Source organism: Heloderma suspectum, chromosome 5, assembly GCF_057233095.1.
Source record: "Heloderma suspectum isolate Gila_16-S chromosome 5, 16-S_ref, whole genome shotgun sequence".
In the NCBI taxonomy this organism is placed as follows: domain Eukaryota; kingdom Metazoa; phylum Chordata; class Lepidosauria; order Squamata; family Helodermatidae; genus Heloderma; species Heloderma suspectum.
Genome location: NC_139462.1, coordinates 225509036 through 225581124, shown reverse-complemented (window position 1 = coordinate 225581124; position 72089 = coordinate 225509036). Strand labels below are relative to the sequence as shown.

Here is a 72089-nt window from a genome sequence, read left to right as displayed (position 1 = left end):
ACTGAATGAGCGAGCAGAGAAGCCGGTGCCCCAGACCACACATTCCAGCAGCATCATGCATGCGCATGTGTTCCTCTACTCCTGTGATGATGTACACTGGTGCCACCACTGCAGCACTGCAGAATTTGTTGGAGCAGGAGGGCCACTTATGCATTGCCCAAAAGGAGCAAACACACCACAAAAAAGAGGACATTGATTTGCATGCATTTCAACATACACATTTCTATGCATAGCTTTTTAGTTGCTGCTGCTGTTGCTTTAATTCTGTCTTTTCTATTATACGCTTAGGGTTTTTAGTAGAGATGTGCGAACTCACCCCCATCTGGGTTCTCTGGGCTCCTGCCCAGCCCCTACTAGGGATGTCAGAAAATTCCACCACGGAATTCCCCCCGAACTCCGTGGTGGAACGGCCCGCCCCCCCCCCCCGCGGATCCGCCCCTGGATGAGACTTACCTGGGGCGGATGTTCCGGGTGACGGCGGCTCCGGCGGCTCCGGCGGCAGCAGTGGTGGTGGTGGCAGCGGCAGCTGGTCTTCCGACCGGCTGCTGCCACCGCCATTTGCAGTCTTGTCTTTTTTTTCTTTTTTTTTTACAGAGACGTGATAGTCTACATAAGTTTTTACGTAGCCTATCACGTCTGGGTAAAAAAAGAAAGATGAAGAAAAATAAGGAATGCAAATGGTGGCAGCCGTAGCCACCGCCATTTGCGTACGCATTTGTTTGTTTTTTACCCAGACGTGATAGGCTACGTAAGTTTTTATGTAGCCTAAAACGTCTGGGTTAAAACAAAAAAAAAGCGTATGCAAATGGCGCCGGCTACAGCCGCTGCCATTTGCATTCCTTATTTTTCTTCATCTTCTTGTTGTTGTTGTTCAGTCGTTCAGTCGTGTCCGACTCTTCGTGACCCCATGGACCAGAGCACACCAGGCCTTCCTGTCCTGCGCTCTCTCCCGGAGTGTGCTCAAGTTCATATTCATTGCATCCGTGATGCTATCTAGCCATCTCATCCTCTGCCGTCCCCTTCTCCTTTTGCCTTCAGTCTTTCCCAGCATCAGGGTCTTTTCCAGGGAGTTTTCTCTTCGCATTAGGTGGCCAAAATATTGGAGCTTCAGCTTCAGTATCTGTCCTTCCAATGAGCACTCAGGGTTGATTTCCTTTAGGACGGACTGATTTGACCTCCTTGCAGTCCAGGGGACTCGTAAGAGTCTTCTCCAGCACCACAGTTCGAAAGCATCAATTCTTCGGCGCTCAGCCTTCCTTATAGTCCAGCTCTCACAGCCATACATTACCACTGGGAAAACCATAGCTTTGATTAGACGGACCTTTGTTGGCAAGGTGATGTCTCTGCTTCTTACTATGCTGTCTAGGTTTGCCATAGCTTTCCTCCCAAGGAGCAAGCGTCTTTTAATTTTATGGCCACAGTCACCGTCTGCGGTGATCTTGGAGCCCAAGAAAGTAAAATCTGTCACTGCTTCCATTTCTTCCCCTTCTATATGCCAGGAAGTGATAGGGCCAGATGCCATGATCTTAGTTTTTTTAATGTTGAGTTTCAAACCAGCTTTTGCACTCTCCTCTTTCACCCTCAACAAGAGGCTCTTGAGATCCTCTTCGCTTTCTGCCATTAGGGTGGTATCGTCTGCATATCGGAGGTTGTTGATAATTCTCCCGGCAATCTTAATTCCGACCTCTGATTCATCCAACCCGGCATTTCTCATGATGTACTCTGCATATAAGTTAAATAAGCAGGGTGACAATATGCAGCCTTGTCGTACTCCTTTCCCAATTTTGAACCAATCGGTTGTTCCATGTCTGGTTCTTACTGTTGCTTCTTGACCCTCGTACAGGTTTCTCAGCAGACAGGTAAGGTGGTCTGGTACTCCCATCACTTTAAGAATTTGCCACAGTTTGTTGTGATCCACACAATCAAAGGCTTTAGCGTAGTCAATGAAGCAGAAATAGACGTTTTTCTGGAATTCTCTTGCTTTCTCCATGATGCAGCGAATGTTGGCGATTTGATCTCTAGTTCCTCTGCCTCTTCGAAACCCAGCTTGTACTTCCGGTAGTTCTCGGTTCGCATACTGCTGAAGCCTAGCTTGTAGGATTTTGAGCATCACCTTGCTGGCATGTGAAATGAGCGCAATTGTGCGGTAGTTTGAACACTCTTTGGCGTTGCCCTTCTTTGGAATTGGAATGTAAACTGACCTTTTCCAGTCTTGTGGCCACTGTTGAGTGTTCCAGATTTGTTGGCATATTGAATGCAGCACTTTAACAGCATCATCTTTTAGGATTTAAAATAGCTCAGCTGGAATACTGTCATCTCCGCTAGCTTTGTTGTTACTAATGCTTCCTAAGGCCCACTTGACTTCACTCTCGAGGATATCCGGCTCAAGTTCAGTGACCGCACTATCATGGCTATCAGGGACATTCAGATCTTTCCTGTATAGTTCTTCTGTGTATTCTTGCCACCTCTTCTTAATCTCATCTGCTTCTGTTAGGTCCCTGCCTTCTTTGTCCTTTATCATGCCCGTCTTTGCACAAAACGTTCCCTTGAGATCTCCAATTTTCTTGAAGAGATCTCTAGTCTTTCCCATTCTGTTGTTTTCCTCGATTTCTTTGCATTGTTCATTTAAGAAGGCCTTCTTGTCTCTCCTTGCTATTCTCTGGAACTCTGCATTCAGTTGGGTATATCTTCCCCTTTCTCCCTTGCTTTTCGCTTCCCTTCTTTCCTCAGCTACTTGTAAAGCCTCATCAGACAGCCACTTGGCTTTCTTGCATTTCTTTTTCTTTGGGACGGATTTCGTTGCTGCCTCCTGAACAATGTTACGGACCTCCGTCCATAGTTCCTCAGGCACTCTGTCTATCAGGTATAATCCCTGAAATCTATTCCTCACCTCCACTGTATATTCATCAGGGATATGATTTAGGTCATACCTGAATGGTTTAGTGGTTTTCCCCACGTTCTTCAATTTAAGCCGAAATTTTGCAAGAAGCAGCTCATGATCTGAGCCACAGTCAGCTCCAGGTCTTGTTTTGACTGACTGTATGGAGCTTCTCCATCTTTGGCTGCAAAGGACATAATCAATCTGATTTCGATATTGACCATCTGGTGACGTCCATGTGTAGAGTCGCCTCTTGTGCTGTTGGAAAAGAGTGTTTGCTATGATCAGCATGTTCTCTTGGCAAAACTCTATTAGCTTTTGTCCTGCTTCATTTTGTACACCAAGGCCATGCCTGCCTGTTATCCCGGTGATTTCTTGACTTCCTACTTTAGCATTCCAATCCCCTATGATGAAGAGGACATCTTTTTTTACATAGACTAAGACGAAGAAAAATAAGGAACGCAAATGGTGGCGGCCGTAGCTGCTGCCATTTGCATACGTGTTTTTTTTTTTCCTTACCCAGAGCCCTCCGCAGCTGGAAATCCAGCTGCAGACAGCCCTGGCCTGGGCCTGGCCAGCTGCTCTGTGGAGCCGCCGTGGAGCACAGCTGGCTTTTGAGGATTCCGGGGGGGAGGACCGGATCGCCTCCCCCCCCAGCGGAACCCAGCAGAGCCAGGTAAGCGGGGTTTCGTACACCCCTAGCCCCTACTCCTGCTTGCCATTCCCCGGACCGTGCCCGAGCCCCTCCTACTCTCAGCGAGCAGCCTGCAGTCACCCCAGTGCCCTCGTCAAGCTCCGTAGTCACCATTTCTTAAAAAAAATAAAATGGGGATCGCAAAAATGTGCGTGTTTTTGTATGCGCGAAAATGCGCAATTTTTGAATGTGCATATTCTCATGTGTGAAATGCACATTTTTGTGAAGGCACACAGTAGTGTGTGTATGAAAATGTGCATTTTTGTGAAATATGCATTTTCGTGCGCACTCACAAAATGCGCATTTTCAAAAGCACAAATGTGTGTGCAAATTTGCACACTTTTGCAATCACCATTTTATTTCTCATAAAATGGCAACCACAAAACTCAACAAAGCTGCCAGGGTGAGTGCAGGCCATTTGCTGAGCATGGGCAGGGGGCTAGCAGGGGCAGGGGCTCAGTGAGCAGAGCTCGGGGGTGCTGGCAGGAGCAGGTCCGCCAGACTCCTGGACTGAATCAGGCGCCCGTGCCAGCCCTAGTTTTTAGCACTTAAGGGTGCAGTCCTATGGGATTTGCCCTTGATACTTGTAAGCCTCCAAACTCGGAGGCTTACAAGTATCCAGTGCAGAGTGGGAGGTGCGGCAGAGGCGATCCTCACCTCTGCCATGCCTCCTGCTCTGCATTTCAGCTGGAGGGGCTTTTTCACCTGTCTAGCTGAGGCATCAGGGAGGGAAGGAGGCTAAGGAGGCTGGAGGATTCCTCCTAAGCTGCCCGCCCCCCAGTCTCCTTCCATCCCCTCTCACAGGAACTCCCCTTTTACCTTCCCTCCAAGGTCACTTTCGCAAACTCAGAGAGGCAGCTGGCACAGCTCTCTCCATGCCAGCTATGAGGGGGCAGGGAGCTGATTTCTTGGTCCAAGGTGGGAGCGCTGTCTCCAACTAGGGATGGACGGATGTACCTCTGTTCACTCCCTTCAGGTGGTCGATGAGCTGTCCTTGCTGCCTACCCATGCGAGCTGCACGGCAGGAGCTGCAGGCCAGGTCGGCAACTGCTCAAAAATTGTTGTGGGGCCTGCTGTCCCCTTACCACGCTGCTATTATGCACAGAAATCGTGGCTCGGGCTAGTTCCACATATTTAAAGTTGAGTCTTCAGCTGCCTTAAAGGAGCAATGACTCCAGATTACAGGCATAAAGGGCCCTTTACACTCTAATCTTGAGTCATTGCCCCTCTAAGGCAGAAGTAAACCATAGCTGCAATTGTGTGCACAGACACGGCTCAGGGGACAGACAGCCCAGCAGCCCTTCCTGCCAGTTGCCAAGCAGGGAAGTGACCCCCCTGCAGCCTAGTGAACAGGGTCCAGGAGGCCAGATTGGGGGGGAGGGGGTTCCATCAGACTCCACACGTTCCTCGCACCCGCACTCCTCCAACCTCAGATCCAGGAATCCGAACTATCCTTTGGCCCCCCAAGATTCTATCTAGGGGCCACAGGATTGGATTGCTCCCTAAGAAATTGTTTGTTTGTGTGTTTGTTTGTTTTCCTGAAAGAAAAGTTTGATGACTCACTCAGAGAGAAAATCCAATCAGTGACAGCAATGCCAATAAAGGGATGAGTTCACCTTCATCTACGTAATGGAGATTGTTTGGTGTGGGGAGGGAGATAATTGTTTGAGTCAAAAACAGCTACACCACCTTGTCCCAAAATGCTACGCTCATGTCGGCATGTACGGTAGTGCTCTGGCCTATCGTAAAATCCAGAAGTTGTTTGGATTTCTGCAACAAATGTATCCTCGGTAGCTCGCCAGAGGGTTGTCGGCATCGCACAGAAGGTCCAGCTTGTTATCATTGCAAGACATGGCATTACAGAAGTAAGAGCTGTAATCAGGGCTTTGGGACCCCTCCTTTGGCAGGTTTATTATTTGGGAAATTAGATTGGAAATGTCTCAGGAACACATTTTTCAGGCACCATTTCCTGATTTTCCCCTGTTCTGGCTTGCTACACCATATATTCATTGTGTTATTGGAATGTACAACTTTCTTTGGTCTCTGGTGAAGTAATATGAGAAACGAAAGTGACAAGAGAAGAAGATGAATTGGTAAAAAAAAAAAAAAGCAGCAAAATGATTGGTACAAAGGACAGTGTCCCATAGCAACCATGCACACGCAGTCAGCCCAACAGGCCCCGATCCACTCATGCACAGCCCTGCCAGCCCAGGTCTTCATGCAGCCACGATATCACGCCTCTAGTGACAAGTGGCAACCTGGGCGAAATGTGAGTTTCTGGAAGGGGCGAGACCTGCCCCTTCTGGAAATGCACATTTTCACTCATGTCAGGGCTTGTCCCAGGAAGTGCAATATCATGGCCGCAAACAGATTTGAGCTGGTGCACTGTGCATGCGCAGACCAGGGCCGGTGGAGTTGCCTGTGCACATGTAACACTATTCTTCAGGGTCTCTAAAGTAGGGATGTTGGAGAAATCCTCCACGGACCCCAGTGAGGCCGGATTCTATTGAATCCGGCCCCCCGAAGTCCATAGAGGATTGGATCCCCTACCTTGTCTTGCAGTGTGAAGTTCTCACTGGCGGATCCTCCCTGCCACCGGCTCCGAAGACCCAGCGATATGGCCACCATGGCCGTATTGCCAGACTGCGGACGCAAATGACATCCGCTACACCATTTGTGTCCCTGCTCTTTAACGTGATAGGCTATGTAAATTTTTATGTAGCCTATCATGGTGAAGTGCAGGATGCAAATGGTGTCCACTATGCCAGATGAAGACTGGCCATGGCTGGAAGTCCGGCAGCGGCTGGCCCTGGCCGGCGGCTCCACGGACTTGCTGCGGAGCGGAGCCAGCCGGGAATAGGGATGGTGGAGAATTTCTCCACGAATCTTGGGGAGGCCGAATGCCAACGCATTCGGCCCCCCAAAATTGGCGGTGAATTCTCCGCCACCCCCCCACCCACCCCGGGATGGGACTTACCTCCCTCGAATGTCCCTCTCGGCGGCGGGTCCCGGCGGCATTTCGGCGGCGTTTCGGCGGAGGCGGCGGCCGGTCTTCCGACCGGCCGCCGCCGCCGCCATTACAAAGTGAATGTAAAAAAAAAAACACCACACACGTGATAGGCTACGTAACAATTTACATAGCCTATCACGGCTAGATTTCCAAAGTCAGCCATGATAGGCTACATAAATCGTTACGTAGCCTATCTCGTGCGTGGTTTTTTTTTTTTTTACATTCACTTTTTTATTTTGCGGCCGGGGAGATGGGGCGCTTCTCCCCAGCCTGAATTTCAGCCGGGCAAGGCAGGGTGCCTCCCCCCCCGGCCTGAATTTCGGCCGGGCGAGGCGGGGCGCCTCCCCCCTGGCCTGAACTTCGGGGGGAGAACCCAAGCACCTCCCCCCCACCGCGAAGCAAGCTGCGGGACCAGGTAAGTGACTTTCATACATCCCTAGCCAGGAAGGATTCCAGGGGGAGGACCGGATTGCCCCTCCCCCCCCAAGGACCCCCCAGCGGACCCAGGTAAGTGGGTTTCGTACACCCCTACTCTAAAGGGACTTACAGCAAAAGCCTTGTACAGAGACAATTATCATATATTATTGATTTTAATTGCTCAATTAAAAGCAATAATAGTGCACATGTAATAATTTTACATGCATAACAATTCACATCACCAAAACAATAAAACAGAACACAGCCCTCCCAAAGCTCTTTCAGCTTGGGTCCACAACAAAAATATAAATAAAACGTCTCTCTGAAGCTTGTTTTTTCTGCTGGCCGAAGAAGGAAAACAGTCTCTACTCCTTTCACTCTAGCTCCTTAGCAAACTGCTCACGGTGGATGAGTCCAATAAGACAGGAAGAAACTTTGCAAACAGCCCTTTAGATAAAATAAAAGAACATAAACAACAAGGAACTCATAGTGTTTGTAAACAAAAATCCTGATTCTTAAAAAAAAAAAATCAAAAGGAAACCTCCCTACTAACCAGTCTCAAGAGTTCAGGGTCTTACAGGGAGGAGAAGGCAAGCTTCTTTCACACTCACACTGCATTTTGGTAACTGCCTAAAATGGTGGCCACTCCCTCTCTCACTCCTTGACTGAGCATGGGCAGGAATATTCCCACTCAGAATTCTTAAAGAAAAATATACCAGTGGGTTACACACACATGGCCCCTATATGATGCTACCCCAAATGTCCTCTCCAGACATGTGTGCACAGGTACATATGTTCCAAGAGATGCCCATCTAAGGGATCTTTTAATCTTGGCAGGAGCACATCTTAGCAGATTTTTCTCAGTGACTCAGACATGTGCTGGTCCATTCCAACAGGGAAGGGTTTTTTTAAAAAAAAAATTGATACACAAGAATTATAGTTGTACAAATGATCAGTAATGGGGAATTAACTTGTTGCAATAATAAAGCACTATACAAATTCTAACATGGGTTCAATCATCTCATATAAGACAAGCAGTCCTAGGCATATAAAGCTGAAGAGAAAATAAAGCCTGTAAAGATCCATGTGCAGGATTCCAATGTGGGGAAATTAGCTCAAAGTCCTGCTTGGTGCCTAACCTGAAGGCTGCTGGGCAGCAAAGATCAGGCCATGGACATACACAATTAGGGATGTATGAACACCCCACTGTCTGATCCATGGAGGGGGCAATTCAGGCCACTCAGAGCCCCGTGGAATCCTCTGGAGCCCAGCTGCATCTGCCGGAGTTGGCAGAGTGTCTCTCCGGCTCCCTATAAGACGTGATACACTAATGGTGGCCGCCATTAGCCTATCGCGGGGAAGATACAGCTGTAAATGGTGCATTGTATGCCATTTGGGGTCATAAAGCACTGACATTGACCGAAATTGCCGCACTTTACGGCTGTATTTAGGTCAAAGTAGGTGCTTTACAGCCACAAATGGTGTACAATATGCCATTTACAGCTGTAACTTTCTTGTGACAGGCTAATGGCAGCTGCCATTAGTTTATCACATCTTATAGGGAGTTGGAGAGCTGCCCCACGGGAACTCCTCTGGACCCAGAGGTAAGTGCTGCTGCTTTGCCACAGACTACGGAGGTTGGATTCTTCGGAATCCGGCCTCATTTGAGTCCATGGCAGAATTCTCCACCATCCCTATATGCAATGAGTCCAAGTTTAAATGGACCAGACGACAGTTCTGAGGGAATTTCAGAAGCTGGGGCTTAGGCAGATTGGGGCCCTTAGCACTAGGTAGAGAGTGAAGGGCAGGGATGTCCATCGTTTGCAAATCCAGCCCTTTGGGGGCCCAATGGATTCCCGCTGCCTGTCCAGCTTGGCTTGCATTCACAAGCCGAGCCACACCCTTTTCCCGAAATCTGAGGACTTTCCCCAGTTTTTTTCCGTAAATAGAAAGTTGTGCAAATTGCAGGCACAATTTGCATAATTTGGGGCAAATTGCAGCCCGTAATTTGCTTAATTTGTGGAAATTGTAGCCCCAATTAGTGCAAATTATTTGTGCCAACAACACACATTGTGCCTGCAATTTGCACAACTTTCTATTTGTAAAAAAAAAAAAAAAAGCCTTGGGAAATCTGTGCGGTAGCCCAACTTGATGCAGATCGAGTCAAACCACCATGCAGGGAAATGAGCCGGAGTCCGGGGAGCCCAGCTGATGAAAGCTCAGATTCCTCAGTTGATCACAAACTACGGGGGGATTTCGGAAGAGGTGAGGAGAGGAATCCCCTTGTTATCTCCTATCACCGATAATAGGGGGATTCTTCTTACTTGGCATATTGCTGCCTCTCCCGATGGGGAGGAAGAGCGACATGCTAAGTGCTTTGCCTTCCCTATGCCATAGCAACAAAGGAAGCTGCCTTATACTGAGTCAGACTGTAGGTCCATCTGGCCCACTAATGTCAACATGGGCTGGCAGTGGCTCCCCAGGGTTTCAGACAGGAGTTTTTCCAGCCCTACCAGGAACATCTGCATGAAAGCATGGGCTCTAAGGCACAGGGCCTGGGAAGCTGATGCCCAGGTGAAGCAACAGCTGGAGAACCTCCAGCTGGCACTTTGCCCGCCCCATGTCATCTGCAGTTGGGAAGGCGAGGGGTGGGCAAATCCAAGGCAGTGTAAAGACTGGCTGCTCTTCCTAGCTCCATCTGAGTCCTTTTGCATGGTGTACAGCATCTGAGACCCTTCCTCCATGCTGGGAGAGGGATGGAACTCCATGCCTCTCCCTGAATGGAGAAAGGCAAAATGGGTGGGGCAATGGTGTCAGTGGCTGTGGTCACACCTGGAGGGCCATATGAGAGGGAATTCAGCCCCCCATTTCAACCAGGTTCCCTGCCCCTGCTGTATTATCTACTCTGACAGGCACAGAAGCTCTCATATCCACTCCCCAATTCTTATAAACGTTCCCGGGGATTGAACCTGGCACTTTGGGCATGCAAAACATGCGCTCTACAAGCAGGGATGTACAAAATGTACTTACCTTTCCGATCCAGGGCATCCGCGGTGGGGGGGAGGCACTCCATCCCTCCCCCCAGAATCCTCCCCGGCCGGGTCCGCTCCGCAGCAACTCTGCAGAGCTGCCAGCCGGGGCTGCCCACAGCCGGACTTCCATCTGCTGCTGGGCTGCGCCAGCCGCAAATTTTGCATCCCTGCGGAGGCCATGATAGGCTACGTATATATTTATGTAGCCTATCACAGCAAAAGGCAAGGACGCAAATGGCGGCCTCTACGCCATTTGCGTCCCTGCCAAGCCATGATAGGCTACGTAAGTATCTACGTAGCCTATCATGGCAAAAGGCAGGGACGCAAATAGCATAGCGGCCGCCATTTGCGTCCCTGCCTTTTGCCGTGATAGGCTACATAGATACTTACATAGTCTATCACGGCTTGGCAGGGACGCAAATGGTAGCCAGCGTAGCTGCCGCCATTTGCAGCTGCAGCCTGGCAGTGGCCAGAAGACGACCCAGAGCCACTGCCGGAGCCGCCGCCACCGCCATGTAGGCTCCGTCCCAGGGGGATTCTGCGGGGTGGTGGTGGGGGGGATTGGCCTCACTGGAGTCCGTGATGGAATTCCCCAACATCCCTATATACAAGTCAGCTCTGGTCCCTTTCTGTGTCCCTTGAGCGTCCGACTACATCGTGCTCATCTATTCTCCATGTATTTCATGAACTCTTAATTTAGCTTTTGTTCCAATGAGAACCAAGTTGGAAATGATGGATCTGACTTGGAGAACCAAACCTGAGCCAATCTTTTCATTTCATTTCAGGTCTTTCTTTTTCTAGTATATTGCTGTCGTCTTTGTTCTTGTGCTTCCTGGTTTTCTCTAATTCTGACACGCAAGCCTGCCAAAGTACAAAAAAAGAAGAAGAAAAGAAGGAGGTCCTTTTCAAAAACTTATTGTTACAGAACATGATATTAATTTTTCACAAAAGAATCAGTGGGCAGCTGTTGCGTTTTGGGTGTGTTGGAAGACAATAGAAGCTTCCTGCCTAGGCATGTTATTTTTCAGGGTGCATATAGACATAATTATTAGCACTGTGCCAGAATTTCCAATGTATTTCTTTTAAGTCGTTCGTTGGGGAGGAGGGGCGGAAAGAAATTGCACCTGAAAATTGTGGGAAGGGGTGAGAATTTCGGAGAAATTTCTCAGGGGGTAGGGCTTCAGTGCTTACCTTACTGTAAGGAGGTGGCTGCGGGATTTGCATGTGCTCTTTCTAGAGATGTCAGAGGAATCCTTTGGGGGGGTGGAGCTTGGAGAGCTTTCATTGGCTCCCCCTCACCCCAGACTCCAACCTGACGTCTGCAGCTTGCTTGTCTCGGCCTGCACCATCTTCGGCCTGCTGGATTTTTGATTGCGCAACATCAGTGCAGCAGCAGCGGGGGAGGATGAGAGGGGAGCACATCCTTCTGCCAGAGCGCAACTGTGCTTTTCTCCTGCCACCATCAGCCCCCAGCCTGAAAAGCCCACCTCCTTATCTTTCTGCTGTGCAGGGATCTCCAGCCTGGTCACTGACAGAGGCAGGGAGGTAGGGATGGTTGCACAGGGGCAGGGCAGGAAGGTTTTTTTTCCCCCAACCGTAAGCCTTCTGTAAAACCCATTTCTACAAATAACAGTCCACTGGGTTTCTGGTGGGTTTTATGGTGGGGGGAGGGAACCCCGAAGAAGTTCCTGGATATCAGAAACAGACCCCCAGCTCAGCTCACAAAGGCAAGCCAAGCTGGGGGCAGGGGGGAGTCCGTCAGGCGCTAAAAGGGCTGGCTTTGGCCATGATGGACATCCCTAGCTCTTTCTTTTACTATTTGTTCCCCATTCTGTCCTTGCAGGATCTCTGACTGCTTGTTCTTTCTGAAAAGCCCCCTCCCCCCCGTCCGAGGACAAAGGCAGGACTCCCTCCCTTGGGGCATTCCAGTGCTGCCACTTGCCAAGTGTTCTTCTTCTTGTCGTTGTTGTCATTAAAAGGACTTTTAATAACCCCAGTATCCCGTTTCCAACACTGGTCAGCAAACAGATGCTTCTAGGAAAGCCAGAAGCAATACATGCAACTGGTGCTCAATGAAAGACTGCATCTGAAGCTGGAGGCTACGTTTAACAAATCCTCACGATAAATTTGTCCACTCACTTTTTAAAGTCAAGGTCGAGTCCAGAACCATATATGTATAGTGTATAATATATCGATAAAAATGATACTGAAACATTTTAAATTATCCAGTGGAAAACTTTGCATTGGTTTGTATGCATGCCACCTGATTTCAGGTAAAGGGACTTTTCTACTGCAACTTTTTTATTGTTACTAAACTTAGGAGGCATTTTTTTTGCTGAACACTGTGCAAGCTCTTTGTTCTATGGACTTGAAACTTGGATGGACCATCTGCAATTGTATTGTTTAATAACTGCTGTCCTTGCCACAGGATGTAAATGCTACAATGTAGGGTTGGCGGAGAATTTCTCCCCGAAACTTCGGGGGGGGCGAGCGCCAACGTGTTCGGCCCCCCAAACATGTTTTGGGGAGAAATTCTCCGCACCCCCTGCCCCCCGCACACACCCCCGGGACGGGACTTACCTTTGGCGAATGTCCCTCCCGGCAGCAGGTCCGGCCGGTGGTTTGTCGGTTCTTCGTCAGGGGCGGGGGCGGCAGCCGATCTTTCGACCGGCTGCCGCCGCCGCCATTCCAATAAAAGAAAAAGAAAAAAACACGCCTCCGTGATAGGCTACGTGATGATTAACGTAGCCTATCACGGCTAGATTTGCAAGTCAGCCGTGATAGGCTACGTAAATTGTCACGTAGCCTATCATGGGTGACTTTAAAAAAAAAAAAAAAAAGCGTGTACGGATAATGGCGGCCCCCATAGGGAGCCGCCATTCCTGTTCCTTATTTGGTCGCTGTAGTCTACGTAAAGGTTTACGTAGACTACGGCGAAAATAAGGGCAACGCTATTTGCGTTGCCCTTATTTTTGCCGTAGTCTACGTAAACCTTTACGTAGACTACAGCACCCAAATAAGGAACGCGAATGGCGGCTCCCTATGGGGGCCACCATTTGCGTATGTGCTTTTTTTTCTTTTTTTTTTAAAGTCACCCGTGATAGGCTACGTGACGATTTACGTAGCCTATCACGGCTGACTTTGCGGATCTAGCTGTGATAGGCTACGTTAATCGTCACGTAGCCTATCACGGGGGCGTTTTTGTTTTTTTTAACTGTTTAGTTCGCGGCCGGGCGAGGCGAGGCGCCTCCTCCCCGGCCTGAATTTTGGCCGGGCGAGGCGGGAAGCCTCCCCCCCAGCCTGAACTTCGCGGGGGGAGCAGTGAAGTGCCTCCCCCCCACCATGAAAAGCTTCGAGGACAGGTAAGGGACTTTCGTGCATCCCTACTACAATGATCCTTTGAAACTCATTGCTATTTTTTTTTCCTTTTAAGAGCATCATTTGTTTTTGTGTCTCTGATGTGGAATCCAGCTAATTTTCAAAGATCTGGGCACAAGATAGACAACACATTTTTAAATGTTCTTACCACATTCGAACACTTGGAAACATATTGCGAAGGTCCGTTAACCATGGACATCAGCACCTTCATACCTTCTCACCCCCCATGCTTAAAAAACATTTTGGAGAGTCCCTTAACTATGCCCATGATGTGAAAAGCTGCTCATGTAATATAGCCCTATCCATTTTTGCTACCAGACATCACCCAAAGTGTTGTGTGGCAGGGCTTGTTGGTTTTCCATGAAGCCCTGCTGCACGGTATCATTCAGTCTCACTGCATGGGCAGGACTTCGACCTGATTCAAACACTGAGAAAAAGAAAAACTATGTGGTATAGTCTTCAGGAGTATGCAGGTGGGTGGAAAACACATGGTGGAATAACCTCCAGATCAAAAACTCTTCCTGTAGAAAGCTAGTACATCAGGGAAAGAGGCTTAACCTAGTCTTCTCCCAAATGTGCTGGGGTTTTTAGTTCAGGGAATGTTTTTTTTTATATGGAGGGGCATTCAAATACATGATCCCTACCTCCATTCTGAAGTGGTGCAGTCCTGTGAGGACTGTACTGTGTGCTTTTCGTAACAGTTGAAATGGCTCTCAGCATTCATATAGTGATTGGAACTTGAAGAGAGAAAGACCTAGAGGACATTCTGTCACATGTAGGGATGTCAGAAGAATCCATTCGGGGGGTGAAGTTTGCTGAGCTTTCGGTAGGGGTGCACAAAACCCACTTACCTGGTCTCGCAGCTTTTCGCGGTGGGGGGGAGGCGCTTCGCTGCTCTCCCCCCGAAGTTCAGGCCGGGGGGGAGGCTTCCCGCCTCGCCTGGCCAAAATTCAGGCGGGGAGGAGGCGCCTCGCCTCGCCCAGCCACGAAATTAAAAGTTAAAAAAAAAAACACCCTCGTGATAGGCTACGTGATGATTAACGTTGCCTATCACGGCTAGATCTGCAAAGTCAGCCGTGATAGGCTGCGTAAATCGTCACGTAGCCTATCACAGGTGACTTTTTTTAAAAAAAGCGCGTACGCAAATGGCGGCCCCCATAGGGAGCCGCCATCCGCGTTCCTTATTTGGTCGCTGCAGTCTACGTAATCTTTACGTAGACTACAGCGACCAAATAAGGAACAGGAATGGCGGCTCCCTATGGGGGCCACCATTATCTGTACACGCTTTTTTTTTTTTTAAGTCACCCGTGATAGGCTACGTGACGATTTATGTAGCCTATCATGGCTGACTTTGCAAATCTAGCCGTGATAGGCTACGTTAATCGTCACGTAGCCTATCACGGGGGCGTGTTTTTTTTTTTTAGTTTTATTGGAATGGCGGCGGCAGCAGCCGGTCAAAAGATCGGCTGCCGCCCCCGCCCCTGACGAAGACCTGACGAACCACCGCCGGGACCCGCCGCCGGGAGGGACATTCGGCAAAGGTAAGTCCCGTCCCGGGGGGGGTGCGGTGTGTGGGGTGTGTGGAGAATTTCTCCCCAAAACTTGTTCGGGGGGCCGAACACGTTGGCGCTCGGCCCCCCAAAGTTTCGGGGAGAAATTCTCCACCAACCCTAGCTTTCGGCAGCCTGGCCCCCCAGACTCCAGCTCTCTAACCTGCCACCTGGCCTGACTCAATTGTATGAGTTGGGCCAACTTGCAGATTTCTGCCCCCCCGCAAAAAAAAAAATCAGCATTTAAGCAAATTGCTGCTGCAATTTGTGTAATTTACACAAATGCAGTAATTTGCTGAATGTGCACAAATTGTGGCTGGAATATACTTAATTCTGCACAAATTGTAGGTACAATTAATTTGCACAATCATGACCATGATGTGATTCCAACCCTACTATTCTATGATTCTATGTGCTTCATTTTGCACAAATTGCAGCTGCAATTTACACAGGTTGCACATATTATGCCCACCATTTGCACAAATTAAGCAAATTATGGCCAACCTTCGCACGAATTGTGCAAATTGCACCTGCAATTTGCATAAATGCTGATTTGGGGGGGGAATCTGAGAAATTTCCCAGATCATGGGGAACCCACATGAGCCCACAGCTCAGCTAGCAAATGCAAGGTGAGCCGGAGATACAGGGAATTCTGGAAATTCCAGCGATGACCATCCCTAGTCACATGCACTATTGTAGATGGGTGTCAGAAACCACTGGGGATAGAACTGGAAGCCCTCATCTCTAGGTGCAGTTGCTCTGTGTACTGAGCCACTCCAGCTGTGGTTTTGAGCATCTTCCTAGGCAGTGTTCTCAGATTCTGGATTGGACCCATCCATCCAGGCTGTCCATTGGACCCTCTGAAACAGGAAGAGCTATAAAGGGCTTCCTGTTTGCACAGGGACTCTTCCTCAGCAATAACGGTCTTGCTTGAGTTTGTTCATCAGCACTGACTCCTGGCACCACTCCTGGAACCTGGTTCCACACTCCAGGCTTCCATCTTGACAGCTGCTTACAGCTCAGCCCTGACAATGAGCCAGTCTGGCGCATGCACCATCACACATGCTGATAGGTTTGCAGAGAAAGGGTTTTGTATTTAAATGAGGCTAGGGGTGTACAAAAGTCCCCTTACCTGGCTCCGCCGGGTTCCGCTGGGGGGGGAGGTGCTCTGTCCCTCCTCCTGGAATCCTTGCCGGCTGGATCCGCTCCGCAGGGATTCTGCGGAGCCGCCGGCCAGCTCCGCCAGCAGCCGGACATCCGGCCGCTGGCTAGCAGGGATGCAAATGGTGGCGGCCGTAGCCACCGCCGTTTGCATCCCTGTAGTCAGCCATGATAGGCTACGTAAAGACTTACGTAGTCTATCACGTCTGGCTTAAAAAAAAAAATTAGCATACGCGAATAGCGGCAGCTATGGCTGCCGCCATTTGTGTTCCTTATTTTTGGCCATCTTTGTCTACATAAATATTTATGTAGACTAAGACGGCCAAAAATAAGGAACGCAAATGGCGGCGGCCGTAGCCGCTGCCATTTGCGTATGCTTTTTTTTTTTTTAAGCCAGACGTGATAGGCTACATAAGTCTTTACGTAGCCTATCACGTCTTGTAAAAAAAAAAAAAAAAACAAAGTGACAAGACTGCAAATGGTGGCAGAAGCAGCCGGTCGGAAGACCAGCCACCGCCGCCGCAGCCGCACGGAAGATCCGCCCCAGGTAAGTCCCGTCCCAGGGGGGATCCGCGGGGGGGGCAGGGGATGGCAGGCCGTTCAGCCACGGAGTTCAGGGGGCTGAATGCACTGGCATTTGGCCTCACCGAGATCCGTGGCAGAATTCTCTGCCATCCCTAAATGAGGCTAATGTGTCCCAGACTTTTGCAATCCAAATCAGCTGGATTGTGACTGAGCTTAGGTTTGAAGCAATACTTCACCACAAGGAAGCAGGTGAGGTTACTCACACAGAGGCTCACACTTCAGCATGTGCAGCATTTGATTTCACTACACCTTATTAATGTTCTTGCACACTTGACAAATGCCAGCTAACTCTGGGAAGTGACAGCACTGAAAAGCAGCAGCCCTATTGAGAAGTTTCTCTCACACATTGGACAAATGTGGGAGGGGACTATGACAACTAATCCTGCCCCCTAAACTGCATGCACTGACTAGCTCCACCCCTGCTATCTGCGTGCACAGTGCAAACATCTATGGGGGAAACAGCCTTTGTGCATACAGACATATTTCATGCCATATGCACAGATGCAGTCATATTTCAGCTGTGAGCTTCGGCAATAGGGAAGTATAAAAAAGTAATAAATAAACACATTTCATGTGCTGTATGTAGGGATGTACAAAAGTCACTTACCTTTTTGAAGAATGACATTCGCGGTGGGGGGGAGGTGCTCCGTAACTTCCCACGAAATCCTACCCTGACCGGCTCTGCTCCGTGGCGACTCCGCAGAGCCATTGGCCGGGTGCATCTGCACAGCAGGTCTGCAGACGCAAATGGCGGCCAGCGTAGCAGCCACCATTTGCATCCCTTCGCTGAGCCGTGATAGGCTATGTAATATTTACATAGCCTATCACAGCAAAAGCAGGGATGCAAATGGCAGCTGCTATGCCATTTGCGTCCCTGCTCTGAGCCATGATAGGCTATGTAGATACTTACGTAGCCTATCATAGCTTGCCAGGGATGCAAATGGTGGACGGCGTAGCAGAGTCTGCCGCTGGAGCCGCCACCGCCACCAGAGCTGGAGCTGCAGCAAGGTAGGTTCTGTTTCGCAGGGCTTTCGTGGGTGGGGATGTCAGAGAATTTCGCCACAAATCTCGGGGAGGCCGAATGCTAGTGCATTCGGCCCCCTGAAATTGGTGGCAAAATGGTCTGCCCCCCTGGGACGGGACTTACCTTGGGCGAATCCTCCTGGCGACAGCGGCTCCGGTGGCAGTGCGGCGGCGGTATGACAGCAGTGCGGCGGCTGTGGCGGCCGGTCTTCCGACCAGCTGCCTCCGCTGCCATTTCCAGTAAAAAACAAAAAAAAACACAAAAAAACGTGATAGGCTATGTAAAGATTTACGTAGCCTATCACGGCTACATTTTTAAAAAATACCGTGAAAGGCTACGTAAATGTTTACATAGCCTATCACGGCTGAGTAAAAAAAAAAAAACCACACATATGCAAATGGTGGCGCCCATGGGCGCCACCATTTGCGTTCCTTATTTTGGCACGTCTAGTCTACGTAAATGTTTACGTAGACTACGGCGAAAATAAGGGGAATGCAAATAGCATAGCAACTATACTATTTGTGTTCCCCTTATTTTCTCTGTAGTCTGCGTAAATGTTTACGTAGACTACACGTGCCAAAATAAGGAACGCAAATGGCGGCGCCCATGGGCGCCGCCATTTGCGTACGCGCGGTTTGGGTTTTTTTTGTTTTTACTCAGCCGTGATAGGCTACGTAAACATTTACATAGCCTATCACGGCTGACTGCAGGGATGCAAATGGCGGCAGCTACAGCCGCCGCCATTTGCGGCTCGGCCGGCCAGGATTCGGGGGTGGAGGGACGGAGCGCCTTCCCGCCTGCCAGAATTTCGGGGGGAGGGACGGAGCGCCTCCCCCCCACCGTGAATCAAATTTCGTTCAAGGTAAGTGACTTTCGTACATCCCTATTCATGGGGTGGTGGGGCAGGTTGATCCGTTCTGCCACAGATTCTGGGGGGGCCAAATTCACTGGAATTCAGCCTCCCTGGGATCCATGGCAGAATTCTCTCACATCTCTAGATGTATGTGCAGATGCCAGTGGGGAGAGCTAGTCTGAAGGAACACATGATGTCAGGGCAGCACTCATTGGCATAGCCCCACACATTCATCCAGCATGTGAGAATTACTTCCAAATGGGCCCAGTGAATAGGTAAAATTAAAACCCTGTCCATAATTTGGGATGGCTAGGGAGGGATGCATGAGAAATCTCTTCAGATTGGTTTGTTTTTACCAGAATTCACCCAGTTCGTGCCTCCTGGAACCAAACATGGACCAGTAAAAGTCCACACATTTTCACTTTTGCAATGTGATTTGTGGAACAAGAAAATATGTTCAAAAAATGCACATGGAAAATGCATACTTTTGAAAAATGCACACACACATTTTCATTAATGGAAGAAAATGTATACACTTAAAAAATGCATACAGTTGGGTACATTTGGGAAAATCTGCGTGAAGACACTCTGAAATTTCCATGCCTATAGGGGGAAAAAAGGAGTGCTCACAATCCAGGCTGGTGGCTCCAATTATGGTGGGGCTGTGATTACATATTGAGTGTCTGTCAGAACCAGCCAGAAATCTAAATGAGCTATCCAAAGTGCTGATCTGTATTCCAAAAATGGGTTCAGTACTTTGGATAGCTCCTTTAGGGTTCTGGCTAAAATGCAGATTGAATTTACAGCCCCACCAAAATCAGAGCCACCAGCCTCCACTGTCACAATCTGATATGGAAAGAAGTCGGAATGAGCTACAAGGTGCAATTCAGGGAACATCAGCAAGCCTGGGTTTTAATGATTCACACTTCCCTTATGATGGCCCAAGTCATCTTTTAAAAGTTGTAGTGTAGAACAGTCATATGTGAAGCAGTTATCAGAGGAAAGGCGCAATGATCCAGCAGTTAACAGAATGCGCATGAATCCAGGGAATTGTTTCCCTGAATGTCACATGCCACAGTGAAGTAAAAGATGTAGGGATGTTGCAGGTGGCCGACTGGGTCTGGGAGTCCATCACCCACCCCCCACCCGCCCACAACCTCCAGGCCATGCCTGTCAAGCCCCTGTCCTCGCTTGCGCCCACTCATGCCCTCCTGGACTCACCACGTCTCCGTCTGGTGAGCACATGCCATTTTGCCGCCTTTTTTTCTGGATAAAAAAGGGAGTTTAAAAATGTGCCTATTTAAATATGCACAATTTGAGGCTGGGAAAGCTTAATATGCACAATATTAGAAGCACATATTGCACATATTAAGCTTTCCCGGCCCCAAACTGTGCATATTTAAATACCCACATTTTTAAACTCCCTTTTTTACCCAGAAAAAAAGGCAGCAAAATGGCAGGAGCTCGACAGATGGGGTTGCAGTGAGTGCGAGCGACTCACCGAGCTTGTGAGGGCTCCAGCATGGGTTCAGGGGGGCGAGGGGAGGCGGTGCTTTAGCAGGTGCCCAGAGAACTTGAGCTGGGGTGTGTTCGCACATCCCTAGAAAGATGGATGATTATTTGAAGAAGAAGTGCTTGAAAATGTAAGCACCTCTACTCAAAGAAGTACAGCCCCAATTCAAGACAGACACCCCCACCTTCTGTCGGCTCTTCCTCAAATTGGGGTAGGGATATCACGGGCGCCCAACTGGGTTTGGAAATTAATCGGGCAACCCCCACCCACGACCCCCAAACTGCGCCCACCAAGACGCTGTCCTTGTTTGCCCCCCGCTCGTGCCCACTTGCATTCCCCAGTTCTCACCGTGATCCCATTCAGTGAGCGTTGCCATTTTCGTTTCTTTGATTTCTGCGCAAAACTGGAAGTTAAAAAAATATGCATATTAAAAAAAGCTCAGTTTGGAGCTGCAGAAGCTAAATAAGTGCAGTATTAGAGGTATAATCCCTCTAATAATGTGGTTATTTAGCTTTCCCAGCCCCAAACTGCGCATATTTGAATATGCGCATTTTTTTAACTTCCTGTTTTTCCTAGAAAGCAAAGGCACGAAAATGGCAGCGCTCACCAAATGGGTTTGCGGTGAACCCAGGGAACTCACTGAACTCATGGGTGGCCGGAGCACAGGTTCGGGGGGATGCAAGCAGGGACGCTGCTTTGGCGAGTGCCCGGAGAAACCAAACTAGGATGACTTCTTACATCCCTAAATTGGGGCTCACATCCCTCCTCTGCTGCTCCTTGCCACCCCTGCCCTTCCTTCCCTGAGGTAAAAACAAAAAAAGCTCTAACTTGGAGCCTGGAGGAGGGAGTAGCAGGTGGTGGAGGGCTTTGTCAACCCAGAACAGGCCTCCTTGACAGGAAAGAATAATGTATGTAACATCTTTTCCAGCCATGGATTGTGAGTTGCAGGTACATACGAACATAAGAACATCACAAGAGCCCTACCGGATCAGACCAAGGGTCCGTCTAGTCCAGCATTCTGTTCACTCAGTGGCCAACCTGCTGTCGATCAGGAACTCATAAGCAGGGCATGAGCGCAACAGCACCTTCCCACCCATGTTCTACAGCAACTGGTGTACACAGGCTCACTGCCTCTGGTACTGGAGGCAGCACATAGCCATCAAGCCTAGTAGCCACTGATAGCCTTTTCCTCCAAGAATTTGTCCAGGTGGCACACGGAGTCAAGCCCCATGATCCCTGGAGGAAAAAAAATGGCCCACATATCACTTGCCACCAAGGAAGAGACCCCAAGAGGTGGTAGAGTGATGAGGAGAGAGGATGGGCTATGTCACATCAGACTGCATCTGGGTGGATCATATTTTTCTATACAAAAACATTCCTTACAAATGGAAAAGCAGCACAATAAAGAGAAGGCTAGGCTTGGATCTGGTTCTGCTAACGTTTCACTTGTGTGAGGATGTCAGAGAAATCTGCAAGGGATTCAAATGAGATTGGATTTCCACGAATCTGACCTGTAGTTTCTGCAGTGGACTGACCCTTTTCTGAGTTGTGGGGATTTTGCAGACTTGCAGAACCATTTTTAATTTGGCGGGGGGATTTTGAAGGGGATTAGAGCTCATTCACATTTGCACTAATGCACATTCGTGTGAGTAGAACAAAATTCTGGTGGGGAAAAAAACCAATTCCATCAATGAGCTGATGAAGGAATGAAAGACGCCTGACAATCCACAAAATACAGACAGAATGGATGTAATAAAATCTGTATTTTATTAAGCCTAGCCTTGCACACGGATTTTCTTTTTCTCTTTTTTCTTCTTTCAAGGGGCATGTACAAAATAGCATCCTTCATGTGTGGCCTGAAGTGGTATCTCTGCTCTACCACCTCATGATTCTATTATTTCTACTGCCTCACTTTCTCTGGATGTCATATTTAAGTCCCACTGAAATTGAAGGCTACTACTACTGAGTTAATCACAACTAACTTGACCCATTGAATTGGATGGTACTTAAGCACAACTAACTTTACATGGTTCAGGGCCACAGAAAAGATCATTAGGACTTCCATTAATTATGAATCAAGCATCAGGATCACTCCAAAGCTGTGAGCACAAAATTTTTTCTTTATTTATAAGCCAGTCACAAGTCCAGTCATGCCATATTTACAAGCACATGACACAAAATTCCATGTGAAATGTACTCAAGAAACAATGAGGACGTTTTCTATTTGTTACCATTATTGGTCCACAGGTGGAACCACCTGAAAATGCACTGACCCCATTCTTAGATGCATGCTATTTAATGAATGCCAACTGTTATATCCAGAACAGGTTGAGTGAACTGCAATATATGTGGTTCTTTTAATATAACGTTGAGACTGTGGGCTGGTTACACCCTATGCTTCTATAAATTTCTCAATCAGTACTTGGTTCTGAACACTTGCATGTGTGAATGGAGTTCAGTGAGGGTCAAACTACAGGTGACGGGGAAGCCATATTAGTTGTTGACAGGTCTGTCCTATTGAGGCATAAATCAAGGCAGGAGGTTAACTTTTACATGAACAGAGACAAGTAGGTAAAGGGAGCTGAATGCTTTTCCATTTGATTACCCACTTCTCTTTAGACTAGTGCAGAAATGAAAGTTCTCATATGGGAGCTTTAAGCTCAAATGTTTTAGAGGTGAGGCAAATATGTGTGTGTGGGGAACGGGGCTTATGTAGGGATGGGGGAGAATTTCTCCCTGAAACTTTGGGGGGGCGAGTGCCAACGCATTCGGCCCCCCGAAATTGGCGGTGAATTTCTCCGCCCCCCCGCCCCCCCCCCCGGGATGGGACTTACCTTTCACGAATGTCCCTCCCGGTGGCGGGTCCCGGCGGCGGGTCGGCGGGTTTTCGTCAGGGGCGGGGGCAGCAGCCGGTCTTTCGACCGGCTGCTGCCACCACCATTACAAGGAAAGTAAAAAAAAAAAAAAAAGCGTGATAGGCTATGTAACGATTAACGTAGCCTATCATGGCTAGATTTCCAAAGTCAGCCATGATAGGCTACATAAATCGTCACGTAGCCTATCACGGGTGACTTTGAAAAAAAAAAAGTGCGTACGCAAATGGCGGCCCCCATAGGGCGCCGCCATTTGTGTTCCTTATTTGGTCCCTGTAGTCTACGTAAAGATTGACGTAGACTACGGTGAAAATAAGGGCAACGCAAATAGCGTTTGGACTACAGGGACCCAATAAGGAACACAAATGGCGGCGCCCTATGGGGGCTGCCATTTGCGTACACGCTTGCTGAAAATCAACCAAAATGGCTCCCTGTTCCACTGCTCACAGATGGAGTGGGAACTTCAGGTCCCACTTTTCTACAAGCCCAGCTCCAAAACTGGAAGTTACCTGGACTGAGGAGAAAAGTGTTTGAAGTGACAGCAAGTTAAGATGGGGAAGTGGTGTTAAAATAAAACAGACATGCCTTCCCACTTTTGATGTGAACGGAGCAGATTTGTGAACAAACAACCATGTCTAAGCCCATCAAATGGACTTTGGCCCTGAAAAAGTAAGGTTTTCTGAGGAGTTGGCCATGATATGAACATTCTGCCTGTAACAGAAGTGCTGCCAAATTCCACCCCAAGCTAAATTTGACCCCCATCCCAACCCCCTGGTCACACAATCTCCTCATGCAAAACATCTGAGGAATTTTTGAGGAAAGCTGAAAGAGGTTTGACAAGACCAATGACATTTTCTCAGGGGAAGGAGTACATTTGTCCCTAAGTTGCCTCATAATTTTGCCTCAAGAAATTTTTTGAAAGTGAATGTGAAGGCCGTAGCCTGGCAAAATATCTGATAACATTTGTGCGTATTAACTCAAGGAACAATAAGGGTGCAATCCTATGCATGTTGAGACAGAAAAATTCCTACAACTCCCAGCATGCCCCAGCCAGCCATGCTGGCTGGGGCATGCTGGAAGTTGTAGGACTTTTTTCTGTCTCAACATGCATAGGATTGTGCCCTAAGTAGTACAAAGAGAGTGACCATTCTATGATGCATGATAATTTCCTCTATATTTCCAATGTCAATATATTTGCTACCTTTGGGTGGTGCTTCTCATTTTTCTGCGTCCTCACAAAACAAAGTCTCTCTATATAAACATATAAATATTATAAACATATATGTGCATGTATACAAAAAAGAAACAAGCCCCATCATAATAATGCAAGAAAGTTTCTAGGAGCAGACATTTAATTATAGTGCCCATTCAGATGACATACTTCCTCTGTGTTATATTGTCCCTGAATTTCCCAGTATTAGCTAGCAAAATGGAGAAAGGGGTTGCTTTTGCATAGTTATGGCTGAGAAATTAACAAAAGCGGAGCTATCAGGGCAGAGTAAAGAACACATGTTTTTATCTATTAGAGCAGCGGTCCCCAACCTTTTTGGTGCCAGGGACCGGTCCAATTTTTCCACGGACCAGGGGGGGTTCTGCTGGCTGACTTCCAGCTTCTGGGATGCAAATGGCGTCTGCTACATGGACGCCATTTGTGTCCCTATTCTTTGCAGTAATAGGCTACGTAAAGATTTACATAGCCTATTACTTGTAGAACAGGGATGCAAATGGCGTCCGCGTAGCATGCAAATGGCGTCCCAGCAGCCAGAATTCTAAAACGTAGATGCAAATGGCGTCCCAGCAGCCGGAAGTCCACCCCATGGATCCAAGGTGAGGGGGTTTCACACACCCCTGCAGCCCGGTTGCTGACAGGCCGCAGACCAGGACCAGTCCAAGGCCCGGGGGTTGGGGACCCCTGTATTAGAGAACTGTGGTTTTCATCCAATGTAAAAGTTATTGAGCAGAATCTCAAAGTACTTGAGAAGTACTTGAGATGTGCTCGCCATGTACTTTCCACCCAATCACTCTTATCCATCCTGCATGACAATTTGGGTAGAAAAAACCTCACACGATTCCTTCCCCAGCCAGCAGCCACAGATGAATGCTTTATTCATACACACACAGAGGCAGAGCATTGTGGAAACAGACTACAAGGAAGCATTTCCCATGGTGCTGTGTGTATGAAGATGCTGAGATGCTGACAGATGGGTGGAAAACCGGGCCTAGAGCGTGTTCCTGCATGGGTTTCAGAGGTACAGTTTCACACTTGTGTGAGGTTTGCTTTTTTTTTTTTTAATAGCTTCCAGACATTGATCTGTCCATGAAACTTCATATGAGTTTTATTGGGATGATAATGTGACACTCTGAAACTATTACTACAGTATGAGGTTTATGACCTTCTGCTATTAGGGGATATATGAGAATTTCATTTCTGTTCACCAATCATCAGAATGTGACCTGTTTGCATCCCCGGATGCGAAAATGACTGCATTTTCCAGAAAAAGCTCACATATTTCCAAACTTGCGACTGCATTTGAAAAAAACATATTTGTTTCTTTTTGAAAAACGTGCATTTAAAAAAAAAAATCAAACCCACACACATTTTCATACCTTAGTCACTATGGGTGAAATAGACACTATTCCCATTTGCACTGCACACTTTCCCCATTCCAACGAAAAGAAAAAAGCATTGCAAACGAAAACAGAGCTTTGAAGCGGAGGTTGGAGAATCCCACCAAAAGCAAGCATCCCTGGTTCTCCCATGATTTCTATGTCCTGTGGCTTTTTGAGATAAGGGGGCTTTATGACTTCCCTATGAGATGAATGTGAGGGGTTTGTGGGGTCACACAGGCTATTCCCACTTTTGCCACATACAGAGGTCACATATAGAGGCATTCAACCATCTGTATGCTCACGGCATGTTGGAAGGGTCTCTATGTGCATCCCAGTCAGGATCCCCCCTCATGCAAAAGAGCTCTAGGTAAGCATATAGATCCCTTTCAGACACCAGAAAAATGTTCAGACAGGCAGCATGGAAGGGGTGGCATTGCACACCTGAGTGGCAGGGGCCAGCGTTAGTCTGTTTAGCCACACACAAACTCTTTCACATTCGTTCGATGCCCGGGGTGGTGAGGAGCGCTCTGATCCCATCTCTGATTATAAATATTTTAAGTTTTAGCTAAACTCAACAGTGTGGTGGAGTAAACTTAGCTTACACTGCGGTACTGAGTGAAGTTGGACTGCAGAGATTCTGGTTCAAATCCCCACATGGCCATTAAGGCCTCTCAGTGACTTTAAAGCTAGTCACTGTCTCTCAGCCTAGCCTACCTCACAGGGATGTTGTAAAGATCAAATGGATGGGCAGAAAGAAGTATTTACACTAGCCTTGGAAGAAGGGTGGGATTTTTTAAAAAATGAATAATTAGTATTGTTCTTTGACACTTCTATATTCCTGAATTAAAACTAAAGTGAATTCGTGGGAGGACAGATCATTAATACATTCTCGTAACTCAAATTTGCTTGTAATGTTTGAATTTAAATACACTTAGCGAGCAATCCTGTGGCCGCTAGTCAGTGGCTAGATGGCCATAGGATAGGTAGGTTCCTAGGAACCGACCTTGGAGCCCGTGTTCCAAGGTCGGTTCCCTGAGAACCAACCTCCAGCCCCTCTGGCGCTGCCTCATAGGCAGTGCAGAACAGCCGTGCACACCACACTCGGAAGAGGAGTGCGGAGCAGCAAAAACGGGGCATTCCTGGGGGCGTGTCGGGGCGGAGAATTCGGAAATGCTGGTATGGCACATCCCACATGTCATCCAGCTGCCTCCTCCCTCAAAATCGGCTGTCTGGCCACAAATGCAGGGCAGCTGAAACGCAGAGGGCATGATCCCCTCCGCACTTCTCCTGCCCTGCATTGGATAGGTGGTCACCTCCGAGTTTGGAGGCGGCTGCCTTTCCCGATAGGATTGTGCCCTAAAAGTGTGTTCCTGTGCATGTCTATTCAGAAGTAAGTCCCAATGCAATGGGACTTACTCCCTGGTAAGTGGATATACGATTGGAGCCTTAGGGGCTATTGGCTGGGGGATGCTGGGAGTTGTAGGACTTTTTTCTGTTTAAACATGCATAGGATTGCACCCTTTTTTCTTGTTTTTTTAATATTCCTAATTCAGGATATTGTTCTGTTTATCATTTCTGGGGCAGGAGGGTTAGTGGGAGAGAAATCAGCATGCAAGCGCATTGACTTTGGCAAACTAATATGTACTATTGTTGCTAAAAAGTCATCGACAATATTGAATACTTTATGTTAAATATCCCTCAAGGCAAAAGTTTAAACGATAAAAATTTGAACATGATTTCTTTCCAAATTTGAATTCTATTTTTTATTGATTTAAAATTGGTGAAAATGTTTCTTTTAACTTCAGCTTTTGATTCAATTTTAGTCATAATTCTCTTTTCTTTAAGCAATGGGTACAGAAGTGGGTATGTACAGACAAAGAATATATATGTATAAAACTATGTAAACATTTCCTGGTTTTGGCAGCTTTTTTACATGCAATGGAATTAATGATATATCATGACGATGAATGTGTGTTAATGGACAAGAATAACGTTTGGCTTGTTCCATGTAGTTAATTATCTATGAAATGTTGAAGGGCACAATCCACCAGCAAGTTCTTCTCCTTGAGCCTCATGGGAATAAATAGGGGTTTCACAACAGCTCCTGTATAACTCCCAGTAATTTCAATTAAGCTTGAGTAGCAGAATGTCCTGGTTGATGGCACACCGAACTTTGAGCTCTAGTTCAGGGATGGTCAGTTTGACCCCTGCCAAATTTCAATCAAGTGATGGTTAAAAAAAGGGGGGGGCAAAATAAGCTATTTCAATGGTAAGAAACAGAAATATTCCCTATGTCTCTTTTGGATTTTGGATTTAACACATATAGGGATGTGCAAACCCTTGCCCATCCAGGTACTCCAGGTTCTAGCCCCTGCCCCCACTTGCCAGTCCCTGGACTGTGCTCAAGTCCCTCCCATGCTCAGCGAGCAGTCCGCACTCACCCCAGTGGCCTCCTTGAGCTCCATGGTCGCCATTTTTTGAAAAATAAAACGCCAATCGCAAAAATGCGCATATTTGCGGATATGCAAAAATGTACATTTTGCAGATGCACATACTTGTGTATGTGTGAAAATGCTCATTGTCGCAAAAATATGCATGTTTGAGCATATGCAAATATGTGCATTCACAAAATGTGTGTTTTTGCATACACCAATATGTGCATTTGCAAAAGTGCACATTTTCACGCATACTCAAATATACACATTTTGTGATCGCCATTTGTTTTTTCAAAAAATGGTGACCAAGGAGCTTGATGAGGCTGCTGGGGTGAGTGCAGGTGGCTCACTGAGCATGGGCAGAGGGTGAGCAGGGGAAGAGGCTCAGCGAGCAGGGCTTGGGGCTGCAGGTAGGGGGGTTTCCACCAGATTCCTGGACAGAATCGAGCACATGGGCCATCCCTAAACACATATGTAATGTGTACAAGCACTCATTTGTAAGTCAGACTATGCCAGAGTCTTGGAGCTCTATAGTTGTGAAACCCTTACAACCAAAATGGCACCAACTGTATTCTGGAGTCTGGCTACCAGTAAGAGGGTCTGTTGTGACACTGCCAATGTCACCACTTTCTAGAGAACTGCATGATCTCCAAAAATATCAGAGTTTGGATCCAGATGTATGCTGGATTAACTGCACTGACGGAAGTGGATTTCCCTGCCACTCTTTCCCAAGGCAGCCACTCCATCCCCCTGAAAATGCCACACAAAGAGTCAGAAGACAGTTCTGCATGGAGTGACCTATAGTGTGAGAGGAGGGGGATCCCCCAAAATTGGGTGGAGGGACCTTCCTCAAGTGGAACCTTTCCGCTTGCGGAAGACAGATCCAGAATCCAACCCAAATGTTGGCCACCAAATACTGTAGAAGTTTCTGTTAGAACAGACTCCTCCATTAACTTTCTCATTTCTAGTCTGGGCCTCACACTGAAATTGAGACACTTTCCCCAGTGAAATCTCTTTGGGTAAGGTCTCCTCAATATTAATTTCCGACTGAATGGAGGCTGTTCACATGGGCGTCACTGTCATATGCTGATCTATTTTGGGGGAAGCCAGTCTCTTTGGATAAATAGAAATTTGGGCTTCTAGAATCATTACTGAAGATCTCCCTAGTTCGTGTCCACACAAAAATATAATCATTCCGCCTCCACCCACACTCCCACTTTTTTATCATCTCTGTGCAGCCACAGATCTAAAGTCTGGAAAGAATGGGAGGAAAAAATACAGAAGGAAAATACTAATGACTTATAAAAACATTTGGAAGAACTGCTTGTTGTTTTACAAAGAGTCTATAATACTGATAAAAAAATCTTCAGAAATTTCTTTTTCTTATTCTTCTCATCTTAATTCTCTTTTATTTTGGTTTCATCTCAACTCTGGAGTCATCTGCATCAAGGTCATATTCTTCCACCTGGCCACTGGTCCAGACCTTCATGCGATCTCTTACATCACCAGACCTCGGGGCTAGGAGGAAGTCATAGATGAGGGCAGCGGCAGCCCCACCGATTATGGGACCAACCCAAAAGATCTGAAATTCAAGGTCAACAATCAATGCATTTGACACAGTAACTCACACAGAAATGTTGTTATTTTGTAATCAGAGCTTTCAAATAAGGGAATAAATGATTGAAGAACATGCATTTTCCCCAATGCAACAGTTCCTTGTGAACACGAGAACTCCTCAACTTGTCCTGACCCAAGAAAAGGATGGCTTGGCAGAAGAAAAGCATAACAATGCTATGGTGCATTCTCCATATGTGGCCAATGCTTGCAGTCCACCAAAATTCGAAGGTCCAAATTAAACATCCTGATTCGGATCAGGACCCTGGTGTTCCGGGAAGGGGGGGTTAAACCTCCCCACATTTTCATCCCAAAATTCTTCTCTCCCTCCCCTGCCCCCCCATGGGTCGGATTAAAAGAGAAAAAAGAATTCATTGACTCTAATAGAGACTTCTTCTTTTTCTAACCTGGGGTGGGTGGTCAGGAATGAGTCTAAGTGCTTTGAGATGTTTGACTGCACTGATTCTGAATCAGAGCTGAAGTGGCAGCTAGATCAGAGGCTAGAGAAGGGACCCTCCCTAGTGAGCCAAAATGCTGGAAGAGAGTCTTCTCAAGATCTTGACCAACAGATGGCCCAGATTGAGTCCCTGCCCCCTCCCTCCACCGTGTGAACACAAGTTTCCAAGGAGAAGGAGGAAGAAGGGCATGACTTGAGAGATACTTGGGCATGATGCAAAGCAAAGTGGGAAAAGTTAGGGTCAGGACTCAGACGATCTGCCTGGATAGCCAATCTTGGAAGCCAACATAGGAGGGAGCCACCCTAAGGGAGGGGGCCTCACTGCGAAGCTAGCTTGGCCGGGAAGCTCATAACCAAACTGCCGACATCTTTCTCTCTCTCTGGTTCATCTCCTCTGCTTAGAGATTGCTGATTAGTTGTTTAGAGCCTGGGGGCAGCATGAGAGTTTCCTTGAATCTGCATTTGTAGAGAGACTAGACTCTAGCAAAATAAAGTCATATTAGCCTGAAGCTTTGTCAATTGCGTTGTTGATTGCAAAGGGAAAGGGCAATCCATTTCTGACAGGGGGGTCAGGAAAAATGGGTGAGAGAAATGACTTTAAAAACCCTCCTGAAGCACCGTGGTCCCAACCCAAATTGGGCGCTTACAGAAAGGTAAGGAAAACGATCATGCATAGCTTGACTATGCAGCTCATGCATCTATATGAACTTTGTACCACAAGGAACTTTCCTTTGAACAAGTGTGCACCTATTTCATTATTGTGATTTGAAACCTACCCAGTGATCAGTAAAGTTGTTGAAAATCAAAGCTGATCCAAAAGATCTGGCAGGGTTAATTCCACAACCGGTGTAGTCAATCTATGAGAGGCAAAGAGAATAGCTTTTACAAGGGAGGGACATGTACTGTCAGAAATCAGAAATTTTGCTGATGGACCCTGCCCATTAGGAACACCCACCCCAGTGCAAATATATAGTTATTTCTAGAGATGTCTGTTACTGTAAAATCTGGCCCTTTGGGGGCTTGATGGACTGAGCCCCTGATTTGGCTTGAATTTGCTGGCCGACTACATGGCTTTTCCCCAAATCCAGGAACTTTGCTGTTCTTTTCTTATTTGTGTAAATGCAAATTTGTGCAAATTGCAGGCACACTTTGCCTAATTTATGCAAATTTCAGTCACAATTTGCACAAATTGTGCCAATATTGACCACAATTTATGCAAATTTTAAAAATGGAAAATCTGCAGATTGGCCCAACTCCATGATGGAGTCGAGACAGCTCAAGGGGAAATGAGCTGAAATCCAGGGGGGGGGGAGGAGCTGATGAAAGCTCGGAAAACTCCATCCCCCAGACGTATTCCACCATCCCTAGTTTTTTCATATCCAAATGCATATAGAAAGTCCCTGACATCTGCATTTAAATGAGCTTGGGTAGCTCAGCTCAGAGAAGCTTCAAGAGGCCCTCCACTTGAGACTTGGGGGACAGGGGGCACAAGTAGTCAGCTTCAGAGGTATTGTGCCTGACTGACTTGTGATCGGACTCTTTGCAATGTAGTTTCTTGTATCTCATTTATCCATTTATTTACACCTTTTATTTATTGGCCAGGGAGCTTTGGGTTTCTTTCCCGCCTGCTTGGCTGCCCAAAATGTCCAACGCTGTCTAAGAAGATAGAAAGCTGCCTTACAGCAGGTGGGACTATCTATCTCTCTAGTCCAGGACTGTCTACTTTTTAACTGTCAATGCCTCTTCTAGGATGTCAGGCAGAGAGAAGTTCTCTGTAGGTGGTTGCCAGGATATGTTGTCTGCCTGGGACCAATCCACTGTAAGCTTTACCATCTCAAGGATGGACTTCTGACTTTGGCCACCACTGCCTACTCCCTCCTCCACACTGCTGTGTAATTCCGCACCATCCCCTGTAAGGGTCAACAGATCAAGGCAGGACAGCATGTGTGTATGATCCTAGGTTCAGTCCCTGGCATCTCCTTTCAAAAGGACCTGGTAAAGACTATGGCAGCCCACTGCTCATTCATACAGATGGATGAATCTGTCAGTTTCTCTCCATTTCTCATGTTTCCCATATTAAGTTCATTCCATCCCATTTCCACATCAGTCTGCAACTTTTCTTTTTTAGGGCAGCGCAAAAAGTCATGTGCATTCTTCCTAATGTACACATTTTTGTACACAGGTTTGCAAGATATATGCATTTTTGCAAGTGGTTTTCCTGAACATCATGCTGTTTTATGCATTTTCCCCATGATCTATGCATTTTTGCATGCACTTCATCCTCATATACGCATTTCATTTGGAGAACTTCATCATAGAACTCGGAGAAGTGTGAATGTCGAAGAACAGCTGCGTTCCAGTTTATAGGTAGGGATGTTTCAGGTGCTCGGGGGGGGCAGAGTCCAACAGATTCCCTCTGCTTGGCCTCCCAGACCATGCCCACCACCCCTGCTAACCAAGCCTTGTGAGCCTCCAGCATAAACCAGACCCGTCCACTAGTGCTCAGCACTGTCTGCTCCCTCAGCAAGTCGCCATTTTACAAATAAAACGGTGACTCATTTTTGGCCGTAAATCTAATCTTCCACAAATGGTGGCCATAAAAGAGCCATTTCTTCAACAATACAGGTGTAAATGGGCTACTTAAGTCTGTAACGTTGCACAGATGCCCCCTTTACAGCCACCATTTGCATAAGGTTAAATTTACGAAGAAGAACGAGTTGCCATTTGTTATATAAAATGGCAACTCACTGAGGGAGCGGACAGCTGCCAGACCCACTCACTGGGTGCACAGCTGCTTGACAAGCAGGGCTGGGTGAGCGCAGGGGTCCGGGATGGTGGGGCAAGCAGGGGCGGAAACTCAGCAAGCACTTGGAGATCCTTGATAGAGGTGAGTTCGTCAATCCCTATTTGTAGATCGATCCAGGAAGTGTGAGCTTGGTAAGTTCTTTTTGAAATGTGAAATGAACAAAATTCTCCTCCCTCCCTGCTCATCAGACACTGTATAAGTCTGACACAGGTACAAGGTGCCTCCTTATACCGTCATATATTCAGCCTTGAAGCCAAATGAGAACTGCAGTCTTCAGCAACCCAGAACCTCCCAGCTATGTGGTGATACATCTCCCACAGTCCCCGGTCAGTGGCATGATTTGTGGCCATGCTAGCTGGGGATGAAGGAAGTTGTAGTCCAACACGACATCTGGGTGACCAGCCAGATGGGCGATTAATAAATTAAATAATAAATAAATAAATAACACAGCTGGAGGGTGCCAGATTTGGGGAAAGCTGGAGTAGCATGTAGACCACAGCAAATCTGGACAACAAGCTATTCTCTGGCTATGAGGGCTTGGCAATATCTTTTGAATAGATTATACCCTTTATCTTGGGAATTGCAAGCTTTTCCCCATTCAGAGTTTATACTCACAGCAAGAAGATGCCCCAAGGCCACAGAAAGGCCAATGGCCAACGGTCCTGATCCAGTGACATCGTTCCGCCTCCTGTCCGTCGTGGCAAGAACACAGAGCACCAGCTGCAAGGTAGCAATGATTTCAATGCCAAGGCCTTGTCCCACATTGATCCCATCTGCCAGCTGTGAGGGAACAAGACAGAGAGGAGGGTAAATCATTTCTCTTGGCAGGAGGTGAAGGAGGCACTCCACCTATAAATCCTATATTTGAGATGGAGAAGTTCACACACACACACACACACACACTTCAGTGTCAGGGCTTCTTTCATACAAGCATTTTGGCACTTGATGACTGAACCTCCAGTGGTGACTTACATGGGTGAACAGGGCTAGTTCAAGGTTTTTGCCACCTTCAACAAATGGAAATTCTGCCTTTCATGTCCTTTTTTTCAGTATAGAAAAAATAAATAAATCTTACAAAGAGAATTGTAGATTAGAACATGATTACAGGGATGGACAGCTCTGTCAACTTTGGTTTCATGCAGTGTCTCATTTTTCCAACTTCTTGAACTGCCACACCATTATTCTCCACACTGAGTAGATCTGGGCTAATACATAATAACCCCTGTGTTCCTGGGCACCAATTGTGTAGTGGTGAATTCTGAAATACAGGCACTCACACGGTGTTCCCATAGCTAAGTCCCCCAGGAGAGTCCAAAAATGCAGGCAACTCTGTTGATCCAGATCAGCAAACGAATTCATCCCCACCAGGAGCAGGTCTTTTGTAAAGCAAATGGGTCTTCATTGGCCATCATCCAAGGCCAAGCCGCCCTAAAATACTTTACATCACAACCAGGAAAAACACATCATTTCGCTGAGAAAATTCATTTCCCCCCAGCTACTGTGAGGATTTGCTGGGAAAGACTGAAGCCTGAGGGCAAAAGGAGAAGGGGACGGCAGAGGAGGAGATGGCTAGATAGCATCACCGATGCAATGAATATGGACTTGAGCATGCACTGGGAGACAGCGCAGGACAGGAAGGCCTGGCATGCTGTGGTCCATGGGGTCACGAAGAGTCGGACACGACTGAACGACTGAACAACAACAACAACTGTGAGGATTGCAGCTAAGCTCAGAGGGGATGGGATGGGGTGGTGAAGATGATGGCAGCGTCCTCGCTAATAAAAAATGCTGGCACTGCATGCCTGTGAGCCCTGATTCTACTACCCCACTGCTGGACATCTCCGCTAAGATACTGATAGGCATGCACTAAAAAAGTGGACAGATCCAGCAATGCAGGAAGAAGACTCTCCAAGATGTATCAAGGCAGGAAAGTGGACAAATCCAGCAATGCAGGAAAAAGACTCTCCAAGATGTATCAAGGTAGGAAAGTGGACAAATCCAGCAATGCAGGAAAAAGGCTCTCCAAGATGTATCAAGGCAGGAAAGCAGGTGACCCTGGAATTTTGGCACTCCAAGATGTTGCCGGGATGTTTCTCCCATGGAAGACCAATGACCAAAATAAGTAAAATAAAAATAGTTTGCTTTCAGGATGCATTTTTTTAAAATTACTTTAAAAAATACTGACAAATCTCAAAGGAATAAACTTTTTTTTTCCTTGAGCAACACTGCTTGTTAACATTTCCAAACTGCCCTTCCTTGCCAGAAGATAATCTGTGCAGAACCCACAGCAGAGCGAGACTGTGGATTCATAGCAGAACTGGGGGAATCGGCTCATTCACAGTCAGAGCAGACATTTTAATGTTGACTTACTAGACGTTATGGAGGTGAGAGGAGGTAGAGGAGGCCCTCTGGTTCTCTAGTCTTTGGTGAGAATGATAATTGTAACCTCTGCTCTCCCCGCCCTCTTCCACTGGGTGGACATGTGGATTGGGCCCAAGGGAAGAGAGCAAGTGACTGGGCTGAGGTGACGGTGGTGAGGAAAAAGGGGGCCCACTGAAGGCAACTTTCTTCAGCCCCCCCCCCAAAAAAAAACCTGGAAAAGATACTGCACTCACACCTACACACTCAGGTATTTTTAATTAATGTTTTTATTATAAAATTTCAAGGATGCTAAACCATAAAGAAGAAAAGTGGGGGAAAGTAGCTACATAAATTTTAATATATCTCTCTCAATACATGCATATGAAGTGTGTGTGTGTGTGTGTGTGTGTGTGTGTAATTTATATATTTATTACATTTCTATGTCACCCAATAACCAAAGCTCTCTGGGCGGGTCACAAAATACAGCATAAAATACACCATAAAATAAAAAGGTAAAGTAAAGGTAAAGGTGTCCCCAACCAGTCGTGTCTGACTCTAGGGTGCGGTGCTCATCCCCGTTTCTAAGCCGAAGAGCCAGCGCTGTCCGAAGACGCTTCCGTGGTCATGTGGCCGGCATGACTGAACACCGAGGTGCACGGAATGCTGTTACCTTTCCCGCCGAGGCGGTACCTATTTATCTACTTGCAATATTTGTAGGGATGGCGGAGAATTTCTCCCCGAAACTTCGGGGGGCCGAGCGCCAATGTGTTTGGCCCCCGAACAAGTTTCGGGGAGAAATCCTCCGCACCCCCCACCCCCCGCACCCCCCCCGGGATGGGACTTACCTTCACCGAATGTCCCTCCTGGTGGCTGGTCCGGCCGGCGGTTCGGTGGGTGTTCGAGCGGGGTGGGAGCGGCAGCCGGTCTTTCGACCGGCTGCCGCCGCCGCCATTGCAATCAAAGAAAAAAAAAAAGTCCCCTGATAGGCTACGTGATGATTCACATAGCCTATCATGGCTAGATTTGCAAAGTCAGCCGTGATAGCTATTCACGTAGCCTATCACGGGGGACTTTAAAAAAAAAAAAAAAGTGTGTACGGATAATGGCGGCCCCCATAGGGAGCCGCCATTCCCGTTCCTTATTTGGTCGCTGTAGTCTACGTAAATGTTTACGTAGACTACGGTGAAAATAAGGGCAACCCTATTTGCGTTTAAAAAAGGTCTTCACCTGGCACTGGAAAATGCCTGGGAAAATTTAAAAAAGGTCTTCACCTGGCACTGGAAAGTGCACAACTTAGGCACCAGGTGAACCTCCATGGGGAGTTCATTCCACAACTGGGGTGCCACAACAGAAAAGGCCCTTTTAGTAGCTACTGACCTCACTTCCCTTGTCAGGGGCCCATGGAGAAGGACCTCTGAAGGATCTTAGGGTCCAGGCAGGTACATATGGGAGGAGACAATCCTTCAGATAACCTGTCCTCAAGCCACTTAGGGCTCTGAATGTTAATATCAGCACTTTGGATCTGGCCAGGAAAGGAACTGGCAGCCAGTGCAGTTGGGAAACTATTGGTATAATATGATCACATTGGCCAGTCCCCATTAACAATCTTGTTGCCTTGTTTTGGACCAGCTGAAGTTTCTGGACCATTTCCAAAGCTTTCTAAGGATTATATATAAACATCAGCAAAAGCAGTCCAAATATCCATAAATGTATCTACTCACAAATCATAGAATCATAGAATCATAGAATCATAGAATAGTAGGGTTGGAAGGGGCCTACAAGGCCATCGAGTCCAACCCCCTGCTCAAGGCAGGAATCCAAGTCAGAGCATCCCTGACAAATGGCTGTCCAGCCTCGTCTTGAAGGCCTCCAGTGTGGGAGAGCCCACCACCTCCCCAGGTAATTGGTTCCATTGTCGTATTGCTCTTACAGTCAGGAAGTTTTTCCTGATGTTCAGCCGGAATCTGGCTTCCTGTAACTTGAGCCCATTATTGTGTGTCCTGCACTCTGGGATGATCAAGAAGAGATCCTGGCCTTCTTCTCTGTGACAACCTTTCAAGTACTTGAAGAGCACTATCATCTCTCCCCTCAGTCTTCTCTTCTCAAGGCTAAACTTGCCCAGTTCTTTCAGTCTCTCCTCAGAGGGCTTTGTTTCCAGTCCCCTGATCATCTTTGTTGCCCTCCTCTGAACCCTCTCCAGTTTGTCTGCATCCTTCTTAAAGTGTGGTGCCCAGAACTGGACACAGTACTCCAGATGAGGCCTAACCAGTGCTGATGTATTATAAATGGCAAGTGATGTATTACTCTCAGATGATACACTCCACTAGGAACGGACAGATCTGTCAAACTCACTCTCACCGAGTTGGGTTTTTTGAAGTCAACCTCTTTCCATCCTGTTTCCATACAAGTTTGCCATTTTCAAAAAATCCTAATGGAAATCTGTACTTTTTTTGTGCATGTTTCTGAATGTTCACGCATGAATGTACAGTATTTTGTGTGCATTTTCAGATGTACGTATTTCCTCCCTCTCACCAGTCCTTTACATTGCTGAAATTCAGTGTTGTGTGCACTTTCTCAAATCTGCATGTTTTTGTATGCTCCCCCAGCCCCAAGGACAAACTGCTTGAGAAAGCTCTCAAAAACCTGAATTTCGGAGTGCAACTCTGGCTCAGGAATGCAAATTAAGTAAATCCATAGAAATTCTTGATGGAGTGAACTTCTAACCCATCTGCACAGTTCACTCTACCACCTCAGAAGTCTCCCATATTCTGCGGCCTGTGTGACAAACTACACGAGACATTTAAAATCTCTGCTTTTAGGGATGTGCTCAAACCTGAGCTCACCGAAGTTCTCCAAAGTCTATCTCAAAGCTCGTTCCGACTCGAGTCTGTATCAGATTGCAAGCTGTGTGTTTTTTATTTCCACTAGGGGTGTACAAACCCAACTTACCTGGGTCCACTGGGGGGTCCACGGGGAGGGGGGAGGCAATCTGGTCCTCCCCCTGGAATCCTCCCCGGCCAGCTCCACTCTGCTGCAGCAAGTCCATGGAGCCGCAAACCAGGGCCGGCCGCTGCCGGACTTCCGGCCGTGGCCAGTCTGCATCCGCAAATGGCATCCAGCATAGCGGATGCCATTTGCATCCCTGCACTTTACCATGATAGGCTACATAAAGATTTATGTAGCCTATCACATTAGAGAGCAGGGATGCAAATGGAGTAGTGGACACCATTTGCGTCTGCAGTCCGGCGATATGGCCATGGCGGCCATATCACTGGGTCTTCAGAGCCAGCAGCAGGGAGGATCCACCAGTGAGGACTTTGTGCTGGAAGAAAAGGTAGGAGATCCACTCCTCCACAGACTTCAGGGGGCCGTATTCAATAGAATCCAGCCTCACTGGGGTCCGTGGAGGATTTCTCCAACATCCTTCATTTTCACATGCATAATTTTGTGCATATTTTCCCAAACATTTACATCAATTGGGCACATTTTTGAAATGTACACATTCTTCTCCTGTTGATTGCAGCATGTTTGTGCTCATTTTTCAAAAGTACCATTTTTTCATGCACATGTTTGAAATGTACACATCATATTGAACATGTTTTTTTGGTCAGCGAAATCTCATTGCAAGCTTGGAAATGCCCGGACTTCAACCACAGATTGAGTCTGAGTCCATGTTCAATCCGGAAGGTGCGAACTGAGAAAATCCTGATCAAAAATGAACTGAAATGAATTTCTCATACATCCCTATCTGCTCTTTCCTCAAGTAAGTAAAGGGATGGGGGAGGGAATTGTTATCAAGATCACAGAACATGGCTTGGGGAGGTTTATCCCTTCCCTCCCCAGCCACAACTCCGTCCTCAAAACCAAGACCTCTCACATGCCTAAGAACATTAGGAAAAAAACTCCCTTTTGTGCCAATGGGAAACCTTTTTTTTCTAATGTTCCTAGCTGTGCAGGAAGGGGGTGCTGAGTTTCAGGGGGGGCAAAGGTGGGAAGGGTAAGGATAAACCATAAACACACACACACACACATCTAATTCATTAAAGAAAAGCAGAGATGTTCCTTGGGGCTATCTATGCATTAAACATCAAGTGTAGCATGTCCCTGTGTAGACCAGGCCTAAGTAATCAAGTGATACATATGTTGTGTGAACCAGCTTTTATACTGGCAAAAGGGAAAGGGAACATGTCTGCAATGCCAGCTGTCTTAACAACAGGATCCCAATCAAAACCAGACTGGGTGATAACATAAAAACATGAACTCAGCCAAGCAGATACGAATGACTGCCGCTGTGGCTTGCACCAACACATCGTATTGGCATCTTCAAGGAAACATGCTAATTGGAACCAGATTTTGTTCTCTAATGCGAAAGGTCATCTGTATCTAAGGGGATAAAAGTCATCTCAAAGCATGTAGCCTTCATTTTCTACTTCAAGAAGAAGAAGAAAAAAATCTAAATGTTTTGGTCACACTAGGTGATTACTCAGAAATAGGGTAAGAGAGCTTATACTCAACAGAGATTGACAGATAAATGATTGACCGATAAATTGACAGATAAACGAGCACATCCTTGGACTTTTTTTAGTACTTTTAATGCCAAATATTGCTGATTTTACCCCACCTCTGGTACTCTCTGTTTTACTTTGGAAAAGATCTGGAATGCATTAAATCAACAACATTATTCTTGCAAACAAAATGTGAAAATGTGGAGAATGACTAACTGCAGCCTTAAGACTACAAACCCCATGTTGCAATGTGACCATGAGTGAAACACATATGCTCTTACATAAAGAAATTAATGGTTAATATTCACTGATATGGCATGCACTGAAAACTACCATAATCCTCTGCTGAATACTGGGAAATGGAGTTCCGCCAGGGCTCACATACATACTTCATTATGACTCTCCAGGGAGAGATCCACTTTCAAAGAGGTTCTAAGAACCATTGTGCTAGACACAGGTGAAGGCAACCTGTGCTGGTCAAATGTTTTGGACTACAAATCCCATCAGCCCCAGCTAGCATGGCCAATGGTCTGAAGGGATGGTGGGGATTATAGTCAAAAATATCTGAAGGGCACCAGGATTCAACAACACCTACAATCCCAGACCATTGGCCATGGTCCCTTTGCATAGATTTACACAAAGGGAACTCACCTTCAGCATAGTTCAACATAGGCGTAGTCTAGATTAGAGATGGGCAAATCACTTTGAGATGGGCAGATCTCTAGATTAGAGATGGGCAAATCACTAGAGATGCGCAAATCACTTAGAGATGGGCAAATTAGATTAGAGACAGGCAAATCACTGAGATGGGCAAATCTCTAGATCAGAGATGGGCAAATCACTCTATTTCCAGAATGGATCCAGAGCCCTGCTGAAATTGGAGCCACCCGCCTCCACTGGCACTTTGCAGATGTTCTGGAAGGGAAGGCCATAGCAAAATGCAACAACCTGTAAAGGATCAAAACCAGGGTGTGCGTGAAACATCTTGATCAAATAGGTCTTGTCCTCACGGAGGTGATAAATCTGTGTCAAGGTCATACCCCTACAGATAGCAGACAGCCAGACGCGGGTCGACAGGACCAAATGTTCCTTCATGCAAAACTAATTCCCCACAGACAGCAAGCAAGCATGTCAGCGAAAAGCCTAAGCTAGAACTACTCTCCCTGAAATGTAATGTGTTTGTTTGTTTGTTTTAAAGTGGAGAAGCACTCAGCCATGTAAGCTCTCCCACTTTCAGTCTCTGACGTGGCATGGCCCAGAATCAGGTCTATCACCTCAGGGAAGCCTGGGCTGCAGACAGCAGATATTATCTCCCAATAGCAACAACCCCAAGGCAGCAACTTTTGCATTTTGGTTACAAAAACAAGCAGCTTTGGTGGTTTATTTTACCAGAGGCTGCATTTCCAGAATTTTAAGTAGGAACACAAGTAATGGAGAGCATATTTCAGATTCAGGTCATTTATTTTCCATCTGCCTTTTGTAAACAAAAAGACAGAAAGAGAAAACAGGAAATTAAATTGGATCAAGGTATAGCAAGCTGCATTCTTCCCCAGTGGCTAGATGTGTTTTTCCCATTTGATTTTTTTTTTTTTTTTGAACAAAGGATATCTAGTGGGGGGAAAAATGGCTTCTGTTGCATGGAGATGACAATAAGAATGATGCTATTCATTCGTTATGCAGGAGGATGATAGCATGGCATGCAACTGTGCTTCTTTATGATCAAAACAGCCTTTGGCTAAGCAGCAGGGTTACTGATTTAATTATTTAATTCATTTTTCTATAAGCCGGGACTGGCGGATTTGTCATCATTTCTTTTCTCCCAACACATGGAGAAGACTCAATGAAGATCTGAGTCACGCAAGTGAAGATAAACCTTAATCTTTGCGGCGACACTGATACATCTATCCATGTGCCACATTGCCTAACTGCCTTCTGAATGGAAAGATACAGCATTCACATTGCTTTGGGGGTATGATTCTTGCTTAGGGTGTGAGAGGTCCTGGTTCAAATCCCAGGTAAGCCCTGCCAAGTGGATACAGTGGCCTCAATTTTGGTATGGGCTGATCTCTCAGTGGTAGAGTATATGCTTTGCATGCAAAAAGCCAGTAGGTCCAGTCCCCTGCATTTCTAGTTTTAAAAGAGGAAGATTCCTAGTAGCAGAACTTTTATTATTTATTAATTATTTCATTTATTACATTTTTCCCACATTTTTTCCCCCTCCTTAAGGAACCCGAGGCGGTGCACCTAAACCTCCTCCTCTCCATTTTATCCTCACAACAACCACCCTGTGAGATCAGTTGGGTTGAGAGTCTGTGACTGGCCCAAAGTCACCCAGTGAGCTTCCATGGCCGAGTGGGGACTAGAACCCGGATCTCCTGACTCCTGGTCTAACACTCTCGCCACTACACCACACTGGCTCCACGGATCTACCTATCACCTTGCAGACCTACTGATACTCTGAGCAGACAACACTGGCTTACATAGACCAATGGTCCGTCTGACCCAATGGGAGTCACATGAAAGGAACAATTGCATTGTTATTCCATCACACAGATATGTTATGTTGTTTGTTTGTTTTTAAAAAGCCTATTAAAGTGAGCCCCAGCAGATATTAAAATCCCCCTAGCACATCTCCAGAAGTTTCTTGTTGTCTTTGATATCTTGCAAGTGCAGGGAGAATTTAAGGAGGGAAAGCATATCATTATGCAACCTCACGTGCATGCCGTAGGTGAAACTATCCCATCAGGGCTGTACCACACATGTCCTGTTGAGTGTTTAGATCATCCCTTAGAACAGGGGTGGACAACATGTGGCCCTCCAGATGTTTTGGCCTACAACTCCCATCATCCCTCACCATTGGCTCTGCCTGCTAGGGCTGATGGGAGTTACAGGGCAAAACATCTGGAGGGCCACATGCTGCCCACACCTCCCTTAGAATTTGAGCACTGTGACTTCCACACCATGCATTGACACATTCTTCCTCAAAGGTAAATGTATACCATCAGCAGAAACAAGAAATTAAGCTTTTCATGGACTGCAGGACACCTTAGGCTTCGCTTCAGAAGGTGTGTGTGGGGGGGCTGCCTCAGAATTTTACCTAACGTGAACTTTTGAGGTGAATGAAGATTCTTCCAAAACTGATGAATTTTGAGCATAAGAGATCTGAGAAGACTAGCAAGCTTTCTTTTGGTGTTCTGCACATGCTTGGGAATTACATATTTCAACTACTGCCATGCCTACTTCGGGTTTCCAAAACTAACCAGCTGATGCAAATGGCAAAATCAGGTGGTAGGTAAAAGCTTTCTACCCGGGACTATACCACTTTAGGCTCCAGATGGAGCTCAGGGTGCATGTTTGGATCACCCATAAAAACAAACCTCCCTGCCTGTAGACAACTAGCATCGGAGGAGACAGTTTTCGTTGCGTGGTGAGGGTTTGGGGTTTTTTTAATGGAGAAGAATTGAAGCAAGCAGCCCTTCACCTGCAACTTGAAGTGGTACAATCCAGGAAGAAGTCTGATCCTTTTGCCTCTACCAGTTGTGTGAACTGGCTCATCAGACAGAACATCTTGCATTTCTCAGCCACCATCAAATACTGCCCTGCCCAGTCACTCCCAAGCACAGTGAGAAAATAGGAACTTGTGTGTTACAGGGGGCCAGAGTATAAAGACAAGAATGATGGTCCATTTATATGAAAAGTATATAAAAGCAAGAGTACAAGCCCAATGGTGGACAGTAAATATCTGCATTTCTATGGATTTCTCATTCAGCGTTGCCAGCAACAGCCATTCAATTTGCTGAATTGTCTCATTTAGACTTATACCATTGTCTTATCCCTGTGGGAATGTTTTTTTCATGGAGTGAGGGGGAAATGGGGCTGAATCAGAGGGGTTTTGAAACTGTGAATAAAAAAGTGTAAGCCAATAGGTTAGGGGCAGTAAAGATTTCAATATGTGTTTAATGCTACATCTTCTTGGTTGTCACCATGATTGATCATCAGCTCCACATAAACATCGGCATGGCTTTTAGGATGTTTCACAGTATTTGCTGGCAGAAATTCAAAGCAAATGCAGAGGTACCTACTTAGATGAAACTTCAGAGGAATCTGTTGAGGCGAGGCAAGAAAGTTTCAATATGTCTAATGAAATTTCTCAGGAGAAAAAGCTAATGTCTCCTTGAACTTAGGCAAGTCTCTTCATAAGAGCAGAGAAAACCAACAAAGGACTAGGCAAATCTCACCCAGTGAGTCTTGCTTTTGCATGCTTCGTGCCTCCCCTTGGGATGGGGTGGTCTCAAGAGTCAGGTAGAAATGACTCAAAATGCTAGGACTGGGGTCAACATGGCACCTGTGAGCACCAGGTGCCCCCATGGCAGCCATTTTGTGAGAACACCCACACCATTCTCTTAACATTCAAAATGTACCCAGTGGCCCAAAGCATTTGTGGACCCATGTGCTAGACCGTCACAGGACAACTGGTGACAAGCATCTACAATGTTCATAGGAAGTGTGCCAGGATTGCGAACTGGGAGATCTTCCTGTTTAAGTCAAATGGCAGATGGGCCCCTTGACGAATGCAGCTGATTTTCCATGCACAACTTCTCCTTTTGGCAATTGACTTTTTTAATAGCCCTTAACCCTGTGCCTGAACCAACTGCAATACGTCTTGGGAAAATAAGACAAGGTGATCAATTCTCATAAGGAGCCATAAGATACAGGGGAAATAAACGTCTCTGAATTTTGCCAGTTGGCAGTTCCATCTTGATCCTCCTTAAATTTTCTGGGCAAAGCAGATGCTCCAGTAACAAGCTTGGAAACTAAAGTCAAGTGTGCCCCAATCGGGTCATTGTTTATATACAGAGATGATCATTGTTTAGATACCAAGAGGTGATCTGTCTTCCATGTGACAGACCCAGTGGTGATCGTTTATGGATACCAAGGCCACCCTTGGGGAAAACAAATGTGTTTTGCCTGGTTTGATGGAGCTCTGGAAATTGAACTCAGCTGCATTAGTAGCTAGATAATAGAATAAGTTGCTGCCAAGAAATGAGACCCAGGGCAGTCTCATTGGAAGGAGGTTCACATCAGTCACAGGCTCAATGCTCCACCTGGATGGGGTTGTGCAAAGGAAGGGGTGCGTCCATACAAACTGGAAAAGGAATCGGAAATAACACTGCCGATATTATACTCCCCTTACCAAAATCAATGGTGTGACCACATTTGGAATACTGTACAGTTCTGGCCAATAAAGGATATTGTAGAGATGGAAAAGGTGCAGAAAAGGGCATGGAGAAAGGTTACAATGTGTGGGGCTTCTTAGATTAGGAAAAAGATGAGTGGTGGGGGGCACACATGATAGAGGTGTACGGGATGAAGAAAGCACAGGATGAATCATGCACAGGATGAAGAAAGGGGATGGGGTGGAATTCAGCTTCATAGGACTATCCTGGGTTCTAGCATTACGGAAGAGGGAGGAAAAATTGCCCCCTCTCCCATAGTACTAGAACCTGGGGTCATCCCATGAAGCTGAATGGTGGAAGATTCAGGACAGAGAAAGGGAAGGACTTCTTCACACAGCACATAGTTAAACTATGGAACTCACTGTCACAAGATGTAGTGATGGCCACCAACTTGCACAGCTTTAAAAGGGGATTGGATGAATTCCTGGAGGAGAAAGCTATCAATGGCTACCAGTCCTGATGGATATCTGCTCCCTCCAGTATCAGAGGCAGGATGCCTATGTACACCAGTTGCTGGGGAATGTGGGTGGGAGGGTGCTGTTGCACTCCTGTCCTACTTGTGGGCTTCCCACTGGGGCAGCTGGTTGGCCACCGTGTGAACAGAATCCTAGACTAGATAGGCCTTTGGTCTTTCAGCATGGCTCTTCTTATGTTCCTAAGGGGTGTGACTGATTTGCAGTGGCTGAGGTCATTAGGCGCAGGTTTAGCTCTCACCCAGTATAAATCCCTTCACTTTCTCTCATGGAAACAAATAGCAGCCATAGGGAATGCTACAACGGGAAAATAAAGTGGAGGAGTGAGTAGCATACAAACATAAGAACAGCCCTGCTGGATCAGACCAAACATTCATCTAATCCAGCATCCTACTTTACAGAGTGGCTGGCGAGATGCCTCCGGGAAGCCCATGAGTGGGGCGTGAAGGTAATAGCCCTCCCGCAGTGTTGCTCTGCAGTAAATGGCCTTATTCAGTAGTAAGCTGCCATTGACCCTGGAGGCCCATATGGCTAGCATGACTAGGAGATACTGGCAGACTTTTCCTTCTCTCTGAATGTGTTTAAGCTCCTGTAAGCCAGGGGCCATCACCATAAATCAATGGTGCAGAACCTCAAGCCCGGGGGCCAAACACAGCCCTCATGATGTCCCAATCCGCCCTTTGGGGGGGTCCCCTGAGGACCATGTCCCCTTCCCATTTTCCCCAGCCATCAACCACATTGGTGTTTTCCTGGTCTTTGTGTGGTTTTCCCCATTCTAAAAGATTTACATTTATTTCTTCATTTATTTATGATGCTGGGAAAGACTGAAGGCAAAAGGAGAAGGGGACGGCAGAGGATGAGATGGCTAGATAGCATCACGGATGCAATGAATATGAACTTGAGCACGCTCCGGGAGAGAGCGCAGGACAGGAAGGCCTGGCGAGCTATGGTCCATGGGGTCATGAAGAGTCGGACACGACTGAACGACTGAACAACAACAAATTTATATACTGCTCCATATCAAACCATTTTTGGAGCAGTGAACAGCAAAGATAAAAGAATAAAACACCATGTTAAAACAATGAAAACATTTTAAAAGAAGCTGACACTAATTATAAGTTGTGCATTCCAGTTGCCATCTTTTCAGTTGGCCCTGCTCCCGTGTCTATAAGAGCAGCCTCACTCCCAGAGATGTGTTAGGTGGTTAGGTGTTCTTGGCACTGAGATAAGTGAAGGCAGAAGCTCGGCTGGCTTACTTTATCGGTGTCAGTGTGAGTCTCCTGTTAAAGGAGCAGGAAAGAGAAAAAGTGCAGAGTCAAATGATGGAATTCGGCCACAAGGCATAGCAATGGCCATCAATTTGGATGGCTTTAAAAGGGGGTTGGACAAATTCCAGGAGGAGAAGACTACCAATGGCTACCACTCCTGATGGCTACATGCTACCTCCAGACTAGTATCAGAGGCAGTTTGTCTACAGACACCAGTTGCTGGGGAACATGGGCAGGAAGTTGTTGTTGCACTCACGTCCTGCTTGTGCTTCCCATAGGGGCTGCTGGTTGGCCACTGTGGGAACTGAAATGCCTCTAGTCTCCAAAGGCTTGGTTACTGACAGTAAGAGCTTTAAGCTCAAATATGCTGGTATTTGCCCCGCCCCTTTTGACACTGGCTCCGCCCACCACTGGAATGCAGCTTCTGAGAGCTTGTCCAAAATGGGATTCAGCCCTCAGGCCGAAAGTGGCTCTGCATCCCTGCCATAAATGAATCACATGCTGTGTGAAGGAGTCATTTGTTTTGTCTGGCCTGAATCTCATGCTGATGGATTTTATGGGGTGGTTCCAGGTTCTAATATTATGAGACAGGGAGAAAAAGTATCTCTCTATCCACTTTCTCCATCCCATGCTTCATTTTCTAAACCTCTCTCATGTTCCCCGCCCCAATCTCTCGTTAGTCACCTCGGCAAAACGTTACAGGGCTTCCAGCTTGGGTTGGGCCTAGTCTAGGAAGCTGAATCAATTATCTTTGCAAGTTGTGGGGTGGCCACAATGCAGTGGTCAAGTACATACTTTCTTGCATACAAAAAGTCCCAAGTTAAGTTCCTTGCATCTCCTGCTAACAGGTTGGTAAGAGAGGTGCTGTTGATCACCATGAGAAGTGCTGTTGATCACGGTAGACCAGTCTTCCCTGTGCCCTCCAGATGTGTTGGGTCTCAACCCCCTAATTCCCAGCCAGCATGGCCATCCAACACATCTGGAGGACACACCCTCCACATTTGGAGGACACCTGGTTGGGGCAGTCTGGTCTAGACAGAACTGTCCTAGATGACGCAGTTTGACACACTATAGAGCAGTTTCAATTTGCAGGATTTAAGCTTCCTCCCTTGGTGGAGAATTTGGTTGGGTTTTAAAAAAATAGAAGTCCAGTCCTAAAATAGCTACTCACTAACTGACCAGAGAGCATCTGTCAGGCAGCAAAGGCTGAATGCAGACGTCTTTAAAATTAGAACCACAATGGATCAAAACTTAAGCTTGATGTTGGAGGAATAAAAATATCATCACCAAGGACACGTTATGGGTGGGACAGAAACAAAGGACAATATATTCAAGGGATCTGTGTATGGAAAAGCACCATCAATCAGACTTCAACAGTATTGTTTGTTCCAAATTTGCTATGGTACCCTAAATGACCACAACTCCGTGTGTCATCCAAACGATGGATTTCATCTTGCTACATAAACAGTGTTCCTAACATAGCAACACCGAGTTTCCAAACCTGTTATTTTCCTGTGCTCTGCATTGCATTAAATGCATTACTTCTCACTGTCCTTCTGCTGCTTCCACTACTTGAGAGATAGATGGACAACAAAAAGACCAAAAATGCTTCATCACCTCCCTCTACCCTAATTCTAAAGAATCCTTCGACCTGGTTTTGTGTCTAGGTTGTACTAGTTCAGACTGGCTAGGGGTTTGAACCCCTCACCTTGGAGCCTTTCTTTCTGTGTAGAGGGAACAGTGTTGTGTTTTTTAATGGCTAGTTGTAAGCTGCTTGGAGTAATGATGTTAAAGAGCAGCATTACATATCAATAAATGTCCTTTGGCAAGGAGTTTATTTATTTATTTATTACATTTCTATACTGCCCAATGGCTGGGTTCTATTAGTTAATTATATGTTGTGTGAAGAAATGCATTTGGGGAGTTCTGTCCTGAATTAATTGCCCATCAATATCACTGAATGATACCAAGTTCTAGAATTAAGAGGGAGAAAAAGTTTATCTGTGCCCACTTTCTCCACGTCAACAACCTAAATGCAGGGGGTACCCCCAAAACAGCCTACTGAGGACTGAGCACTGTCTCAGTAGCCACAGAATGCTGACTAATGGTTCAGGAAGGGGAATGGAAAACTAGGTGGGAGTTGAAACAGAATGAAGTGACTGGAACACTGAACAGCAGAACTCCATGCTGCAACATTTTGTTGCAAATCACACCTGTAACATCATGAACTGCTGTCCCGTCTCCCGTTTAGTCATCTGATTGTGTGTGTGTTTTCTAAACAGTAAAGTCCCTAACACTTTTAAACTTTCGTCATACGTCAGATGCTCTAAATCCTTGTTAATTTCGGTTGCCCTTCTGTGTATCTTTTCCACCTCTTGTGATATCCTTCCCACCACCTCTCCTTCACTCCATTTACTTATGTATTTCACACAAAGACATTTGAAGTATCAAGTACAAATCTAAGAGGGCAGCTGGAAGAGAGATCTGGATAGAAGAGCTGACAAAAAGAGCTGTTATCCATTAATAATGTTTGCCTTGCTTGGGCATCTTAAAGGGCCAAATTTCTTAAGTGCCCAAGTTCACATTCCTTACTTTTATAGCTGCTGGCCCACAACCAATGGCATTTCCACTGAATCCATTGAGGTTTGGATCAGCCATTTATTTGTTTGTTTGTTTGTTTGTTTGTTTTACAATGCAATCATTCCAGTGGTGCGTCTGGCACTCCACGGTCCATGGCAAGCAAACACTTCAAAAGACATCTGCGCCTTTCCTTTGCTAAGTGTAGGAATTTTCTTTTTCGCTAGCAGTTTCAACGGCTTCCTCTCATGTTACAGTCTGGATGGCAAAGGGTCATTTTAGAAATGAGAGTTGACGGGTCTCAAGAGGTTTGCCCAAGGTTGGCCCTTTTGCTGCATATGCCTTAGGCCTAGATCCCAGCTGTATGGCAATTGGACTTCATTTGACACCCACTGGTAACTAAGAGAAAGACACTCTTCACATGCTCAGACTTAACTCTGTTGTACATTATGCTGCATGTTCCAGGGCAGAATCCTGGCCTTAAAAGTAGGGAGTGACCAGTCCGTCATCTGTGGGTTTCTTTCACTTTCTAATTTTTTCAGAATTTCTCCCGTCTTAAGTTCAGTTCCAACTAGCGATGGATAGACTCACTTCTGTCCAGTCCCTTCAGGCAATCAATGAGCTGTCATCACTGCCCGCCCGCACAAGCCATGCTGCAGAAGCTGCAGGAAGGCTCAGTGACTGCCTGAGAAGCGCTGTGAGGCCATCCGTTACCTTACCGAGCTCCCATTGTGTGCAGAAATCACGGCTTGGTTACTTCCATATATCTCATGTTGAGTCTACGACCACCTTAAAGGGGTGATGGCTGAACATTACAGGCTCTAAGGGCCTTAAGGCAGCTGTAGACACAGCCTCCCTCCTCGAACTCTCGCGCCATCCCTAGTTCCAAAGTTTTGTAAAAAATAAATTTAAAAAATGCATGTCTATTAGGGAAAGTTTGTTTGTTTGTTTGTTTGTTTGTTTGTTACATTTATATCCCACCTTTTTTCTTCCTAAGGAGCCCAAGGTGGCATACACAATCCTCCTCCTCTCCATTTTATCCTCACAACAACAACCCTGTGAGGTAGGTTGGGCTGAGAGTCTGTGACTGGCCCAAAGTCACCCAGTGAGTTTCCATGGCTGAGTGGGGACTAGAGCCCAGATCTCCTGACTCCCAGTCCAACACTCTAGCCACTACACCACACTGGCTCCACGTATCTACCTATCGCCTTGCAGAGCTACTGATACTCTGAGCAGACAACACTGGCTTACATAGACCAGTGACATAGATAGTCTGAATACAAGGAGGCATTCAAGACGAAGCTGGGCAGCCAGCCATCCGTCAGGGATGCTTTAACTTGGATTCCTGCATTGAGCAGGGGATTGGACTCAATGGTATTATAGACATTCCCTGAATGTCCCTTATCCCTCAGCAGTTAGAATGCTTGTGAACATTCTGTAACATCACAGCTGTTAAGCAATGGTTATGGGAGGCAAATGTCAGTATTTTGTTTTTGTTTTTTTTAATCATATGTCATTTCTACTTGTCTATCTTGGGAGGGGGGGGGAATAGCTTCAACCTGAATGATGGTTAAACACACACACACACCGCCCAAACTAACATACTGTGACAAGTTCTGAGAAATCTGCTTCCAGACTGCTGTGCTATTGTTTTTTTTCCCATACCGAGTTTAGCTTCCTTCTATCCCTTTCTTTCCTGCAGATCCATTCTAGGCTTTGTAAACTTCCTCCTCTTTTTCTCTTAGTGAAAAACAACAGCTGGTGCCCTGCTCATTTCCATGGAAATCTCTTCTCCCACCTCTAACTCCAAACATATGTCAGAGGAACGGGAAGGTTCAGTCTCCTTCTGTGTGTCTGTTTCAGCCAGCACATTAATTTTACCATCATCAAGCTACTCAGAAGCTGCCTCAAACGGATAGAATAGGATTTTAGAATAAATGGCTCTAGTTTATCCTAGTGGTGCTGGATCCAGTTAGAAATGTGCTGAAATGTCTCAGCCATCCACAGGAAGCACTTTTGTCACAGGCACAACGAACCTCTGGAACTCATTGCCACAGGATGTTGCAAAGGCTTCCAAGAGAGAGTTTAAGAAGGAGCTGAAAAATGCATGGAGCCATGCTGGAGGCATTGGCCTTGTTTTATGCACCCACCAGTGCGCGCACACACACACACACACACACACACAATCTCCCATTCCTTCCCAGACCAGCCACCACTTCTGCATATGGGAGAACATGAGAGAGAACAGCAGGCAGACTGGCGCATGTGCAAGCTTGGAGGCTCAATCACAGAGCGCAGAAGCTAGAATGGTGTATCGTCCTTTGGAAAGATGCTCCGGCTGCCGTGTTAGGTGGTGAAACCTCCGAGTTCATGCACCTCCCTGCTTGTGTCTCTCCTTCGCCTCGCAGCAGTGAGGGTGGCTGGATCCTCGCAAGCTGGTGGTGCCAAACAAGCTGGGAGGGGGTGCAGAGCCAAAGGTGAGATGGCAGAGAGACACGGGGGGGGGGGAGAGACAGAGAGAATGGATGTATATGCCTGTGTATGAATGAATGAATGAATGAATGAATGAATAGGTGTGTGTGCTTGAGTGGGATCGCAGTGCTAATTATGATGATGTGGTGCCAGCATCAGCCAATGCTAGCCAAATTCACTAGCCCTAAGGGCGAGAAGAATCGCCCACCAATGGCAACTCCTGCCTCCGCTCAAGTCTTGCTGAGGAAGGAAGGACTTTCCTCGATTCCCAGGTGTCAGCCATGTAAATGCTTGAGCACATTTCTCAGTTGGAGGGAAAAGAGGATAAAAATGCCTCCCTGCAAGAACGGGAGATACATCCGATCCCCCACCCCACCAAGCTCAGAAGCAACATCCTCTGTTGATTCAGAGCACCCTATTCAGTTCAATGGGGCTTACTCCCAAGTAAGTGTGCCAAGGGTTGCAGACTAACAGGGTGATCTTGCGTCTACTCAGAAGTAAGTCCCATTGAGCTCAATGGGGTCTACTCCCATGTAAGTGAGCTGACTTACGGCACAAACATACATTTTATGTCTACTCAGAAGTAAGTCAGAGGTTTCCTGGGGGCTGCGAGAAAAGAGTACAGCGGAAGTTAAGCTACGAAAACAAGAAACCTGCCTTCCTCCCCCCTGCCACTCCTTTGCACACATGCCACGGGGGGAGGGAGGCAGTCGCTCAGTTCAAACCACATGTCTGCCATTCCTGATCCCACAAAGAAGAAACCAAGCTCCGGAAAGGATGTGGATTTTGCGGGGGGGGGGGTGCTTTGCTTGCTTGCATTTATACCCCGCCTTTTTTCCTCTTGCAAGGAACCCAAGGCAGCTTACATTATCCTCCTCCTCTCCATTTAACCTCACAACAACAACCCTGTGAGGTGGGTTGGGCTGAGAGTCTGTGACTGGCCCAAAGTCACCCAGTGAGCTTCCATGGCCAAGTGGGGACTAGAACCCGGATCTCCCAGCTCCTAGTCCAACACACTTTCCACTACACCACACTGGCTCTCCTTAATGTAAAAATACCCTTTGTGTGTGAGGCAGAAGACACAGCCTGTGCCCACCCATGGCTGTTGCAAGATATCTTGCCCACCTCCTGGAGTTGCATTGCACAATCTCCACAACAGGTGCCCCAGAACCCTTACAGAGGATACTGAATCAGAACCATTGGCTCATGCACAACACCGTCCTATCCGACCCTTGCACCTGAATGTAGCGATTAGCAAATGGCCCAGACAGTTCACGGGACAGCCGTGTACTCAGCTGCTGCATACATGTAGCCTCTAATCTGCCAGGTGCATCACACAGCAGGTGCCATCTGCAGGTGTATCATTATTCATTGACATCCCAGCATTCCCCCAAGGAGCTCATGGCAGAATACCTGGTTCTGCTTCAGTTCTGACCCACATTTATCTCATATTTACCCAGTGCAGACCCTGATACACCACTGAAATTGGGAGTGGTGAAAAAATCGTGATTTTTTTACAGAAATAAAGGACCGATTTAGCACTACGGAGTGCTGAAAGGCTTCAGTTTAGCTTTCAAAGAAGCAAAATTGAACCTTTTTAGCACTCCATAGTGCTACAGAGCAGTTTGCCATCAAAGTTATTTTATTCTTATTCTTTTATTTTTTCATTCTGGCCCATGCAGGGGATCCATGGGGGGGGTCAAAAATGGCCCCCTGAACTCCTGCACTAGCCCACCCCTCCTCTAACCAATACACCACAGTGGCTTTCTGATGCAGAATTGACGAAATGAGAGACACTACTTGAAAGCAACAGATTTTGCCCTCCAAGCCCCTTCGCCTAATTGAAGGCTGGCTGCGGAAATGTGGTGTGTCAGGGGAAATACTCTGTCCATGCTCAAGGGTGTGATCTCCTTTTTCACTGCATTGAGCAGGGGGTTGGACTCGATGTGAAGATGAGACTAGGAAAACCTTGTGGCTAATGGCCCATGAAAGCCAAGAGCTGCCTCAGCCTGGGTCTCGCCTTTCATATTCCATGCTGTTTCCCTGATGCCCACACCCCAATACTGCAACCACAAGCAACTTCTAGGGACCCTTGTGCAGGATCTACCTCTGTTCCTGGATGTATAGTTGGGCTTCCACCTCTTCTTTTTTTAAGAACCTAAGAACAGCCATTCGGGATCTGACCAAAGGTCCATCTAGTCCAACATTCAATTCACACAGTGACCAACCAGCTGTCGACCAGGGACCCACAAGTAAGACACAAGCACAACAACACCCTCCCACCCATGTTCCCCAGCAACTGGTGTACATAGGCATCCTGCCTCTGATACTGGAGGTAGCACACAGCCATCAGGACTAGTAGCCACTGATAGCCTTCTCCTCTAGAAATTTGTCTAACCCCCTTTTAAAACCACCCAAATTGGTGGCCATTACTATTTCTTGTGGTAGCAAATTCCATCATTTGACTCTGCACTTTTTTTTCTTTTTTCTACTCCTGTGGCTTTAACAAAGTGATTAATTAAGCTAGCTGAGCTTCGATCTTCCCTTATCTCAGTGCCAAGAAAACCTAATCACTTAACACATCTCTGGGAGCAAGGCTGCTCTTACAGGTGCAGGAGCGGGGCCAATCGAAAAGATGGCAACTCAAATGCACAACTTAGTTATACCCTATATGCAGGCTATAGTTGTCCTGGAAAGTAACCACCTAGCATACATAACCCATGCTTCCCAGCAGGGCCAGGTCCCTGGTTTTCCACAACACATGTCATCCCCATGGGGGTTGTGAAGCCTGTCGAGCTTCCCAGCTCTTCCCAGCATCAGCTGAGTCCCCAGCCACCCACATCCCCCTCTGCTATCTCCAATCCAAGTTCAGAGATCACAGAAAAGATTCCCTTGCATGCTGCTCCTCCTCACAATTGGGAGAGGGAGTACTGTGCAGAGGGAATTCCTGCTGTTATCTCCAATCTTGTACTGGAGATAACATGGGGGATTCCTCCAGGGAGTGGAGGTTTGAGGCCAAGCCCCACCCATTGGAGGAATCAAAGGAGGCTCTGAAGGTTCCACATCCCTGCTGTAAAGCCTGGGTCTGGAGTATCTCAAAGAGTACTTTCTCCTACATGAACCATCCTGAATGTCGTGGAAGGACCCATTCTCTATGCCATCTCCTAAAGAGGCAAGATGAACAGGGCTTTTTCAATGGTGACAACCCAGCTGCGGAACTTCTTTCCTAGAAATGACCCATCAAAGCCCCCCACCAAATATTTCTGAAACGCAACTTAAAACCTCTATGTTCCATCCAGTGTTTAAATGAGTTTACAAATGGATGTACTTATATTTTAAAATACATTGTATCTATTGTATAACATAACCTCCAGATTCAGACACAAATATCTCTGCTGGCAACCACCTACAAAAAAGAATGTAGACTTTTGTTCCTGTTCACAGTTATGTGAATATGTCCCGTTCACAGCCCCAAACACAAGTGCAAGCAGAAACGCCATTCTCGGGAATTTTTCACAATTTCCTGAACTTGCGTTCACATTTGAAAGTTGCACTTGCGCAAGACTGTGCTTCCAAACATGCACATTTTTGATTCGGAAAAACACACATTATTATTTCCATTTTAAAAATGTGCATTATTTCCATTTTAAAAAATGTGCACTTTTAAAAACTGTGCATTTTTCCCGATCGGAAAAAAAAGGACACTCATGTTTGGGAATGCAAATGAGGAGAAGCGAGCTTCAAAGAAGAATTCAGAGAACCTCAACAAGTTCAAACATCACATGTTCACCCATCCCCACTTACAGGTAAGGGGCTTCCCTCCTCAAACCCTGCCTTTTAGCTTCCTTGAGGTATTTGACCAGATATTTTGGACCAGATCCAGCACAGCAGTTCTTATATTCTTATGTTCCTGCACGTCTGTGGAAATTTTAAGGCTCCAGGGACAGTTAATAATACAGTTAGAAACAGGATAAATATAGAGTGGATTGGAGGAGTGCAGTCACAGAACAGAGGGGGGGGGGCGGAGGAGGTAGGGTGAGAGCCTGACATTCTCTATTCAGGTATGGAGCTGCAAGCTCCATGCCGTGAGCTAATTGGAACCGTGTTTTCTCTCCCCAGGGAATGCTTTTTTCTTTCATCTTTCTGTTTGTGCCTCGGTGCACTAATAATGCAGATGGCAAGACCCCTTCCCTTCTCCAACCACTCTGTCCTGCAAGCCCTCTCTTTTCCAACCCCATCCCCCCCCCGCGCTTCTTCCATCTCTCCAGAAAGGAAATTTCGCCCACATTGAAATCAAAAGCAAATGTCAGGGTTTTCTCCTTAGGTGAACGATATGAGGAATTTTGTCGGGAATCCAAGAGTTTCAGGCACAGCCAAACTACACATCATGTGAAATGTGTTTTCAGATGCGTGAGGGGTTTGTTTTTTAATTGCAACTACAGGGCTCCCTAATCGCATGGAGGAGAAGCCTATTTGTGGCTACTAGTGCCGATGGGTATATGCTAGTTCCAATATCAGAGGCAGTATGCCCAGGTACACCAGTTGCCGGGGAACATGGGTGGGAGGGTGCTGTTGCACTCGTGTCCTGCCTGTGGGCTTCACACAGTGGCCAATCAGTTGCCTGTGAACAGAATGCTGGACTAGATGGACCCAAGCAGCTTCCCTCCAAGGGAGAATACCCCCTTCTGAGGGGGTTTTTTCATTGTGATTGAGATGTGGGAGAGAAGATGTGGGAGTTAACCCCTCTTCATGTACACCACGATCCCAACTTGGATCAGGGGGCCTCTAGCTGTGATTTTAAAAAACACACAAACACATATTCAAAAGACATTTAACATAATGTGTTGTCTGTCCTGGCTCCAGGACTGAGGCGGCCCTCAGCAAGATGCCACCTGGTGGTTCCCTATGTTTCAGGGGGGCCGGGCTGGAGGGCTTACCTTATGGGTAGAGATGGCCCCAGGCAGTGGCCATTTTCTCCCTGACAAATGCCCCAGAGGCTGAGTTGATTTCTACGGCATTGTTGTATGAACGAAATGGAGGTCACCAGATGTCTGCGGCCATTTTTTCCCATCCCATGACATGACCAAAGTCAACTTGTGGGGCATCGTCAGAAACCAAGATGGCAGCAACCGGAAGATGGTAAAAGTGGTTGCTGTTTTTCAAGGCTGATGGGAGTTGCAGTCCAAAATATCTGAAGGGCACCAGTTGGGGGAGGCTGTCCTAAAGTAACAAAGTGGGTTTTGATCTGAAAGAGCACTAACAAACCTAAGAATTGCTTATTTTTTAATTTTTCCCAATTTCCATTTCTTTCAACAACAACAACAACCCTGAGGGGGGGGGGAAAGCCATTTTTCCCCATGGCTTCAAAATTTCTGGAAATTTTACATCACTAGTCAGCAGTGGATCATGCCAGGGCATTGGGGCCCCAGCAGCTGGTCAAGGATACTGGGTGCTGGCATCAATCCTGATGCTAAGAATTGGAAATGTTTTAAAGGGGGATTCTGTACACAGCTCTCATAGTTTGTCCCCAAATGTTCACCTCACATGACATTTGAAGATAATTCAGAGGCTCCTGAAGCCAAAGATCTGAGAAAATACAAGCAAAGCCAAACGTGTCGACAATATGAGCTGAATTCCACAGGGAGGGATTCACACTCACACGTGTCTCCCCACTGCCGCTCTCCTATTCCCTTTGGCTTCCTGGAAGTTGCCTTGTACAGCTCTTGTGGGCAACCAGCCATTCCCAATCAGCATTACCCCAGCGGAGCAAGATTTAAAGTATTTCCCTCAAAGGAGCAAGACGTTTGGAGAAAATAATTCCCTCACACAACTGCTTGCAATTCCCCTCGCCCCCCCCCCCGCCCCGCTGTCTTGATCCTGAGGAAACCCAGAGCACTGGAGTTTTTAATGAGGAGTGAGAGTGCAGCCTGGGGAATCCATACGCCAACACCCTTGGAAAGCAGACCACACATCTTTAATAGCCGCTGTCAGTCAGGTCAGCTGTTTTCGGGAAGCTACGTCCCTGGGCGTCTGGGCCCTTGCGGTCTACTTTTCTGCTGCATAGGCTACTTCTCTGCTGTGGTGGTTTTGGAGGGAATGAGCAAGCCTCCATCAGCAAGAGCTCGATCCTGCGCTCCTTCAGGTTGATGGGATGGAAGCTGGCTTAGGTATCCCACCCAGAACCTCACCACATTGACTTGGAAGCGAACCTCTGTGTTTTTAGTGGGGTTTGGTCCTGAGAAAGTAGGATTTCAGCCTACTATATTTCTCTATGTGAAATATAGAGGCTGAAGACAGACATAATATAAAGGAAGGGGGAGCTCATGACACATCACCTCTGTATTGATATTAATAATGATATTAATGTCTCTAGCAAACCAGCAAATCCAACAGAGCACTGACATTCTTGTCCCACTCACTGACTCACTCACCTGGGCAGGGGCCATAGTTCAGTGGTAGGTGCCTGCTTGCAGTAGAGTCTGGTGGCTCTGATTTCAGTGGGGTCGGGAATCCATTCTGGGTTTACACTCAGAACCAGTCAGGACTCTAAAGGAGCTATCCAAAGTTCTGAATGGTTCTGACTGAAACCCAGAGTAAATTCACAGCCCCACTGACAACTAGAGATGTCAGAGAATTCCGCCATGGATCTCGGTTAGGCCGAATGCCAGTGCATTCAGCCCCCCGAACTCCGTGGCGGAACGGCCTGCCACCCCCGCCCCCCCACGGATCCCACCGGGACAAGACTTACCTGTGGCAGATCTTCCGGGTGGCGGCGGCTCCGGCGGCAGCTTCGGCGGCAGCAGCTGCGGCAGCTGGTCTTCCGACCGGCTGCCACCCCCGCCATTTCCAAGCTTGTGTAAAAAAAAAAAAAAAAGACGTGATAGGCTACGTAAAGATTTACGTAGCCTATCATGGTTGGGTGGGTTTAAAAAAAAAAAAGTGTACGCAAATGGCGGCGGCTTCAGCCGCCGCCATTTGCGTTCCTTCTTTTTACCGTCTTAATCTACGTAAATATTTACGTAGACTATGATGGCGAAAATCAAGGGGAATGCAAATATTGTAGCGGGCGCTATTTGCGTCCCCTTTTGATTCGCCGTTTTAGCCTGCATAAATATTTACATAGGCTAAAACGGTGAATGAAAAAGGGATGCAAATAGTGCCCGCTACGCTATTTGCGTTCCCCTTTATTTTCGCTGTCATAGTCTACGTAAACATTTACGTAGATTAAGACGGCCAAAAAGAAGGAACGCAAATGGCGGCGGCCGTAGCTGCCGCCATTTGCGTACGTGGTGGTTTTTGTTTTGTTTTTACCCAGAGCCCTCCACGGCCGGAAATCCGGCTGCGGACGGCTCTGGCCTGGCTGGGCCTGGCCGGCTGCTCCGCAGAGCTGCCGCGGAGCACAGCCAGCCGTTCAAGGATTCCGGGCGGAGGAACGGAGCGCCTCCTCCCCCACCGAACGTAATCCGCGAACAGGTAAGTCACTTTCGTACATCCCTATAGTGACAACAGAGCTACCAGCCTGCATTGCCTGCTTGCCCCCTGAAGATCCCAGGTTCAATCCCTGCCATCTCCACTTAAATAGTCAGGTCATAAGTGATGGGAAAGACCTCTGCCAAGAGCCTGGAGCAGAGGTGTCATGGTGAATTTTGGCATGCAGGCACTCATCACGGCAGTCCCCATATAGACACACCTCCGAGGAGAGTCCAAGAATGCAGGCACCTGTGTTGATCCATACCAACAAACCAGTTCTGGCAGTTTTCATCTCCAGCACCAGGGGCAGGTCTTTGGCAATGCAAATGAATCTTAATTGCCCATTCAAGACCAGACCACTGTGACATACATAAGCTGAGAGGGAATGGGGGATTCGGGGGGGGGGTGGAGTGAATGACGTCAGTGTCCCTGCTAATAAAAACCTGCCAGTGCTGCTTCCTTGCAAGCCCTTGTTCCACTACACTGGAGACCCACTGCCAGTCCTAAGAGATGGGGAAATAGAGTGGCCTGGTACAAGGCAGGGTTTTTTGGATACCTGCTCAGGTGTTATTGCAGTCTGCACCTCCTCCTCTGATAGGGACATGACGCTCTCTCCAGCTGGGTACCTGAGAAGACAGCAGCACCTTTCCCTCCTGTTTCAGGCGCTCAGCATCAGCTAAGGGATGCTAAATTTCCCAACCTGATGATGAGGCAGTACTAGCAGGAAGGCGAGCAAGACAAGAAGGGCAAGAAAGACCTGTATCAAGGTACAGTTTGCTGGACTTTGCAGGTCCTTCACAATGCTGCAAGTTTTCTTCTGAATTACATCTGTCTTCTGAATTACATCTGTCTCCTGAATTACATTTGTCTTCAACTTGAGTCAGTCAAGCCAATGGTCCACCTAGTCCACTACTGCTTGCTCCCCCTGGCAACTCCCTGGGCTTACTGGCAAAGATCTTCCAGTGCCCTACCTGACATCTGTAATTATATGTGTTTGGATTTGGTTGTGTTGTATGGGGGGACTCATTTGAGTGTTACCCTGATTGGTATACAAGGACTCACCTGATACTGTAAGAGGGGGAATGTAAGTTTGTATTGTGACTCACTCAGTAAAAGCTGTCTTTGCAACCTTGTATTGGAGTGTTCTGTTTATGCCCAAGAACACCAAACATTACAACAACCCCTTTTGGCTGGAAACTGGGACCTTGCGCACGCAGGGTTGTAGATCGTTCGAGCTACAGGCTTTCCCCCACAGAGTCATGGAGGGGTTTGCCTGGCAGTGAATTCAACCCAGGCTGAGGTGGTGAATGCACAGAATCCTAACGTCTAGGAAAGTGCATGATATGGGTTCAAATCAGACCTCACTCAAAGGTCTATTCACAGGACTGCCAAGGTGACCATGGGGAAAATACTTGAAAAAGTATTTTCCTATGGCTACCATGGAAGTCCTCCATGAATAATGGCCAGTGCATAGCGGCCAGTACATAGTTCATGGTGAGTCAGACCACCACTATGTGCTAGAGTTCTCTTTTGGTATGGATTGGCAAGCAACAGAAAAAAAATGACTCTGGCCAATGGATCCTGCACGCAGCAAGTGGGAGGCAGCATGTGAAGCCTTCCTCCCCCCAACAATCACCATATGGCTGCATAAATAGGCCTTCAGTCTCACAGGCTGGTTTAATAGCTCTGTGTTATTCTTGCACTTAGAGAAACTCCTGCATGCTCAGCATGTTCCCACACATGCTTTGCAAGAACATCGGAACACATGAAGGGCACCGGGTTTAAGGCCAAGATGCAAAGGCATTTGTCGTAACTTTGATTCAGTGTGAACATATGTGGCTGCCTTATACTGAATCCGAGCACTTTGCCATCTGTTGATTTACTTACAGAATTAAAGAACTTGTTAGCCTTTTGTTTAAAAATTTCCAGGGTGGCTTACAATCCAGGCAGCTTTTCAACAACAATAACAATAACAAAAACTGTTGACAATAAAAGAACATCACTAAAAATGGCAGATGGATAAAAGCCCAAAGTGCTGGGCTTTTAAAAGCCCAGCTTTGTCTACATTGAAAAGCCCAACTTTGTCTGCATTGACTGGCAGGCAGCAGGTCTCCAAGGTATGGGGTCAAGATATACATTACATTAATGTTGTGAAAGCAATTAAGGGCGCAATCCTATACATGTTTTTGGACAGGAAAAAAAAAGTCCCACAGGCTCCCAGCTGTGCTGGCTGGTGAATGCTAGGAGTTGTAGGACTTTTTTCTGTCTAAACTAGCAAAGGCTTGCACCCTGAGAGGCCGGGAGTTGTAGGACCTTTTTCTGTCTAAACTTGCAAAGGCTTGCACCCTGAAAGGCCGGGAGTTGTAGGACCTTTTTCTGTCTAAACACGCAAAGACTTGCACCCTGAGAGGCCGGGAGTTGTAGGACCTTTTTTTGTCTAAACACGCAAAGGCGTGTACCCTGAGAGGCTGGGAGTTGTAGGACCTTTTTCTGTCTAAACTTGCAAAGGCTTGCACCCTGAGAGGCCGGGAGTTGTAGGACCTTTTTCTGTCTAAACACACAAAGGCTTGCACCCTGAGAGGCCAGGAGTTGTAGGACCATTTTCTGTCTAAACACGCAAAGGCTTGCACCCTGAGAGGCCAGGAGTTGTGGGACCTTTTTCTGTCTAAACACGCAAAGGCTTGCACCCTGAGAGGCCGGGAGTTGTGGGACCTTTTTCTGTCTAAACACACAAAGGCTTGCACCCTGAGAGGCCGGGAGTTGTAGGACCTTTTTCTGTCTAAACACGCAAAGGCTTGCACCCTGAGAGGCCGGGAGTTGTGGGACCTTTTTCTGTCTAAACACGCAAAGGCTTGCACCCTGAGAGGCCGGGAGTTGTAGGACCTTTTTCTGTCTAAACACGCAAAGGCTTGCACCCTGAGAGGCCGGGAGTTGTAGGACCTTTTTCTGTCTAAACACGCAAAGGCTTGCACCCTGAGAGGCTGGGAGTTGTAGGACCTTTTTCTGTCTAAACACGCAAAGGCTTGCACCCTGAGAGGCCGGGAGTTGTAGGACCTTTTTCTGTCTAAACACGCAAAGGCTTGCACCCTGAGAGGCTGGGAGTTGTAGGACCTTTTTCTGTCTAAACACACAAAGGCTTGCACCCTGAGAGGCCGGGAGTTGTAGGACCTTTTTCTGTCTAAACACACAAAGGCTTGCACCCTGAGAGGCCGGGAGTTGTAGGACCTTTTTCTGTCTAAACACGCAAAGGCTTGCACCCTGAGAGGCCGGGAGTTGTGGGACCTTTTTCTGTCTAAACACGCAAAGGCTTGCACCCTGAGAGGCCGGGAGTTGTGGGACCTTTTTCTGTCTAAACATGCAAAGGCTTGCACCCTGAGAGGCCGGGAGTTGTAGGACCTTTTTTTGTCTAAACACGCAAAGGCGTGTACCCTGAGAGGCCGGGAGTTGTAGGACCTTTTTCTGTCTAAACACGCAAAAGCTTGCACCCTGAGAGGCCGGGAGTTGTAGGACCTTTTTCTGTCTAAACACGCAAAGGCTTGCACCTTGAGAGGCCGGGAGTTGTAGGACCTTTTTCTGTCTAAACTTGCAAAGGCTTGCACCCTGAGAGGCCAGGAGTTGTAGGACCTTTTTCTGTCTAAATATGCAAAGGCTTGCACCCTGAGAGGCTGGGAGTTGTAGGACCTTTTTCTGTCTAAACACGCAAAGGCTTGCACCCTGAGAGGCCGGGAGTTGTAGGACCTTTTTCTGTCTAAATATGCAAAGGCTTGCACCTGAGAGGCCAGGAGTTGTAGGACCTTTTTCTGTCTAAATATGCAAAGGCTTGCACCCTGAGAGTCTTATTTTAAAGTTTTTAAATAGCTATCGTAGAATGGGAACATGGTTAAGACCACAGCATGCGGGAAGGGGATTAACTGCTGTGTTCGGGGTCATCATGATGAAAACTGACACCACACCACCACCCCAGCTGCTCTTAGCCCCAGAGGGAAGCTTATGTGGACATAAACCACTGTCCTTCCCATGCTCTGTGGTCACTGAGCTACAGAAACCTCTCCCTAGCACCCTTGGGTACACATGGAACAAGGAATCCACAGCTGCAAGCTGCGTAAAAGGAGGATTTATGAGAGAGATGTTCTAAGGTATATTATTAACTTCAGTAGCAGCAGCAGCATCACCCTGACGCATCTTCTGCAAGGGGAGCTCCAGGCCCGCCATTTCTCCATGAACAGGATTTAATACAGGGGTGGCCAACTTTTGTCTCTCTCAGTGCTCTTGAACGCAGTGAAGGCTGGTGACTCCAATTTCTGTGGGACTGTAACTCCGCTCTGGGTTTCAGTCAGAACTCCAAAGGAGCTATCCAAGTTGCTGAACCTATTTGAGGGACTGGGCTCAGCGCTTTGGATAGCTCCCACAGAGTCGTGACTGGTTCTGGCTGAAACCCAGAGCAGAGTCACAGCCCCATTGAAATCGGAGACACCAGCCTCCGTTGGTTGGATTGCAGCTCCCGGCATGCCTGCCCACTGGCTCTGATGGCTAGGGTTGATGGGAGTGGCGGTCCAACAACTTCTTGAAGGCCACAATCGAAAATATACGAAGGGGTGGCATCACAAGCAAACCCCGGCATAACCAAAAGAGAAGTGCTACAGCAAACAAGGCCTTAAGCAATGACATGGCAAATGACGCCCATGGGAGAAAAACGCAACTGGATGTCCGAGATGGAGCCTCCAGTTATCTTTGTGTCAGGAACACACTTGGCTTAATCGTGAGTTCTACACTGGGCTCTCTGAGTGTTGTGGTCCTCATGGCAGGGCGGGTCCCCGTAACACAGGCTCCACTCCTAGGAGGGGCCCAGTTATCACCTTAAACAGGAAACCACGCTAAGGAGATAGAGCTTTGAGAGATGCACACTTTGCCCGATGCTGGGCTGAGCAAACGGCTCCCTGAGAGGTCTATAAAGAAGGGTTGACTTCAACGGTATCGTTACATCTCAGTCTTTGTTCATTATTATCAGCATTATCATTATGTATGTATGTATGTATGTATTTCATTTCTACACCGCCCAATAGCCGAAGCTCTCTGGGAGGTTCACAAAAATTAAAACCAAACAGCATGCAGTAAAACAATTTAAAATATATAGGACATTAAACCCACATCATTATCGTTATCACATTTCTATCCTGCCTTTTCCCCTCTTGCAAGGAGCCCAAGGCAGCTGACATGGCCCTTCTCCTCTCCAGTGTATCCTCACAACAACCCTGTGAGGTAGGTTAGGCTGAGAGTCAGTGACTGGCCCAAAGTCACCCAGTGAGCTTCATGGTCCACATGGGGACTAGAACCCGGATCTCCAGAGTCCCAGTCCGACACTCTAACCACTACATAGAATCATAGAATCACGTCTCACTGTCTCTTTTGCCTAAGCTACTGCTTCTGACACCAGGGGTAGCACATTTTCCCCAGCAGGTTCTGAATATGATTTGTATTGACATGAACATTAATACCATTTTTCAAACCAGGAAAGGTGATAGCACAGCAGCACACTTAAGCGGCAGCGACTGACCCAAAGTGAGCGTCATAGCTGAGTGGGGCCTGGGTGCCAGATTGTAGGGTCCCTATCCAACACTCTAACCACCACACTGCACAGGATCTCAGTTGCTGAGAATGGTGTTCGAAATGTCCACCCCAGCCTGTTCCTCCTTTTGCGGGTGAGCCCAGGAAGCTCCCTTACACTGAATCAGAGACCATGGGTCCGTCTAGCCAGTGGAGGCTGGGGCCTCCGATTTCAGTGGGGCTGCGAATCCATTCTGGGTTTCAGTCAGAACCAGCCAGAACTCTAAGGGAGCTATCCGAGGTGCAGAACCCTGTCCCCAAACAGCATGAGCCGGGAGAGCACTCGCTCCACCGCCCACCCCTTTTCTGCTGCCGCTGCACTGCGGCCCCACCTGGTTAATTTTTTTTATTATCATTGCATTTATACCCCACCTTTTTTCCTCTTGCAAGGAACACAAGGCGGCTTACGTTATCCTCCTCCTCTCCATTTCATCCTCACAACGACAACCCTGTGAGGTGGGTTGGGCTGAGAGTGTGTGACTGGCCCAAAGTCACCCAGTGAGCGTCCATGGCCGAGTGCGGACTAGAACCCCGATCTCCCAGCTCCTAGTCCAGCACTCTTGCCACTACACCACGCTGGCTCTTAAGGCTGCCCCGTCATGCCAGGGGGCAAGGAGGCTCTTCAGGGAGCCTGCCGAAATGCCGGCTGCCACAGGATTCCTCCCGCTTGCTTGCTTGGCAGGCAGGGAGCCAGTGAGCAGGTAGGCATCTCTCCCACCTTCTCACCACCACCGTTGTCTCGCCCAGAAAGAGAGGCAGGTGAACAAGCAGGTTGCAAGGGTGAAGGGGAGGAGCTCTTGCCTGTGGGCCCCTGCGGGGGCTCTCGGCAAGTGCCCGACCATGCCTACCCTGGATGCCAGCCCTGGTTGGAGCACACGGATTCAGTGAAGACTGGTGGCTCCGATTTCAGTGGGGCTGTGAATCCATTCTGGGTTTCAGTCAGAACCAGCCAGAACCCAGAGGAGCCATCCAAGGTGCTGAACCCTATCCCCAAAATAGGTTCAGTACTGTGGATGGCTCACTTAGCGTTCTGGCTGGTTCTGTCTGAAGCCGAGAACGGATTCACAGCCCCAGCGAAATCGGAGCTGCCAGCCTCAGCTTTGTCTAACCCAGTCTTATCTAGTACAGCCTCCTCCAACTTGGGGCTTGCCAGATGCTTTTGGACTGCACCTCCCATCAGCCCCAGCCAGCCTGGGTGATGAATGGGGATAATGGGTGTTGTCATTGAAAACATCTGCAGGGCTTGCAGAAGGCCGGTCTACTCTGACCAGAAGTGCCTCCTCCAGACCTTTGGCCCAGCTCTTTCCCCATCCTTGCGCCATGATCAAGGATCATCAGCCATGGGACATCCTGTGTGCAAAGCAGGTGGTCTACCATGGAGCTCTGGGCCATCTCCTGAGGACTAGTGTCTAATCGATCCTCTGGTCCTCATGCACAGACCCTTACAGGCTCCTGATTGCTGGCTATGTGTTTCTGTGAAGCTTGAACCCAGGGAGGCTAGAATTGGGAGCCTTTGCCTAGTGGGGCAGTTAGGGTTGGAACTTGGGTCCCAGGTCAGGGGACCTGCAGCCCTGGGGGGGGACCCCAGTAACCACCAAGATAGCAGTAGTTGATGAGGGCATCCGTGCAGCAGAAGCAACGGCCATTTTATTCCTGTAGTCACGATTGAGGGTGCAGCCCTCTGCATGTTTAGACAGCAAAAGAAGACCTGCAACTCCCAGCATGCCCCAGCCAGCAAGAAGTCCTGCAACTCCCAGCATGCCCCAGGCCAGCCAGCATGCCCCAGCTATTTTTTCTGTCTAAACATGCAGAGGCTTGCACTGCTATGTGAGTTTAAAATGCAAAACCGCACATGTATTTTTATTTTATTTTATTTATTTTATTTCTATACCGCCCAAGAGCCGAAGCTCTCTGGGCGGGCGGTTCACAGAAAAACCACATGCTCAGAGTATCTTTTTTTATCTGTGCCGGCTTTGCTGCTGTCATTGCTCTCGTGTATCAAGAATGCAGAAGCAAATTGTAGAGCAGTGAAAGCGGGTGTGGGGAGCGGAGCACGGGGAGAAATATTAGTTGTGTGTTTCACAACTGAAGTAATAAAAAAAGAGTGTCTAAAGGGGCCCCAGGGCATAAGGCCATTAAATCCAGGGGCTGGAATTGCCCAGCAGCTCTACTGCCTCTGCCCCTAAGGAAGCCAGTCTCCCTCCACACGTGGCTTCCCTCTGTCAGGATTTCCTGCAACACCAACCAGATGTTTATGACTGCAGTCACCATGGATTTTTGGGACTCATTCAAGCCAGGGTCAATGTTTAAACAGCCGAAGGCAGGAGTTGTGTTGTGCACCACCGATGCTCTGGCCAAACATCAGACGGTCGGACGGGACGGCTGGAACCACCCGACTCTACAATTTTCGGAAGAGCTCTCTAAGGGTCAAACGCAAACTGCACATTAGCTGGAGTCTTGTGATCTTAGCCGTAGGTGAGCTGGTTTTTAAACACACAGCAGCCCAAGGCAGGCTGCATCTGAACGAAAGAATGGGGGGCGGGGAGGGGGTCTTTAACCTTCCCTCCCATCCACTTACAGCTGAAAATCGACCTCCCCAAAAGGCTTTTTTTTTAAGCCATGGGTAAAAAGATACTGGGAATGTAGGGGAGGGGTTGTGGCTTAGTGGTAGAGCGCCTGCTTTGCATGCAGAAACTCCCCGGTTCAATCCTGTTGAGATTTTACTATATCCACTTACAGATTTTAGGTGGTAGGTAAGTGTTACAAATAAATAAATAAATAAATCCCCAGCATCCCCAGGTAGGGCTAGGAAAGAATCCTTGAGTCACTGCCAACCAGGGCCAACACAGACATGAATTTAAAATCTGTGCGTAACAGCTATGTCTTCTTTTCATTTTTGCTCTAGTGTAAACAGATGGAGGGAGGTCTGGATCAGGACCCTGGGTGGAGTAAGGGGGCTTTTAAGATCTGGATAGCCCCCCCCCCCGCCGCATTACTACTGTAATTTAAAAAAAAACAAAAAAACACCTTAACAGCGAGATATGGATTTAAATGACTGTATCTTTTGGTCCTCAGTGTAAACAGTATTGAAATAGATGACCCAGTGGCCGGAGTCCATATAATGAACTCCCTCTGTTCCTATGTCTTTCTTCTTGAAGATGAAAAAGCTGTCTGGGGAGATCGTGTGTGTGTGTCTGTGGGGATCCCTTCTACCTCAGCAGTCACTCAGCGGTGGCAGAGTATTGCCTCCAACCCCTTGCCTCACCAGTGGCTTTAAAGTAAGGTAAACAGTCTCATGTCTGGCTACCCTGCCCCAAAAGCATGCAAGAAAGAAGCAGCTGTTAACCCTCCATAGATTCAGGAGGTCTGGAGACTATTTTTTTTTGTCTCTACTGCATGCACACGCGCACACACACACACACACACACAGACCCCATGGGCTGCACTTCTACTTAGTGATGTCAGAGAAATCCACAACAGAATGAAATGACTTTGGATTTCTATGATTCTGCCTCCCGGATTCCAAAGCAGACCAGCTTTTCCCGGGTTGCACGGATTCTGCAGACTTGCCAAACTGTGTGTTTTTTTTAGTTTCCAGAATTTTACGCGTGATAGAAAAATATGTAACATAAAAAACACGGGCCAAAAATACACATTTCCCCATAGGCTAAAGCATCAAAATACGCATTTTGGGAAGGATTTGTGTGTGTGTGGGGGGGGATTTGTGCATTTACGCAAAGGTGAATTTATTTATTTATTTATTTATCATTTATTACATTTCTATCCTGCCTTTTTTCCTCCAAGTAACCCAAAGTGGTGTACATATGCCTCCTCCTCTCCATTTTATCCTCGCAACAACCCTGTGAGGCAGGTTGGGCCGAGAGTCTGTGACTGGCCCAAAGTCACCCAGTGAGCTTCCATGGCCAGGTGGGGACTAGAACCTGGATCTCCCAGCTCCCAGTCTAGCACTCGAACCACTACACGACCACACCAGCTCTCAGGCTACACAGAATTTGCACAAATTCAGGAAACTGGAAAAAATCCAATTCCGCCAATGAGCGCAAGATGGAATGAAAGGTGACTGACAACCCACGGAATGGATTTTTAAAAATCTGTACACCCCTACTCCTGCTGCCTCCAGCGGGGGGCAGGGGGGTCAGCAATTTTCAATCAATTTTCTGCAGCAAATCGGCGGTGGATTTGGCCACCGCTTCCGCGGATGTCAGTGGTGCAGTGGCAGTAGCAGCAGCGGCAGGAGCTGCGGTGGCCACACCATGAGGGCTACAGTGTATGCTGCCCAGGGGCCATGTGCTGTGAAGGGAACAGAGAATCTAGTGCTCACAGCAGCACCATGTGGCCTGGGCCTCAGAGCACATTCCAAGCTTTTGATTGGAGCCCCAAACCTGGTTAATAGTGATTACTAGCCTGGGGTTCTAGTCCTGCGTGTGCATAGGTCTAGCTGGACTCAGGGCTTTGCACGGATCCTTCTCCCTTTTGCAGGCCACAGAACTGGCAATGCTAGCTGCAAAACACAACAGTGTAAACAGGGATAGCTTTGTACATTTGAATCTGCACAGGACTGTCTGGGAACCCAAAGACAAGAACTGCCACTCTCTCTAATAGCAAACTCCACCTACAGAGCCCAAACAGAGCAAGTCAGAAACAAGAGGCAGAGATCAGCATTCTCAGGGGAACCCCCAAGATTTGCTCCCCCGCCCCCCGGCAATAGATTTAGGAATCAAGGAATGTTGAGTTTCAGTGGAAACAAAAAATGGAAAACTGAGGGTGTGTCAGAAAATTGGCTTGTTTGAGCCCCTAACACAGCTTTCCCCAACCTGGTGCCCTTTTGGAGTACAGTTCCCAGCATTCCTAACCATTGGCCATGCTTGCTTGGAATGAACGGAGTTAAAGTCCCAAACATCTAGAAGGCACCAGGTTGGGGAAGATTGCCCTAACAGGTGGCAATATCCAGGAGGAAGGCATTGCTGGCTGGCACGCAGAACAGGAGCACCCCTGTTCTGGGTTGAGGATATACTGCAACATTTTGTTGCAGCTCTCCCTTGTAAAAACATAAATGTGAAGAACTGGAGGGGCCAGCTTTCTTCCGTTACTGCACTGAGCTAGATGAAACTGCATCTGGCATAATTCTCCCATCTGTGCAACTCTTAAAGTTGAAGTAGCCCATGCAAACATCCCAAACAGGCATCCAAACAGCTTTCATAACTATAAGTATCTGCAGTGTAAGAGACTCACAGCTAGAGAAGGTAAGAACTGATACAGCCTGGCTGGCTGCTGATAATCTCAGTGTATGTATGTGCTGGAATAATGCAACTCAAACTGTCCACAGTTGTATCAACGCATCTAGCAAGTTCTTAGTTCTTCTCGCCTGTAATAGTAATGAATCCATTAAATCCCAAACCATCTTAACCAATGCCTAAAAAACGAGAGGTGACACCCTTTTTGTTTCTTGGTTCCTGTGTCTTTAGGAACTTCAGGATAGATAGAAAATCAACAGGTAAAGTTTCCCCTGGTACAAAAAGGCAAGGATAAGAAATGCTTACCTGTTGAATTCCTGCCTGACACACAGCTCTTTACAGCACAGGAGTAGTGGTATATAAAATGTGGAAATAGAAGGATTCCCCTTAACATGCTCTTCATGCATCCTTAAGATGCTGTTCAGGGGGTCCCTCATTTTACTTCCATCCCATCCCACTCCCATTACAAAGCTGATCCAGAAAAGGAGATGAAGAGAACAGGGCTGCCAACTTTATTCTGGCAGGGCACTCCTGTGCCATTAACAGCCGTGTGATGACAAGCCAAAATTCCAGCTAGGGCGACCCGGAGCTCTGGTATTTGGAACACTTTTGTAAAGGAGGGAATTTTCAGCCACTGCAGCTTCTCTCTCCCTAGCAATGACAAGATGCTTCTCCTTAAATGCCCTCTCCTACAACAATCATTGCAGGCAGGGCACCCCTGGCTTCTTTTGCTTCCTAGCTAGAACACATTTCACGCAGTTGCTTAAAGCACAGAAGTCAGGCTGGACGAAGAAAGAAGAAGAGGAAGAAGAAGAGGAAGGAGAGGAAGAAGAAGAGCCACCCCTGGGCTTCCTTCAAACTTGCATGCCCAGTTTGCCATTGCATAATTCAACTATAGCTTGGAAGAGAGCACACAGGCTCCACTCCATACATCGAGAAGAGACTTCATGGCTTCAATGACACCAACGGGCCAAATAATTGGTTTCCCACCTCAATGTGCTAAAGATCACGCCCAATATAACTGGGGCAATTGGACTTTGTTAATGTCAATATAATGTTCAGAGGAGCAGGGCTACTGGTTTTACAACTTGTTTTGTTTTGTTTGTTTTAGCACATACACAACACAGGAAGAGAAAGAGAGGAGAAAACCTTGACTGTCCTCTTACCGTGTTGAGCCCGAGGTTGGTTGATCTCGAGGAGGTGATTCCCAACAAAATCGCTGTGGCCACGATAGCCCCCAAGCACTGGGCCACAATGTACATGATGGCCCGGAGGATGCTGATTTGGCAGCTGAGCAGAAGGCCCACAGTCACGGCCGGGTTCAAGTGGGCGCCGCTGATGTGGCCCACGCTTTGGGCCATGGTGGCGATGGCCAGCCCAAAGGCCAGCGAGACTTTCACGTTGTCTTGGGTGGGGGTCTTGGTCGAGTTGAGCGGCACAGAGAACTGGATGCCCAGTGCCGAGCCAATGCTGATGAAAATGAAGAGGATCATGGCAAAAAACTCGGCCACCACTGCTCTCCAGAACATCTTCTTCTTGAATTCGCTAGCCATCTTCTCCTTCTCCTTCTCCTTCTCCTTCTCCTTCTTCTCCTCCTTGTATGTCCTTAAATCCTTCTCTCCCTCTGTCTCCCTCCCTCCCTCTCTTTCTCTTATCACCCACCACTTTCTTTCTCAACAGGCTTCCTGACTGAAGAGTGAGAAAGAAAGGGAGAGCTCCAATTATTTATAGGGCTTTGGGTGGTCTGGAGGAGGGAAAGGGTGTTCTACAAAAGGAGGAAAGAGCATCGTCAGAGAGATGCTGACTCTGTTGTACTGATGCAAGGCACCACTCGTTGCCTGCCAGTTCCCCCCCCCCTTTCACCGGCTTCCCCGCCCTGACAACTTCCACTCCTCTGCAAACTCTGGTCTGAACTGTGTTGCTGCTGTGCTGTTCTTCTTAAAAGCTTTTGAAGAAATCCTTCTTAACCGAGCAATC

General features: G+C 47.4%; 1 protein-coding gene across 1 annotated transcript; it reads right to left on the bottom strand.

Moving 5' to 3' along the window:
• Positions 1-27322: 27322 nt before the first annotated feature.
• AQP1 (aquaporin 1 (Colton blood group)) lies at positions 27323-71810 on the bottom strand. Its single transcript, XM_084859442.1, has 4 exons — positions 71279-71810; positions 33506-33670; positions 30861-30941; positions 27323-29595 (listed from the first exon to the last, which is right to left on the bottom strand). Exons 1-4 carry the CDS (start codon positions 71663-71665, stop codon positions 29422-29424), a joined length of 807 nt encoding a protein of 268 aa, XP_084715568.1. The 5' UTR covers positions 71666-71810; the 3' UTR covers positions 27323-29421.
• Positions 71811-72089: the final 279 nt, after the last annotated feature.

Coding starts and splice junctions, on each gene's coding strand:
- AQP1 (XM_084859442.1), bottom strand. CDS start 71,665: ATGGCTAGCGAATTCAAGAAGAAGATGTTCTGGAGAGCAGTGGTGGCC. Junction 33,671..71,278: donor CCAACCTCGGGCTCAACACG/GTAAGAGGACAG, acceptor GTTCCCTCACAG/CTGGCAGATGGGATCAATGT. Junction 30,942..33,505: donor CCTTGGGGCATCTTCTTGCT/GTGAGTATAAAC, acceptor TGCCTCTCATAG/ATTGACTACACCGGTTGTGG.